This window comes from Carya illinoinensis, chromosome 3 (genome assembly GCF_018687715.1).
Source record: "Carya illinoinensis cultivar Pawnee chromosome 3, C.illinoinensisPawnee_v1, whole genome shotgun sequence".
Taxonomy (NCBI): Eukaryota; Viridiplantae; Streptophyta; class Magnoliopsida; order Fagales; family Juglandaceae; genus Carya; species Carya illinoinensis.
The window spans coordinates 50,866,644-50,933,703 of record NC_056754.1 but is presented as its reverse complement, the minus strand read 5'-3'; the positions used below and the strand labels follow the sequence as shown (position 1 = coordinate 50,933,703).

At 36.2% G+C, this 67,060-nt stretch overlaps 3 protein-coding genes across 7 annotated transcripts; 2 read left to right on the top strand and 1 right to left on the bottom strand.

Annotated features, from left to right (window-relative positions):
- Positions 1 to 7,516: 7,516 nt before the first annotated feature.
- LOC122305155 (WD repeat-containing protein 11) lies at positions 7,517 to 46,129 on the bottom strand. 5 transcript variants are annotated; one of them, XM_043117489.1, is made up of 20 exons: positions 44,935 to 46,128; positions 41,782 to 42,262; positions 41,077 to 41,164; positions 40,792 to 40,973; positions 40,331 to 40,467; positions 33,056 to 33,122; positions 31,312 to 31,480; positions 31,012 to 31,126; positions 30,174 to 30,249; positions 29,883 to 30,065; positions 29,179 to 29,339; positions 27,795 to 27,900; positions 27,029 to 27,233; positions 26,654 to 26,940; positions 26,344 to 26,465; positions 24,028 to 24,172; positions 23,828 to 23,920; positions 23,096 to 23,169; positions 8,387 to 8,440; positions 7,517 to 8,309 (listed from the first exon to the last, which is right to left on the bottom strand). In XM_043117489.1, the coding sequence occupies exons 1-20, from the start codon at positions 45,930 to 45,932 to the stop codon at positions 8,009 to 8,011; spliced, it is 4,044 nt and encodes a 1,347-aa protein (XP_042973423.1). In that variant the 5' UTR covers positions 45,933 to 46,128; the 3' UTR covers positions 7,517 to 8,008. The 5 variants fall into 5 exon arrangements, 3 of the variants coding, with proteins under 3 accessions (XP_042973423.1, XP_042973424.1, XP_042973425.1); XM_043117490.1 differs by having other exon boundaries at positions 26,344 to 26,459; XM_043117491.1 differs by lacking the exons at positions 7,517 to 8,309; positions 8,387 to 8,440; positions 23,096 to 23,169 and adding an exon at positions 23,229 to 23,370.
- Positions 46,130 to 50,645: 4,516 nt separating this feature from the next.
- LOC122304931 lies at positions 50,646 to 55,323 on the top strand (the record flags this gene model as incomplete). The annotated part of the gene is made up of 3 exons (XM_043117192.1): positions 50,646 to 51,245; positions 52,339 to 53,583; positions 54,124 to 55,323. Coding segments are annotated over 3 exons (3,045 nt in total), but the record flags the coding sequence as incomplete, so codon positions are not given.
- Positions 55,324 to 62,682: 7,359 nt separating this feature from the next.
- On the top strand, positions 62,683 to 65,243 carry LOC122305774 (protein LURP-one-related 5-like). Its single transcript, XM_043118324.1, has 2 exons — positions 62,683 to 62,996; positions 64,713 to 65,243. Exons 1-2 carry the CDS (start codon positions 62,763 to 62,765, stop codon positions 65,106 to 65,108), a joined length of 630 nt encoding a protein of 209 aa, XP_042974258.1. The 5' UTR covers positions 62,683 to 62,762; the 3' UTR covers positions 65,109 to 65,243.
- Positions 65,244 to 67,060: the final 1,817 nt, after the last annotated feature.

Sequence of the window (67,060 nt, the reverse complement as noted above, 5' to 3'; positions counted from 1 at the left end):
TTATATATATATATATATATACACACACACACATATGGACTAATTTTAACACCTTTTACTACTTTCAAGTCGAGCTAAATTACAATTAGGAAGGAAAAGTACATAAAGTTAATATATATAATCACAGATGATGAAACTATAAACCAGCACAATGATAACACCATCAACCTCTAATTATAAAATAAAATTAAAAACAACACCTCCAATCTCCAACAACCACATCCATAATAATAATTTACACAAAATTCATAAACCAACACAACGATAACACCATCAACATCTAATTCTAAAATTAAATTAAAAAGAACACTACCAATCTCCAACAACCACTTCCAGAATAATATTTTACATGAAATTCATAAACTATTACAACAATACTGTCGCTAAACAAAAACCTTAAATAAATCAAGAAACCAAGACTCACAAAATCTAAAAAACTCACAAGACTAAACAAATTTGAGAAACTCCCAAATAAAGAAACAACAGAACTACAATATAATAATCCAGATAGAAAAAAGTCGAAAATGGAACCTTACCTGGGAAGGGGATTTCAACTTTGAAATTTTGAACTTAGAAAGGTTTAGGGTTAGGATTAGAGTTAGGGTTTTGGGTTAGGGTTAGGGTTACTGTTAGGGTTAGCGTTTCGGGGCTTTGTGGGAAGAGGATTTCAGATATGGGTGGAGAAGACGAAGGGGGTGACGGCAAAGAGAAGACCAGTGGCTTCGTGTGTGTGGCTCTATGGCTTCATGGAGAAGATGAAGAGAAGAGACCAGTATCCTGCTCCGTGGGTGTGGCTCTATAGCTTCATGGAGAAAACAAAGAGAAGAGACTAGTCGTGGTTTGTGGGTGTTTTCGTGGGTTGATGGAGACGGAGATAGGTATGGTTCGTGGGTTGATGGAGATTGAGGGATGGAAACGAAGATAGGTCTGGTTCGTGGGTGTTTTCGTGGGTTAATGGAGACAAAGCGATGGAGATGAAGAGAGGTCTGTATGCGGCTTAGAGAAGATGAAAGATAGGGATGAAGAAGAAGAAGAAGAAGACAGAGCGAACCTAGATCCAAAAGACAAAGAGAGGTCGAAATGAGGATGGCAAAGACAAAAGAGAGAGTTTGTGGATTGGAGAAGACGAAATTCCAAAAGGAGACAAGAACCCCCTTTTGTCTTCGAGACCCAAAGCCACAAAACGCAAACTACGTCATTTGTTTTTTTTTTTTGACACGTAGGACACGAGGCCGCAGCGGGGACACATGTTGGTTGTCCAAAGTATTTTTCTATTTATATATAGTAAAACTAATATTATGTATTTATAAATATATATAAATATATTTATATTTATATAAAATATATGTATGCGGGATGCGGGTTCCCGTCCTCGCATGGGCGGGCGGGGTTGCTTGCTCCACCATGCAGGGACGGGGCGGACGGGGGTGGGTTGCAGGCCCCGCTGCCCACCCTTAGCTGTCATTTGCCAACAATGCATTAATTCATCACCATCCTCTTTAATAATGCAAGAACCTGGACATAATTTCATAGAACTGCATTTCACAAATTGTAAGTTATTTGTCTTTGTAGTGTCTCGGAACTAGGTGGGGCCTTAATTTTGGACTTCTTTTATGGCAGTATGCTTAAAAAAAAAAGATTTAAAGAGCAAATTGCAAAAAAGAATGTTAATGAGAAAAGAAGATAGCTGTGTTTCCACTTGTCATTGCCAATGTTGCAAACCCAAGCGGTTTGGCATGGAGGCAAAACCCAAAGATCCATTGAGATAAACCTTTTAAGCTAAGCTATGTGCTTTAGCAGTTGCTGCGTGCAAGGAGTGGAGATGGTTTTCACCGGCAAGATTCTTCGAAGGAACATCTCACTCAAGCATTTTTTGCATCACCGTAAAAAATCTCACTGAATCACCCTTTATGAAATCAAGTCAAGTCAGCGAACCTGTGAGCTCTCCAAATGCTTGTGTTGGTTCTGCCGATGTGCTCAAAATTGGTTTTTCCTTTTTCTTTTATGAGTTTTACCGTAAAGGGGCCCTTATAACCTTAAAAGTATGATTTCTCATGGTTCCATGCAGTTCCATTTATTGGAATGTGGCCATCAAGACTAATACAAAGTTAAAAGAAACAAACCAGTTGCTTGGAAAATATAACTTTCTCATCTCATCTAAAATTTTTTCATAATTTTCTTTATACATATCATTCAAATATAAATACTTTTTAATTTTAAATTTTCAAATTTTTCATTTAATCATTACCAAATCATTACAATTTTCCTAGACTTTCAAACAATACACGAAAAACAATTTAACATTTTTAAATTTCAAAATAAAAATATTAAAAAATACATTTTAACAATATTTTAACTTTATAATATTTTTTATTCAAAATTTTCTCTCTTATTTTCCCAAACTTAATAAAATCTTAACTCAAATCATTTCACTACTATTAAAACAACTCCCATCTCATCTAATTTCCCAAATATCCCTATTTAACCTTAATGCATATTGGATTTTTGGTAGGCAGGTATTGATTGGGATGACCTTATTTTAGTATCTTTGGGTTAGAGCATCCACATTTGGATGACCAAAAATTTTCCTAAATTTTAGTCAAAAGTCTCCCCCTATTTTAACTATTCATATTTCCGAAACATCATGCATCTTACTCCTTATCATTTCTCTATTATATAAAAATAATAATTTTCTATTATTTCTTTCTCTCACTTTACAATGTTAACTATTCTCTCATATATTTTTTGAGTTATTACGCTCTAGCAAACATTTTAAAGAAAAACTTAGATTATTATTTGCTGGTACAATAATATTTTCAAAATTATTAGGTTTTTAAGAATAATTTTTTTTTGGGGGGTCAAAATTTGCCTTCTCCAATGCTAATATTTTGTAATAGTTAAATCCTCAATGATAATACTTTTTGTCATTCTTCTAATGGTAATATTTTTTTATCATTTTCCTAACTGTCATATTTTGGTGTATAACGGTCATTGACATGTAGAGCAACCGACATTTCATTGGAGATTAAGAGAACATTTTCATTTCGGCCTCATTATTCACTTATCTTTAAATGGCTTGTTCTCTCTTTTGTAAATTGCTTCTTTACTCAGATTTAGAAAATTAGTTGGAGATAGTTCTCAAAGAATATGAAGGATCAACATCTACTAGTACATTAGGCGTGATCATATACAAGGGCACGAACATCTATTTCACGACTATTTTGCTTAATCGCTATTATATCTCCAGAATCTATTTCAAAGGAGATTTTATATGAGTCATTCTCTTTTTCTTCATATTCATCATGAGGTAGAAGCTTACGTACCCTACTTCATTCAAAGAAGAGATAATGTTAGAAGACTCGGTCTATCTTTCTTGCAAAAGATAACCGTTGCACTTAGAATGCTTGTGTATGGAGTAATTATTGATTTCATGGATGAATACATACATATTGGAGAAAGCACTACAATGGAGAGCTTGAAAACAATTTGTGAAAGCAGTCATAAATGTTTTTTTCTAATGAATATTTGAGGTCACCTAATGTCAATGATATTGCTGATTACTCGATGTTGGTAAAACAACGTGGATTCCTAGGGATGCTAGGGAGCAATGATTGCATGCATTGGAAGTGAAAAAATTGACTGTCTACTTGAACAAAGTATGTACTCTGGTCATAGTCGTGAACCAGCTATTATATTAAAATTGGTGGCATCATATGATCTTTGGATAAGACATGCATTTTTTGTATTACCTAGTTCTCATAATGATATCAATGTGGTGGAGAGATATTTTATTTTCATTGAGCTCCCACAAGGGCATCCTCCAGTCAATTACTTAGTCAATGGTAATGATTACACCATGGGGTACTATCTTGCCGATGTTATCTATCTAAAGTGGTCAACATTTGTAAAGAAGATCTCCTCTACATAAGGGAACATAAATAAATATTTTACAACAGCATAAGAATTATAAAGAAATGATGTAGAATGTGCATTTGGGATCCTTCAACAACGCTCGCAATCCTTCATGGACCAGAATCAAGGATCTAAAAAATATTATGAAAGCATGCATAATTCTATATAACATGATTATTGAAGACGAGTAAGATGATAATAGGGTTCCCAACTTCGAATGCGAATAAGTTGATAATAATCCTCTTGAACTATTGCACAATCCTTCAACTGAATTTATGAAGTTCATTCAATGTCATTATCAATTTAGAGACACATAAGCTCATTATTAGCTCCAATCGAATTTAATTGAGTATCAATGACAATTATATAGCTAGATTTAGAAAATTAAACAACTAGTTTAACATCTGTTGTCAATTTGGTGTTTCCATTCCTATATACGATTTCAATTCCCTAATTAAATTTTTAAGTACAAGATTTGGGCTAATATTTTCAAATGAATATCTGTTTACCATATTGCCAACAAAACAAACGTTGTCCAATATCACAGACAATATCCTCAAATCTAATTTCCAATAAAAAAAGGTTAAGGAGATACAAATTAACCAATACTTGCTATTTGTGAAAACTATGAGGATAGATTAAATCAATTACACAAAATTGTGACAAACAAACTGTCATGTTTATCTGCGTTACCTTTTGCCAAATTTCCATTTGACGTTGTTGGAAATATGTGCATTGTCTTTCAGATAAGGAAGTGCCATCAATCAATATGATCCGCTCCTCTCTTTCTAACTGCTCCCTCTCCGCTTTCTCCTCGACTTTAAACTTAGCAAATGAAAGTCTGTCCACTTCCAACCTTAGCCTCTCGTCCTCTTATCGTATCTCTCTCTCTCTCTCTCTCTCTCTCTCTCTCTCTCTCTCTCTCTCTCTCTCTCTCTCTCTCTCTCTCTCTCTCACATATAATGCATTTTCCGCTCCTTAATACAGAAAAACTCTCTCTTTAGCGCGTAACTCCTTAAGAAGAGTATACTTCATTCTAAAGATCTCAACAATGTCTGCAGCTGGCCTAGTCGGGGCCTCCAGTTTTCCTCTCTACTTTCCTTCCTATTAGCCTCTCTAATTTAACAACATCATTGTTAAGAACATGCTTCTCCTTGGCATCATCTATTGAATCTAGAGCAACATAATTACGAGTTGGGGTTAACGACATCGTAGATCTTCACTTTGGACCATTCTTGGAGCAACACTCAACCCATTTTAGTTGGTCATTTAACAGATGCCAACAATGCTCAAATGGAAATTGGTCTTTCTCAAGTAAATGATACATAAGTTTCACTTTGTCAAACTTGCAAAATACAAAGAAACATAAAATATTTAGGACCACCTTTTATCCAAAAGTTTAATAAAGCAGTATGTACAATAGTTTAAAAGTAGTGGATGGATATACCTTATCTTACTCGGTCATGCCACTTTGATCTAACCCTTCGACTTGAGCTAGCTTTATACATAATTTATTGATCGCTTTTTGAATCACTAACTGCCGATGTATTAAGAACCCAATGGTTTGATCCATTGTACTTTGCTTATATCGATTGAAGTATAAAAAACATTTCTCCCAAAGTTAATTGTGTCTTTTATTGGTCCCTTAAATTGTATCTAAACTAGTATTTTACCCTGCCGAGACAAGTAATTTGTCCTCCTCGTGTGAAGTTGGGACTCCTTTGTAATTTTTTCATGGTAAGAACCTTTATTTAGAGTGGGGGTGGAGAGTCTTTCACCAACACTGGACCATATTGAATTTGACTAAAGAAAGTGTGATTAGCATTAAGGTTCTATACTCTTGCGAGTCCATTTCTATAAAATCATAGACAATGAAAGAATTTAGGTATGTTAGAAAGTCAAAAATCAATGGTGAAAGCATTTTGCAAATCAGCTCATGAAAATAATAGTGACATAAAGGCGAGGGCTATAAGTTACTAACTTATGGCTCCAACAATTTTTTGCTACTATTCTAAATCTTCACACAAATATTAGCCATCTAGGTTACCTTGCCATGGAATTTGTGCCCATTTTCCCTTGTCCCCATTCAACTTTGCCATCATCACAATCGAAGGGAAAACAAAACCCAGATAGCTAAACAACACAAAAAACATATTTCGACGCATGATTTTGGGCCTGCCAACACTCAGAGGTGGGGCTAAAGTCCAAAACAGGTTGTAAGGCACAAAACAAGGCAAAAAAAGTATTCCGACAAAGTTTTGGGGTTACCAACACTTGTGGGTAGAGCTCTCACATCAACCAACAAGGGCCAAACCCCTTTGCACACCAAATCAATCAAGCTAAGAAAGCACAAACCAAAGTCCAAAAAAGGTTATAAGTCAATAACATGGGGACTTAGAATGGTAAAATTTCAAACAAAACAGCTTATAAGTCAATAACATGGAGACTTAGAATGGTAAAATTTCAAACATAACAAGGGGTATGATGTAAATCCCAATTACCTTTACGAAATTTCACAATAAAGATTGCCATCCAAATTACCCTACCATACTGATCGATAAACATTTACTATAACTGCCAATATTACACATTCACACACCCAACAATCCTAGCATCATCACAACCTCATCAAATTACTAATACAACATCGACATCATGTGCATATCAATGGAAATTGAATGGTAATCACGGCCCCAATTGAATGTCAAACACAGAATATGTACATTACACAAATCACCAATCACAACCCCAATCAAATGGCAAAAAAATAATGGAAAACAAATCCCTAATCGAATGGCAAACAAAGCATTGTAAATAATGGTAATCAGAGTCTCAATTACAGCAACAAATAATGGTAATCACAACCAACAAACAACTAACAACCGAAAGCACTGATGTAGACAATAGAAATCCCAAGATATGTACAATGGAAATCAAAGACAAGAAAAATCTGCCAAAGCCCCCAAACAAGAGCATAGAAACTCTGTGAAGCCAAGATGGAATAATCGAATCAAAGACCCAATGGTGACCATATCAAAGACCTAATATCATTGTTATATAATTGAATGGTAAACAAGCCTAATAGAAGTAATGTATAATACGATCAGAAAGGCTGCCGAATGGGAATACAAAGAAGAGAGATTTAGAGTATTCCCATGAGAGAGTGGATATGTGCATGTTGGAGGTGGATACACCTATTAGAGGAAGACAATAGGAGGGACTGCTAAATGGAGACGTGAAGGAGACATAGTAGCAAGTAGGGCGCAAGAGAGAAGTTACGTGAAAGTGAAGGAACCAAAATGAGGAAGGGGGATGCACAATAACTCTCCAAATATGAGGATCCACTATACCATCTCCAAATCAAAATCTTATTTTGGGGAGCCGGATGGAGGGTGTATTTGGAGTTTTCCCTAAATGTAAATCCTAAATTTTAGAGAAAATTGAGGATAAGTACTGGGAGATGCAACGAGGATTGAATGTCATGCAGTCGACCCTCTAGACGGGGGGTTATCCAAAAGCTAATAGAAAAGTCATATAGTCAGAACGCCCTGAAGCTTAGGAGGTAGGGCCCTAGGGGACAAATACAAAAGAAAGAGCAAAAGAATTCAGCAACAAAAGAATCTGGCTGCAAATAAGAATGTGATCTAGCGTATAGTCTTGTCATAAATCAAGTAATAACATTGAAATTCCCTGTAAAGAAAAATGAATGACACCACTATGACAATCCTACCAGCCACACACAGAATGTGAACATTCTTTGCTGACAAAATTTTATATGTCAGTTACAACGGTACAATCAACCTCACCGTGATGCTTTCTACAACAAACAACTTCGACAGGAGCCAGTCAGCTAAATTTCAGTATTCAACCATAGACGGTTTCTATAATGACTGGTAAATCCCCTCTCATGTTGGCTCCATATCATCACTGCCAACTTTTTTTAATAAGTCATATCATCACTGCCAACTACCTTCGTTCAAACCCAAAGGCATCTTTTTGATTCCGAAAATATCTGGTAACACATTTTCCAGTTTTCTCCGTAGACACAATTGTATGGACGAGAAACTTGGGGGGCAGATAGCCAAGCCTGGTCCTATCAATCAGAGAATGGTTGAGAGTCCATGCACAGATGCACCAATTTCCTCTGGTATTGTCCATAAAATTCACCTACTGCAATAACATCTTCATTATCTGGGTCCAAACCGGGCAAGTGACGCAGCTTATCCTTCATCAAAGAACTTGATTCATCATCTGAATTCCCTAGATTAGCAATTATTTCTTCATGGATTTCACGACAAGCAAGGATGAACATGGCAGCTGTGTCTGGTTGTTGTGCCTCACGAAGTGCTACCAATACCTCTTGAAGTGCACCAGCTGCAACATACAAAATCAAAGCCCTGCACTTGGCCACGTTAAACTCAGAACAATCAGATGAGAGTATATATGGAGAGTCATAGAAGAAAAATGGTGATACCTCCAAATGTTGTGTTCAGCGTGAAGAACATGCCCAGCCCACCTTTGTAATACCCTGGATATAAAGACAACACAAAAAATCAAGAGGGCTAAAGAGTTTTCAAACCATACTCTCAACAACAATTTAAAATAAAAATGAATTTTAAACTTTATCCAATTTTTTTTTACAACTATATCAAGTATCCATATACAATATAATTCTCAAAGCATAAGCCTAGGCTCTCGTGAAGCAACATCATTCACTATCTCATTTTATTATTGTTAAATAAAATGTTTCCTATGAAACCACATCATCCCTCCAATTGTATTATTATTAAATAAAATCAAATAATGTATGCAATTAAGTTAAACATATTAAAAGAACATGAATATATCTAATTAAATCAATCATTTTTATTCAAACCTAAATTTCTTAATCAGAAAATTATATATTTAATCAAGTTACTATTTTTATTTAAAATTAACAGTTTTTGAGTTCTCAAAACGCTCGTCTTTTAAAGAGAAAAATGAACCTAAGTGAGTATAAAATATGGATTCCTTTTTTTTTTTTTTTTTTCCACTTGCTGTAGAGGGTATAAAATAAATCCAAAACATTAATAAATTTTAAGATATTTTCAAAAAAATCATATATACTATTTTTAACTAAATATCGTAAAGATATTAATCTAGCACATCGTGCGAGTCTGTGACTATCATATTTAAAAACTGGACTCCTTCAAAAATTGTAGTACAGCACGTCAGACAAAAGGGAAAACCCCCAAAAGCCTGTTTACTTAATTTAATAAACATGCTGTTATTCAGTACACTCTTCAAAATTAATTGTACAACATTGTTTTAGGAATTCTTTTTTATGTAGAGGAATCTTGGAGACCATGCAACCGTAATGTCTTCTACCCAGATAAAACCTGAACCTATGTAACGCATCCCCATCACACCGATTAAGTAAATCATCAACTTTTCACAGATGGAACGTGGCCCACACAAAAGATTGACATGATGACATGATTTTCCACATGAAAAGATGATTATGCCTATAATCATTATTGCAGATCTATAGTTATGCCTTTTGATTATAGTTATATATCATAACTAAGCATTAAAAAAATATAACAGCAGATCACTTATAACTTTATCAGCAAAAAAGATATGAGCTGATTAGTTAAAATGTTATCTTTTGAAGGAAAAATGAAACCGAGTGGGGAAGAAAGTCTTTCACTCATCACAAGGTCGTCAATAAATTTTACGAGTCACATGTCATGAGTGCCCTCATAATATAGTGAAAAGCAAGGGCAATCAACTTGTCGTTTACCCTACAAGCAATGATCAATTGAGATGCTTAAACCTTTGAAACGCACAATATGGAGGCGATATCTTAGGCATTTTCTCTCCGTACACTTTGAGAAAATACAATGGTTCAGTGCGACGGAGCTAAGCTGTTGTTTTTGTTTGTAATCAGTGGAGTTTAGCTCAGTTGTTTTACTGTTTATTAGTAGTTTTGTGAGATGGGGTCGATTAGGAACATTATTATTGATCAGAAGTGCTTTGAGTTCAAGAAGGTCAATGAGAGATGGTGGAGAGTTACAAAGAGCAGTTGTCGTGCTGTGAATCACGTCTCCATTGACCAAGCCACTTTGGGGTGGTTAGTAGCCATGGTAAGAGAAGGTGCAGCTCACAGGGGGTCTTCTGAGCTTCACAAATCACGTCGAAGTGGGCCTCAAGTTTTGTTGGTACAGAGAAAGCATAACTCCCATTGGAGATTTTTTTCTCTTTCAGAGTTTGGAAAATAGAGGCGAAGTGGTCTGTTAGTGATACCGGAAGGAAGGAAAGGAGTAGGTTGGAGGAATTTTGGGGACTTGCTACAGGAGCTAGTTGCAACGGGTTATGCTTCGGGAGGGAAAAACAAAGGCAACCTCCCACGGATGCCTCCTCCTCCGTCGCAGGAGCAGCAGTCCCTATCGTATAGAGAGGTCCTGTCTCGAGCTCTAAAAATGGCAGAGAGGGCAGGCAATCTATCCTCTTTGATGAAGAGCCTGAACTGCGTAGAAGAGGGCAGGAGTGTGTCGGGGCTGAATTTAGAAACACTACTGCATGCGTTGGTTGTAATGGAAAAGCAGGTGGGAGAGTTGCAGGCTAATATGGCTTTAGTAAAACGCTGCGTTGAGGGGGTGAAGAGAGACTTGGGCCCGGGCCAGTTAAAAGGCCTGTCTTTAGACAAGGAACTGCAGCCTAATCACGTGGGGAATGAAGAGCAGGGGCTGAATTTCAAAGGTAAGGGCCTGGTGCTTGTTGGGCTGCAAGGGGCCCAGAGGCCTCTCATGCAAGCCCACCCGCAAGAGCTTCAAGCTCTCGGCAAGCCCACCTTGCCAGCCCAGCCCGTGCTTCTCCAGCTGGGTTCTACAGAGATCGTCGATGCTCCTTCGTCATTGGGTGGATCTCAACTTCCACCGCCGGCGTTGGAACAAAGGCCACCACCAAAGGTGGCAAAGACGTCGGTGAGGTCAGGGGTGTTGGAATATACACCGGCAGAGCACAGTCTGAGTGTGCGTAGCATGTCTACATCAGTTTTGTTGAGTGGGTCTCATTCTTCTTCGTCGGCAATGGAGCAGGGGATGCCAACGAAGGAGTTGGGCTCGCCGGTGAGGTCTGTTTCAAAGGATAGTGTGCCAACAGTACCCAGAGACCTAGTTTCAACGGTGGGTAGTGAGGAGAGATCCATCCCGTCGACGGTTTTGGCATAGAAAGGGTTTCCTGAGTTGGGAGGATGCACAACTGTCTCGTCTATACCGGCCGAAACACTGGATTGTGGGTCCGTGGCCTTGGGGTCTCCGACAAGCTTTGTTCCACATGAGAAGGGTGGTGCTGATGGGAACAGTTTGGGTAAGGAGTTAGTTGGGGTTTCTGAAGCCTCCTGTCCTTCATAAATGATGGGGTCTTTGGGGGAGGCTGCTAGTGGTGTTGCTGATTTGCAAGTGACCTTGTTTGTTGATGATTGTGATGGTGGAGAGGGGGCTGTCCTAACACCCTTGTGTACACTACCCCTAGTCCTAAAGTGGGGAGTTGTTCCTCATCATGGGTTTTGAAGAAAGTGAAAGAGATTCAAGCTGTAATTGGGATCTCCTGTGTAGGAAAGGAAGAACAATTTAAGGCTCTTCTAGTGGCTTTAGAAGAAAGCTATTCAAAATCAGCCTTAAAGAGGGACAGGGAATTGAAAAGGCTAACTTGTTCCATTAATTATGAAGAAAGTGGCGGGAGGGAGAAATTGAAAGGGAGGGGCAATTTAAGTTTACATGCATCCTAAGATTATATCATGGAATGTGCGAGGGCTTAATGAGCGCAATAAACTCCTTCGAATCAAAGCTTTATTGCGGATGTGGAAGGGTGATGTGGTGTGTTTGCAAGAAACAAAATTGCGGAGTATTGATAGAAGCATTGCGTGTAGTTTATGGGGGTGTTTGTATGTGGGTTGGTCTTATCTGGCTTTAGTGGGAGCTTCAGGTGGTGTATTACTTATGTGGGATAAACAAGTGGTGGAGGTGTTAGAAGATTGTATTGGTGACTTTTCGGTAGCAACTATGTTTAAAAATGTGGAGGACGGATGGGTATGGGCATTTGTAGGTACTTACGGTCCTAATGTGGACAGGGATAGAAGAAGGTTGTGGGAGGAATTGGCGGGTATTTATTCTTTATGGGATGTGCCGTGGTGTATGGGGGATGATTTCAACATTACCCGTTTTCAGAGTGAGCACTCAGGGCAATATAGAAATTATGTGGCCATGGAGGAGTTTTCAGAGTTTATTTTTTATTTGAACCTCAAAGATCTCTCCTTGGTAGGGGGTGTTGGAATACACATTGTAATTAAATGTATAGTGTGAGGTATAATGGTCACTACTTGTATATGTATAGTTGATTATTCATTAATAAAAACACAACACAGAATTCTCTCTCTCTCTTGTTTATCGACTACATGGTATCAGAGAGGTTAGTGGTCGGTTGTGGTTGTACGACGGGTTAGTAGTGTTTTTCCGGCGGGTGCTGGTGGTTGTCGTTGGTTGTTGGTGGTGCTGTGAAATTTTGGTCTGAAGTTTCAGCCGGCAGCCCCTTCGAAGTGTTTTTCCGGTGATATAAGGGGTTATCTCCGGTAATGGACACCGGAATCGAGGTCGCCGGCGTCCTCTATCCACTCCGGTGAGTTTTCATCTCCATCGGCTGCCGGAAGGACTGTGTATCGCCGACCGGAGGAACAGTCCAGGTATGTTTGGCTGCAAGTTTCTGGCTATTCCTAGTATGTTTTGCTATCTTATCCGTGGTTGTGCATGCACTTGTTTGGAATAAGAACCTATTCCTATCTGGAATAGCACTTGTTTGGCATCTGGGTTAGGAATAACTTATTCCGGGTTACCACTTGTTTGGCTTCAGGGTTAGGAATAACTTATTCGAGTTTTCTGATTTTTCTTGAATCCGATACGCCCGAATCCGGTACCGGCCGATACAGGCCGAAACAGGGCCGAAACAGGCCGGTTCAGACCCGATACAGGCCGGTTCCGACGAAACAGAATCGGTTCAGACCGATACAGGGCCGATACAGACCGAAACAGGGCCGATACAGGCTGGTTCAGGCCGAAACAGGGCGGTTCAGGCCGAAACAGACCGAAACAGGGCCGAAACAGGCCGGTTCAGACCCGATACAGGCCGGTTCAGGTCCTAATTCTATTTTTCCAGACTGTTTTTGACCCGTACAGATCCGAGATTTGGGTTGTTAAGCTGGTTTCGATTTTTCCAGCGTGTATTTGTTCGTTTTTGATCCATATTCTCGTATTTTTCTCCATGGAAGCTAAGTTTGAGTCATTATCTATTGCACCAAACGTTAACATGCCTATGACTACGGTGAAATTGAATGGAAAGAACAAGATACTATGGTCAAAATCTGTTGAAATGTTCTTGAAAGGTAAGGGTCTTCGTCGTACCCACTTGGTTGATTCAATGCCTGAGTCAACTAGTTCTACCTTTGCTCAATGGGAGCAAGAAGATGCTCAAATCTGCTCCTTGATGTTGACTAGTATTGAGCCTAATATTTGTGCTAGTTTAGTACACTTTGATACTGCTCAGGAGATATGGAGGCATCTCAAACAAATGTACTCGGGTGTTGGAAACACAATTCGTATTTATGAGTTGTGTCAACAATTTTTTGGATTGGAACAGGGTGCTTTGGGTTTAGAAGAGTATTACTCTAAAGTGATGGGTATATGTGAAGAACTCAAAATTTATCAACCTATCACTGCTGATGTTTCAATTATGCTAAAACAACGTGAAGAGTTCAACGTTGTTCGGTTTCTAGTTGGCCTAAAACCTGAGTATGAGTCAGTTCGCTCTCAAATTCTGGCAAGCCCACAGCTCCCATCATTTCCTGATGTGTTCTCCTGACTCCAGCGAGCCACATTATCTAGACCTGGATCTCAGTTATCTTCTGACCAAAGTAATGAGAGATCCGCTTTAGTTGCCTCTTATGTTGCTCCTAGTGGGCATGGAGGCCGGGGTGGTAGAGGTGCACGTGGGGGACGTGATGCCAGAGGTAACCGTACTCGAGGTCGTGGATCTCGTAAGTGCACCCATTGTGGTCGCACTAACCACTCGGTGGACTATTGTTGGGATCTACACGGGAGACCATCTGGGTCCGCTAATCAGGCCATTTGCCAAGACTCTACATCACAGGCAACGAGTTCCAATTTGCCTCCAGAGATGATCAGCATATCGAAGGATGAGTATGATCAGTTTTTAGTTACACGAGCGGCTTCATCTTCCAGAGCTACTCTTACCCAACCAAGTACAGCATCCACATGTCTTGTCTCGTCTACCCAAAATCCATAGATCATCGATTCAGGAGCTAATGAACATTTAACTGGTTTGTCTCATTCCTTATCTGAGTTAGGTACTATGTCATTTTCCAAGAGTATTACTCTTGCTAATGGTTCTCTTGCTAAAGTTACAGGCATTGGATCCACCAAGCTCACTGAGTCTATATCCCTGTCATCCGTTCTATATGCTCCTAGTTTTCCCTTTAGCTTACTGTCCATTAGTAAAATCACTCAAAACCTTCAATGTTCTGTGACATTTTTTCCTTCTGTATGTATCTTTCAGGATCTCAAGACGGGGAAGAAGATTGGTACGGGGCATGAAGCTGGTGGTCTGTATTACCTCGACATCGAGCAGTCACCCACTCGAGCCCTCACTTCCTCCTCCGCTTTTGAATGGCATTGCCGTCTTGGACACCCATCCCTCTCTCTTTTGAAACGTCAAGTTAGGGATCTTGGAAATGTGTCTTGTAACAGCCCGCTAGAAATTCAATTAAGGAATTTCTATTGACTTTAGGAACCTCGTGAAAACTCTGTAAGTTTACATGAATCGACTAATCGCATAAATTTTAGCCTGTCAACATAGTTAGTGTTATCACTCACTATGGTGCCAGAAATGCGATTTTAATTATTTGAGATAGTTAAAAGTGTCAGAATACATTATAGTCTACACCACTAGGCTTAATTGAATATTTAGGATTTTTCAGTACTAAGTTTATTACGTTTATTTTTGGAGTGAATAGTAACCTTGGTAAATGTACTAAGCGCAGTGTTTTCAAAATCACAATGTGAAATATCCAAATTAGGTTAGCGATATTTTATTTGGACACTTGGCAAGATCTTAACCACACATAATGAATAGTATTAGATACTTGGTACAAAGAGAAACCATTAGATGGAATTGTGAAGGAAATCAAGGTGTGAGATCATGACACCTAAGCAAAATACACATTTGGAAAATATCTTAAGAATAGAGATTTAAAATACACATGGAAAGATTTTAGCCACCTTACTCTTCCAAGTCTACTCCACATTTGGAAAATATATTGAGCTGATTTTTATAGATATTATTGGATAGAATATTTTGAGATAATCTTTTATAGATATTTTGGGTAGGAGAAAACCACACTCAACTCTCAACTCCAGCCTTATCATCTCTCTTATCTCGTCCATAAGCATCTCCAGTCATCACCCACGAACTTATCTTCATTTACACGTTTCTTTAAAAGAATATCAAACACTTTCTCTCGGACAGCTTTTAGGAGTTCTTTTGCATGCCCATTTTGAAGCTGTTGTAAGTGTTTTATCATAAAGTCTCCTTCATATAAGTTGTTCCTTTTTGAGTCTAGTTTACATGGATATCTTATTTGCCCCATTTGAAGATCATTTGGTCAGTCAAATATTGTGTAAACTATAGAAAGGTCATTCTGGGAGATAAACTGGAGAATATGTTATAGTTTGGAGTTTTTGACCAAACTAATGGATAGATATTGGTCCGAAATTTTTATGGAGTATTGTTAACATGTATATATGACTATTGGTTGAGGATTTTTGCATGATTAAAGGTTTTGATGAAAGATTTTCTTAGATTTAGAAACTTAGAAACTGGAAGAGGAAAAACAGTTTCTGTTTTGAGAAAGTTTAACTCTTTGGTGGTCTAAACCTATTCTAATGAATTTGATAATTTTATTGGAGGATCCTAAGCATCTTATATACATGTTATATTATTATTTTGAAGATATTTGATGTTAGTTTCAAAGATATGAAATTTTATGTAAAGAGATATTCAGATAAGCCAAAGCGTGGATGTTCTTGGCTAAATTTATGTTTTGGTTAATTTTTAACCATGTGATCTTGAATTAGAAGCTTATATAGGTTTTAAGACATCTTTTTAAACCATGTGATGGTTTGGTTTGAAGATCACATATTTATAAGTCATAGATCAAAAGGTTGATCAAAACAAGTTGGAAACAAAAATCAATAGAAATAGCATATGGGAATTTCGGCCCTATGGAGTTTTAATAGTTGTGATTAATTTTAAATTTTTCTAAATTGATATTTGAGTTGAGGATAAAATTTACATGAGGCATGTAAATTTTGGTAACTTTTGGAGTTAGTATGCAAAATCCTTAAGTTATGGGTAAAACGGTCATTTTCCTAGATGTAGAAAGTAAAATGGAAATTTTACTCTTTAAGTTAGTATTTTTCTATATTTCAAATTATTAGTGATTTAGTGCTAACTTTTAGAATCACTAATTACAGTTCCTCGTGATCGCACTTGAGGTTTTATAAGAAACGCGGAGATCGAGGTAAGTTAGCTTTTAACTTACTAGCAGTTTACTGTGTATGTGTGCTAAGTAAAGGAACTACAGTGTATGTATGTGTATTATCATATATGTCATGCCATGCCAAGTTAGCATGTAATTGTCTATTATACAGAATTTATTCTGTCATCAATTTTTATCTGTTACATAATATATTCTGTCATGTATTACTGTACATTACAAGTATGTCATGTTAAATATGTGGTCTATTATATGTTATGCCATGTTACGAAATGTTTTTATCTCAATTGATCATGTATTTCAAGTTATGTTAAGTCAAGTTTGTGTAGAATGCATGGGGCCACAACAACTGTGGAGTATGTATTTACACGTAGAATACATGGGACCACAACAACTGTGGAGTATGTATTTTTTATGTTAAGTCAAGTTTACGTAGAATACATGGGGCCACAACAACTGTGGAGTATGTATTTTTCATGTTAAGTCAAGTTTATGTAGAATACATGGGGCCACAACAACTGTGGAGTATGTATTTAACTGCATTGTGATGTGTAGAATGCATGGGGCCACAACTGTGAAGTATGTATTTACACGTAGAATGCATGAGGCCATAACAACTGTTGAGTATGTATTTTTCATGTTAAGTCAAGTTTATGTAGAATACATGGGGCCACAACAACTGTTGAGTATGTATTTAACTGCATTGTGATGTGTAGAATGCATGGGGCCACAACTGTGGAGTATGTATTTACACATAGAATACGTGGGGCCACAACAACTGTGGAGTATGTATTTTTCATATTAAGTCAAGTTTGTGTAAAATACATGGGGCCACAACAACTGTGGAGTATGTATTTTTCATGTTAAGTCAAGTTTCAGAACAAGTTCATGATAAGTCAAGTTTCAGATCAAGTTCATGTCAAGTCAAGTTCAGTTCATGTTTCAATTTAAGTTATGTCAATTATGCTATGTTGTATGCCAAGTTATGCTTTAATTACTTATGAATTTGATTATGCATTTATGCTTTTACTGTCATCCATGCATTATTAGCCTGTGTGGAAGTTTTTTTGTTAACTTGCTGAGATTTGTAATCAAATCTCACTGTGGTAGTCCCAACTACCATTCCCCCCGAATGGTAGATCTTGTTACAGGACCTAAAGGAGAATCAGGAGCTGACCAACTAGACACAGTTGACTGAGCGACGATGCGACGTCAATGTTAATATAGTAGTTAATGTAAATTACTATTTGTACGATGGAGTTACATCTCCAGTACTTTTTGGATCATAATCATTTTGGACTAGTGTTATGATCTTAGTTGTTCAATGAGTCTTTATATATCAAGTATGTTTTAAGCATTTGAGATATTTTCAATTTGGTGCATAGTATTGCTATAGAAATAATTTATCCGCTGCGAATATTGCATAATGTTAGATGCATGTTAGGAACATTGCATCTTATATGTCATGAACGGGGGCAGGTAACCTTGTGTTACATGTCTCGACGCTTCTAATGTCCGTCCAATCCCAAACGGAATTTGGGGGCGTCACATGTCTCCCTTTCCTTGTGAAGCATGTCAACTTAGTAAACACCACCGTGTGTCTTTTGTACCTCGAGTTGATAATCGAGCATATTCTTCTTTTGCATTGGTTCATTCTGATATATGGGGACCATTCAACATTGTATCAAACAAGTTTCAATATTTTGTTACATTTGTTGATGACTATTCTCGTATGACATGGTTATTTCTGATGAAAGCAAGATCTGAACTCCTTTCCATATTCAAAATCTTTCGAAAAGAAATTAAAACTCAATTTGGACAAAAAGTTCAAGTTTTGCGTTCTGACAATGCTAAAGAATATCAATCTAATGCCTTTGCTGCTTACTTAAGCAATAAGAGAATTGTTCATCAAACTTCATGTTCTTACACACCCCAACAAAATGGGGTGGCTGAACGTAAAAATCGTCATTTGTTAGATGTAACTCGAGCTCTTTTACTACACATGCATGTTCCTAAACGTTTTTGGAGTGATGGTATTCTTACTGCGTGTCACCTTATCAATCGTATGCCTTCATTTGTCCTCGATGGCTCCTCTCCCTTCTCCATTTTGTTTCCCTCATTGCCAACCTTTGCTCTTCCACCCAAAATCTTTGGGTGTGTTTGCTATGTTCATAATCTTGGCCCAGGCTTTGATAAACTTGATCCACGTGCTACCAAGTGTTTCTTTGTTGGTTATTCCAGAACACAAAAAGGATATCGCTGCTATAGTCCTGCTCTTCGACGCTACTTCACAAGTGCTGATATCACATTTTTTGAGTCCATACCCTATTTCTCAGACACGTCTTCGGTTGTTGAGTGTGATCCTCTACCATTACCTACTCTAACCCTTTCTCCTCCACAGTCACCCACTATTACCCAACCTCCTTCAGTGCCTTCTCTTGTCCCTCTACAGGTGTACTCGCGTCGCTCACGGACCCCAGCTCCCCTACCTCCACCAACTTTGTCTCCGTCTTCAGACCCTGAGTTATTCACTGCTTCAGAATCTCCACCTATTGATCTCCGAAAAGGTACTCGTTCTTGTGTTACTCAACATCCGATTAGCCAATATGTCTCCTGTCATGCATTGTCTCCATCTTTTTCATCTTTTACTTCTCAATTGTCAAAAGTTTTTGTTCCTAAGACAGTTCAAGATGCTTTATCTGATCCGGGATGGAGGACAGCCATGGAGAATGAAATGGATGCTCTTCACCATAATGGGACATGGGATCTTGTTCCTCTGTCGCCGGGAAAACAATCTGTTGGCTGTAGATGGGTATACACAGTCAAATTCCATCCTACTGGCGTTGTGGAACGTCTGAAAGCTCGCTTGGTAGCTAAGGGTTACACTCAAATTTATGGCATTGATTACGACGAGACTTTTTCTCCCGTTGCCAAAATTTCATCTGTTCGGGTATTGATCTCTCTTGCTGCTAATTTGGATTGGCCCTTATTTCAGTTGGATGTTAAAAATGCATTCCTACATGGTGACTTAAATGAGGAAGTGTATATGGAGCAACCACCTGGTTTTGTTGCTCAAAGGGAGTGTCGAGGTACAGTTTGCAAGTTAAAAAATGCATTATATGGTTTGAAACAATCTCCTCGAGCATGGTTTGGGAGGTTCTCTGATAGTGTATTGGCATTTGGTCTTCATAGATGCCAAATAGACCACTCGGTATTTCATCTGCATAGTGATGCAGGTCATATCTTATTGATTGTATATGTAGATAATATTGTAATTACTGGGAGTGATTTAGCTGGAATCACCAGGTTGAAACAATTTTTACATGATCAGTTTCAGACAAAAGACTTGGGTAAACTTAGATACTTTCTTGGAATCGAAGTTAGTAGATCTAAAAAGGGTATCAACCTATCTCAGAGAAAATATGTGCTTGATCTTTTGGAAGAAACTGGCATGTTGGGTGCACGGCCTATTGACACTCCTATGGATCCAAATCGTAAACTCTTGAAAGAGAAAGGTGAGTTGTTTGGATATCCAGGTCGGTATCAAAGACTTGTTGAAAAATTAAATTATCTGACTATCACTAGACCTGATATTTCTTATGCAGTAAGTGTACTGAGCCAATTTCTACAAACGCCTAGGGTCTCACATTGGGATGCTGTAATCCATATTCTTCGGTATCTTAAGCGAGCTCCTGGTCTTGGGTTGTTGTATAGACCAAATGGACATCTTAGAATTGAAGCTTTTTCAGATGCTGATTGGGCAGGATCTCCTTCAGATAGAAGATCGACTACTGGATATTGTACCTTGTAGGAGGTAATTTGGTTACATGGAAGAGTAAGAAGCAAACAGTAGTAGCTCGATCTAGTGCAGAGGCCGAATACAGAGCAATGGCTCACACTGCTAGTGAGCTGACATGGTTGCAACACTTTCTTCATGAGATTGGGTTTCCAGCTCCTGTCCCCCTTCAGTTATTTTGTGATAATCAAGCTGCAGTACATATTGCGTCTAATCCTGTATTTCATGAGAGGACTAAACACATTGAGATTGATTGTCACTTCATTCGAGATAAGATATTCAGTGGTGACATCTCTACACCCTTTGTGAAGTCTGCTGATCAACTTGCAGATGTGTTTACCAAACCACTTTGTCATAGTCGGCTAAAGTTTATTTGTTCCAAGCTAGGTTTATATGATATATATGCCCCAGCTTGAGGGGGAGTGTTGGAATACACATATTGTAATTAAATGTATAGTGTGAGGGTATAATGGTCACTACTTGTATATGTATAGTTGATTATTCATTAATAAAAACACAACACAGAATTCTCTCTCTCTCTTGTTTATCGACTACAGGAGGCGAATACATTGGTCAAAAGGTCGGGTTTGGTCGAAATTGGACAGATTCCTTGTCTCTACAGAGTGGGAAGCCCACTTTCCAGAAATATGTCAAAAATGGTTACCTCGAGTCAACTCTGATCATTTTTCTATTCTTCTAGATTGTGGGGGCATCCACAATGGTCGACGGTACTTCAAATTTGAAAATATGTGGCTTCCAGCGGATGGGTTTGTTGAGTTGGTGAGGGATTGGTGGTCTTCATACCAATTCTTGGGTACTCCAAGTTTCATCCTTGTAGGTAAGCTAAAGGCTCTTAAACAAGATTTAAAGAAGTGAAACTTGGAAGTCTTCGGCCACATTGACAATCAGAAGTCAGCCCTACAGGAGGAATTGCAAGTATTAGAGGGATAGGAGTTACAGGGAGATATCTTAGAGGAGGGGTTGTTGAGGAAGGGCATGGTTATGTCAAATCTGGAGAGAGTTTTGTTGGCGGAGGAGACCTCTTCGCGCCAAAAATCTAGGGCACTTTGGTTGAAAGAGGGGGATAGGTGCACGAAGTATTTCCATAAAGTGGCAAAGTCTCATTGGCGTAGTAATGCTATTGAGGTGTTACATTCAGGTCCTGAGGTGTTGACTTCGCCTTCTATTATATAGAACCATATTGCGCAATATTATGAGTCCCTTCTCACCGAACCAGTTGATTGGAGGCCGAAACTTAATGGCCTGTCTTTTGAGACTATTGATTCTTAAGAGTGTGTGTGCTAGAGAGACCTTTTGATGAAGATGAAATTTACAAGGTTATTTCTAGTATGGCAAAGGATAAAGCACTAGGACCAGATGGATTCTCTATGGGTTTCTTTCAAACATGCTGGGACATAGTAAAAGGTGATGTTATGCAGGTATTTAGTGAATTTCACTCTTTTCAAAAGTTTGAAAGATCTCTTAATGCGACTTTTATTGCTCTTATTCCCAAGAAACCTGGGGCGTCGATTATTGAGGATTTTCATCCTATAAGCCTGGTGAGTGGTATTTACAAAATAATCTCGAAAGTGCTTGCAAATCGGTTAACTCCTGTGATGGAATAGATTATCTCCAAGTTGCAAAACGCATTTATTCGAGGGAGACAAATCCTTGACTCAGTGCTCATTGCAAATGAGTGCTTAAACCATAGATTGAGGGAGGGAGAGCCAGGTATTTTATGTAAGCTAGACATGGAAAAGGCTTATAATCATGTGAACTGGAAATTCTTATTATATATGCTTGGAAGGTGTAGATTTGGTGAGAGGTGGATCTCCTGGATGAGTCATTGTATTTCTACTGCAAGGTTCTCAGTGCTAGTTAACGGCACACTTGTTGGTTTCTTTAGTAGCTCTCGGGGTCTACGACAAGGAGATCCATTATCTTCTCTTTTGTTTGTTTTAGTCATGAAGGCTCCTAGTCGGATGGTAAAGGCGTGGATGGGGGTCTCTTATCTGGTTATCAGGTGGGTAATGGCACTGGCGACTCCATTATCATTTCGAAGGGTGGATGTTTCTTGGGTGATGCCCGCGAGGGTGGTGGATTTTTTGAGATGTTGGAGGAAGCTACAAGTGGCTGCGGCGTGGAAGATGATTCCATTATGTATCATGTGGTGTATTTGGTCATAAAGGAATGCGCGTTGTTTTGATGATAAGGAACATACAAGGGAGGAACAGAAAAATTTCTTTCTCCACACTTTACAGCTTTGGCTTTTTGCTATTGTACTAAATGGGGACAACGTTCATGATTTTTTGTCTTTAATTCAGCAAAGTTAAAATGTATTTAGGCCTTTTTCTGTCTACTTCCGGAGTACACGGCTTAGGCCTATCTCATTCATATCAATAATATTTATCTCTTACTTATAAAAAAAAAAAATTGAGATGCTTGTGTTACACCATAAAACACTAAAAATAATGCCAAAAAATCAGGCTTCTTTATAGATACAAAAGCCAGAAATCAATTAAAAATAAAAAAATTACTCCTCCATCTATGATGAAATATCCTATGCATAAACTACATAGGCAACTTGATTTTGTGATTTCAAGGCCCCAAATTAATACACATATTTAGCTACCGCAAGGCACGCAACAGAACATTTTAGGAAAAATACTCATAAAATAAAGAAAAGCAATATGAAAGATGGATCAACCTTGAAAATTCAATAAGCAGAATAAGTTGCCAAAAAAAAAAAAAATAGGAAACCGAGGAAAAAGAAGAAAAACCTTGAATAATCAGACCCCTTTAAATGTGTAGCAGCTAAAGTTGCAGCATCTGTCCAGCAGCCAGCATCTTGTAGCTGCATTAAGAGATGGGATGAAAATCAGCCTAGCGACAATAAAGCATAGCATATTGACATGAAATTTCACCCTTGTTCCATTTTTGCAACAATATTTCCTTAACCAGCAGGGATGCTTCACAGTCTGCACCAGACACCACAATGAATGCAGCAAGGAAACCTTCCAACTTGTTATCAATTCTCGTTACAGGTGGTCTAGACCTATATCCAACGGCACCAGACATTATCTCAATATTTTCCTGACATCAACACTCTTTCTGTCTTTTGACGAAATCAGAGCCCAACAGGATCAGCTCCCAGTCATGAAGCATGATGTTCATAGAATTGCACATTTAGTTCAATCAGTTGACAATTTACATGTCTCATTTCTCTTACATGCCAAAATTTCAGGCACTTAGTTGGACAAATCTTAGGGTACATGGGGATGCAGGGCGTTATCATCTGAGGTATTAACCTACTATATTCTTATGTCCTTTTTTCCCAGATACTGTCAACACTCCAAAAGTTTTATGAGAATACCTTAAAGACTAACCACAAGCCTTATAATTTAAAAGAAGGAAAAATGACATGCTTCTGAAATGAAAGATGGACTGTTGTAGCTGGTAATTTTTACGAGGGAAAAATGATCAGAGAGCATTTATATAAGACAGATCCTAACCTGAGAACAAGCTTCCTGATACCTTCCAACAGCACAGAGAAGATGAGTACCAGATAGTGACCGATCGGTCCTGACCATGTTGGCTGCAACAACCTAATTGAGAATATGGTGATGAAGTAAACAAAATGTGGAAAAGTATACCATTTTTTGTTTCAAATCACCATGTCTTTTGAAGGTGTACAGATGCATAAAATACTTACCTTAACTGCAAGTTCAAGAAGAGATCTTGACACAGCAGATGAAAGGGCAACTGCACGTAGAGCATTTGGATAGAAGTAAGAGCTCTCAGGAGGAGTGGAAAGCAATAAACTAACTGCAGCTTCCAAGTTTCCAACTGAGACAAGCCTGAATATAAGACATGAAAAGGCACAGGTATCAGAAGATGTGATCCCCCACAACTTTAAAATTTTCTTTATAAGTGAAGCCACAACCACTTGTAAAAAGAAGTGAAGCCACAACCAGTAAAGTCCAGGAGCCTGACCAAAACAAGCTAGAGCTCACACGATGCTAGATATTCTACCATTTGTAGGTAGAGTGTAAACTTAATGTGTCAATAACAGGAAATGCATGCAATGGGATCCAACAAATCTAGTACCCATTCTTGCGCATGCTGATTTATCTTGATCTCTAACTTATATTGCAGATAACCAAAGTCAGTAAAAGTACATGGCCTCTTTTATTTCAGATTTCACTAGTTTGTTATTGAGAAATTGGAAAAGCCAGTGGATACAGTCTCAATAATTTTCTGCAACAGGAAGCTGAGCTTGTTAAAATTAAGGAAGCTCGGAATGTGTGTTGGGTGGGAGAGCATTTGGAAGGATGGGATCCATCCTTGACACATACACCCACATAAACATATAGTTATATCATTGTGAGTGATGGATAATTAGCCAGAAGATACATGGTCTTACCAACCAGTCAACTAAATAGTGCTAATTGGAAGCTTAGATAATTCAAGTCCATATGCAAGATTTTATAATGGGAAGGAGAAAAAAATACATAAAAGGTCGTTTTAAAAGATAAAATACAGACTCCCACAATGGATCATAAGCAGTTCGGTTCTGACCAACCTCATGTTGTTCACAAGGTATTTGCTATGGAAAAACCGACAAGTCCATACTTTCTCCTCATAGCCAATGGGAAATCGGTTGTGAGATTCTTTTTTTTTTTTTTTTTCTTTTTTCTTTTTTTTTTTTTTATTGGCACCGAGTGTCCGGGAACAGCGTCCTAACTAATCCCGGGGATGCACAGGCAGCAAGGAGTTTTACACAAGTGCACTTTAGGTAATTCAAGGGAAAAATCCCCAAGTCCGATGGTCCCTAGAAATTGTTTGCACCCAAAGGGATTTGAACCTTAGACTTGGGGGAGCATACCCCTAAGCCCAAGGTCTTTACCACTTGAGCCAGCCCCTAGGGGTTTAAACAGGTTGCAAGATTCTTGATCTTTATTTTCTGCAAAAATCTAGTAATGGCATGTATATAGGCATGGCCATCAAGTTATCAGTCTAAAGACTTTAACCCAAAGCATATAGTTGCTTCACAACGAAGTCCTTGGGCCTGCCTTCAATTGTGGCCCAATAAACTTTCTATTTCTTCTTCAATTGACAAAAGGAGGGTGAACACTCATGTGCTTGTTATTGGTCCAGGCTAGGTTTCTAAGCACCTAGCCATAGCCCAGTGCAAAATTTAAATAAGCCTAATTTTATAATTCTGGCCACTTAATTGGACCTCAAATATGAGCCCAATCCTGCCCGTTGAGGATGGGCTCTCATGGGCTGGGTGGACCACAATTCTGTATTAGCATAGGCCAGGTCTAACATGGAGTATAACATGCAAACCATGTATTAGCATTAAGTCAAACTAATGCTTATTGAGCTAAAAATGTGAACTGGCACAAGTAAAAATAATAGTAAGATTGACGCAGGACTGGGAAGTGGATGCTGTCACTTCACTCCTCAACTAAATGTATTCAAACAAAGATTTACGGGTGAATATGAAGATAAAACAGTGGATCCATACCAGAGGAACACAATTTGAGGTCAGAACATGTTATTGTGTTCTACACCCAGTGGATGGGGCCTTGAGGGCGGTCATATTCTCAACTTCTCAGAACATAAAGGGCAAACCACTCCAAGTATTGGAATTAATAGCGGCTTGGGGAGGCACTAGAGGTGGAGTCACGGGTATAGAAGTCAAAAGGATGGGGCCTTTGTGCTTGATGTGGAGTATCTGGAGGGAATGCAACGCCCGAGATTTCAAAGATTGTAAAAATACCGACAGAATTAAGAACATTCATGCATAGATCTTTGTATGAGTGGACTACAATCCACAATAACTCTCGTTTTGAATTCTTTATAGATTTTTATAGCTCTTGTTTCCCTAACCTTCCTTAAACCAGACATTCCCCTTCGTATACCCCCAGGGTACTTGGACTGCACCCCCAGGGCTTCTACAAGAAGTGGTATTGTTACATACAAAATAATAATAATATTAATAATAAACTTAAGGAGTACTCACTCATGTACACGATTCTGAATAGCCTCTTCTCCCTCTAATTTCTCATGCCATGGAATACGCTCATTAGCAGTTTCCCACAGCTCTTCTTGCTCAAAAGCCATCAACCTAAGTTGACCCTGACTCTGACCAGATGGAAAAATTAGTGTAAGAGAATATGAGATTGCTTAAAATATTAAGGAATAACTCATACAGATGTTTGGGATTTAAAAGATGACATGCCATACCAAACAATTGAGCTAGAAACCTAACAAAAAATCTCAGTACTCTTTAAGTTAAAAATAATTAGCTGTTAACAAATGGATTGACTTACAAGCGCATCCTTCTTCCTTGTTCCAGGCATCGATCGCTCCTTTGATGTTATCCTCTTCAGTATAGCGGTGTCATCGAGCTCTGAATTTGATGCTGCTACATGGGGGTTTTGTGGATACTTATTTACTAATTTATTTATCAAATACTTGAGAGCATGGGGCAACTGCAGCCAGAAAAATGCTTCGGAAGATTCGCCAAAGATTGCAGCTGCAAACGCAAACCTCACAGAGCAACCTTTATTCACCAGCTTAGCATATAATTTTGCCCTCTCATCATCAATTATGCAGCCTTGAGCAATGAAGCATTAGTAACAAGTCAGAAAAAGCCAAAACCAGTATATACAATGGAAACACAACAAACAAGACAAAAGATCCACCTTCTTTTCGGTAAGGTTCTAATATTTTTAAGAGCATCTCTGGCACCACAGAGTCACCTACAGGAGGTAACTCAATCATGTAATTGCGAAGATCTCCCGAGTATAAAGCAGCCCCTGGAATTAGGTGTGGCCTTTTCTCTATAGTTGTACTGCATGTATTAAACCATGAGGGCCTTACACCCAATTGCAATACCATTCGCAGAGCCTGTAGTGAAAATTTGAATTTAAAATCAGTAGATCGCAAGAAATTGGTTCTTCATTCTCTCTCTCTCTCTCTCTCTCTCTCTCTCTCTCTCTCTCTCTCTCTCTAAATTTTTTTTTGTAAGTAAGAGTGATAGTAAAGGTATAGCCCAAGTACACCGGGAGTATACATCGAACATGCCTAATTACAACTAAGCACTAGTTCCATATCTTATTCCACATCTTATTTGAGACAAAGTAGCATTTGCAGTTTATCTGAGGACCACACCATTTTCTCAAATATGTTTATGGAGGACGAGGGGAAGTTGAAAAGGAAAAGCAAAGCTCTATTCAGTAATGAGATATGCATGTTAAGTTTTATTTTAAAAACTGCTAATTGATTATCCTTTTCTTTTCCATTTGGTTTAAATTCTGTACATTTGCCTAAATATAAGATATAACCATGAACTTAGATATAAAAGTACATCATCTACTGTTGACAGCTCAACTAGGACAGCAATGTATTTGATATTGTCTTGACACAAAAGCACTGAATAAATAAGTGGAAACATAGTATACTTGTTACCAGGGCATGTGGTGTAGGAAGTAGAATGGGAGAACATAGGGGCATTGGCCGGAATCTCTCTTTGATATTTCTGGACTGGGGTCCATAGCCAAGTTTTTTGTCGTTTCTGCAAAAAAAAAAAAAAGAACAAGATGAGCAAAGCACAAAACAAGACAATATGCATGATAGCTTGTCAATAGACACAAAATATACTAAAAGTGAGCCTCAATGCTCAATATTGACCAATTGATATAAAGCAGATGTTCAATCAGTCCTTTAAATCATCTTATGCTGGCAAGATCAACCATCAAGGAGCATGTACAATTACAGAATGGCAGTTTACCACTTCTCACAGATAAGAGACCCAAACAGTTCATGAATACTTCATAATATTACTCTGTAGTCGAGATCCATTTCAGTCTATTACCATTTCTTTTACAATTTACCCCTTTTAAAGATCCAAGCATTAGGATCGTGCCAAGTCACTTAGGTGTCAACTAGTTGAAGTTTTTCAGTTTCAAGTTTAAAACAGTGACTTATCCACCAAACAAGAAAGCAAAAACAAACATGTTTTTTTTTTTTTTTAATTACATATAAATATATCATTTTTATTTTTCTTTTCAGAAAGAGTGTAGAACTTAAGACTTAGAGAATGCTTAACAAATTCATTTTTAATTGAAACTGAAAGTCTAGAACTGACAAAAATTCTTTTAAAGAAACGAATTGCTATTGAAAAAGAATCTAAAAGCTAAAAGAATAACAACAACAACAATACTGCTACTTCTTGTTTGTTGTGGGGGGGGGGGGGGGGGTGCTGTTCAATTTCTTTGGAAGTTCTTCAATTATCATGCACATTTTCTATCAAAACATCAGATACGTAGCTGGAACAATGCTTCGCTCAAAGTGGCGATAAGTCATTCATAAGCAAGTTTTCTCATTAAAAAAAAAAAAGCGTTATTTTAAATGATTTGCATTGCTATCCTCATGTATAATAGCCAAAAAGTACTTTTTTCACTTTATCAATTGAGGACCTGTACTGCATCATTGGATGCAGACATTACAGAAGGCCACATAGTGACACTGATACACATGCACAGAGACACTATAAGAATGATTGTCCTTCATAATAGGTCTGAGTGCCTTAATCCCCTATCCTAAAAATAACTATGTGAATGTGTCACCCTCATCAGCATCTCAACCCTTGATTATTAGCCCCTCAAAACCTTTCAAAACTTCATATCTAACCAGAGCCATAACAGAGCATCATCTAGCCTCTACTGGATCTCATCAAGAACATCTTACAATTTCTTACAACATATCGAAGATGTAATCTTGACATTCTTAGTCATGTAAACATAAAAAGGACACAAAAGAATCCAAAAGCACCAAAAAATCTGGCACATACGTATGAACTTCAACAAGGCGAAAGCTACCATCAGCTCCAGCAATGCACAATACCAGAGGATCCTTTTTATCAGTTCGCAAAGGCAACCAGTCAAGCTCCAGTACTAGGGTTCCAGGAAATTGAGGTTGTAAAAGAGAATTGGCTAATGGGTCCTGTGAATCCTGCAAGTAATAAACATGTAGAAATTTAGGATTGAACAGAAAAATGATCCTTTGAAAGTGGTGGAACGAAAAGCATATAATTGGATAAAATTTACATCAATCAACAGAATATACAGCATACACATGCAGGATCCTGAAAAATGTCAAGACTCTGAAGCAAGAGCATAAAAAAAGCTCTTCCAGTGACTAAATTTTCATGAGTAATAAGAATTCATTGAAAAGCATAAAAGGTACAATCCGAGTAAACCAAGGTGTACAAGAAAATCATCTAACTAGTCCACCAGTGACTAAATTTTACCAAACACATGCAAAATGGACATGAGTGGTCTGCTCATAGTAGAAGTTGTGGTTAGTTTGTTAACTATATTACACAGCAAATAGGCCAACGAATTTCAATAAGCTGAATGAGTGTTTTCTATTTGTGTAGCAAATAAGAACCAGTAAGTAAAAATCATGGGCTACAGCAACTGAGAGTATAGTGCAACCATATCAAAGAACAAACTGGAAAAGCAAAAAATTAACAACATCATTTTTCCTACTCACAAGATCAAATACAGAAAATGTATTGTCATAAAATAGTACAGCAATACGCCCTCGGCTATGGTCTCCAGCAACAACAGGTGAGAATTTGATTCGCCTGATTCCTTCTCTATGGGTATTAAATGAGGAAGAATGTCCAGTTGTTATATCCCACCACCTTATGTTCCCCGACCTGTCCCCCATGACCTGGAAAATTAATTAAGCAGTTGCCACTCTTAGTAGAAATCATGGGAGGATCAAATTCTAGTTAGATTATCAATCAGATGAAACAATTTCAAAAGATATTATACATACTACATGAGGCAAGCGGTATGCCATGGCTGTAATCAATCCATCAAATGACACAAATGAGGAAGAAGGCCATTTTGGTCTGGAGACAGTAAAAATGTAGCCTTTATGAGATAAAAACAAATCAAATCATATGTTTATGAAATTTATACAACACAGACAGTCAAATTATCAAAGCAATATTTGATCTGTGATCATTTGAAATGATCACCAATAAAAAATATCATGAAATATATTAGGAACAAGAAAACCAATATAGGGGGACAAACCAAGTCGTAAGGGCACTAGTGGAGAAAAAAAACTGTTTGAAAAGAATCGATCCAATACCCCAACTAAACAGACACACCACCACGGCAATCTTTTTTTGTCATCATATTCAATCTCCATTTCATCTTTTGGACAACTGAAAAATCACATGCAACAAGGATACTGCCAAAAACATGTGCTACAAAAGTATGTTCAAGCACGCAGTTCAAATCCAGACTTGCAATTTAACAAGGACTCGGGTGTGTGTCAACAAGACATATGCATATAAGAAGCACAAGTGCGAGTGATTCAGATAGCAAAAATGATTAATTTTTTTTTATATAGCCAAGGCTTTCAACGAGCGATATATGCAATAATTTTCATGGTGATTCATGCTTCCCCAAGGCATGATAGATCATTCCAGAAAACAAAGAACTTGATTTTTGAAATATGACCTGTAGCCTACAGTACATTATGACACAACCTCTTATTTGGCAATCCAAGAATACGATCTATTTGTACATCCATTTAGCTAACATGCGGACCAAATGCATTGATATATACTATATTGTTTGTTCAAATTGAAGAATAATCATACCTGAAGTCTCGGATCCTTCGCCCATGAACCTCAAAAACCCCAAGTGCACCGTTTACCAGCGCAAATGCAAAACTTTCAGAAGTGTCATCTTGAGATCCATCTGAGCTCACTGCCTCTGCATATGAAAGTTACCTTCAGTTACATATAATTATTATCCAAGAAAACGAAAAGCAAAAATACAGACCAGACACTAGTCTAAATCTTTGGTGCAGAAAGAAAAACAGTGATTAGTTTTATTTATCAGTAAAAGAAGTAGAGGAGATTTAAAAATATGTAAGCATATGAACAAAAGAAGCTCACTAGAATCTGAAGATGATGCCTGCGTTGGCGTAGATGCCCCATCTGATGCCAAATCTGTACGATCTCTAGATAATGATGATGATTGCCTAGAAGATCCAGTTTGAGCAGGCCTAGGAACTGTCGGAAGAGTCCATTCCACTACCGTAAAGGGGAGAGCTAATGATCTAAGCTACATAGAGACATAAAGTACAATAAACATCTTCATCAGAAACAAAGTCTAAACCAACATCTATATGTGTGCATAAATGTATTATCCACAAAGAAAACATTAAATTCATTGTATATAAAAAGCAAATAAAAAGCACAACAAACAGTATATGAATAAACAAATACCTATCTAACACACACAATATATATTGGAAGAACGTACAACCCCTAGGGGTTGGTTTAAGTGGTAAAGGCCTTGGTCTTGGTGATATGCTCCCTCCAAGGTCTAAGGTTTGAAACCTCTTGGGTGCAAATAATCTCTAAGGTTCATCGGACTGGAGGATTTTCCCCTTATATTACCCGAAGTGCACTTGTAGGAAACTCCTTGCCGAGGGCCTGTGCACCCCTAGGATTAGTTAGGATGTTGTTCTTGGACACCCGGTACCAATCAAAAAAATATATTGGAAGAACATACAAGATATGTGAAGGCACAAAATATTATGAATTAAAAATTCCTCAACACAATCAGCTAGAAAATATATATATATATATATAATTTTCCAATCTGGGGGGAAATCTCAATGATAGAGGATAAGTATATAAATAGATACTCTGCTACCAGATTTAGAAAAAAAAAAAAAATCCAAGTCCTAATTAACAATCCAAAGGTTAAAAAAAATAAAAAATCACTGGAAAATAGATGAATGCTTAGAATAACATATACTAAAATCGAGTGCCTCTTGGAATGAATTTGTGGTACCTACATTCTGAAAATTTTACTACAATATTAAAATGAGGTTACTCGTTAAAAACCTAATAAAAGCAAATCAAAGAGCATATCCTAAAAAAATTAGGTAAACTACTGAGCTCATCTTGAACAACTCCCACTCCGATAAAACTAGAGAGCAACAAGATAAACACACAGCTACCCAATCCCTTTGCTATCTAGGCAGTGGGGGGACACTAATGAGGAATGCCAGGTACATACAACATGGACATATAGAGAGACTTAAGCAAAAATGGCGAAAAGGTCTACTTGTCAAAAGAGGGGGATGCTTATAGCACTCTTTGCAAAAGAATCTGGCACTCAGTTTCCACGTAAACCACAAAAGAAACTAAATCAATCAATCCATAATACTGTGACTGAGATATCAACCTCAGGAGTATTAACAAGAAAATATTATTAACCTTTCTGCCTAAAGGATTCTGATTTTCATGCTATTGTGCTCAAATTTTTCTTTCGTGAACCTTGAGTTATGAAACACTTGGGAAGAAAGGAGCCTTAGATGCGATGGTTGGCAAATACCAAAACACATAATATTTTATGATAAGTAAATTAAAATAAAATAAAGGACATCACGTCTCCAAGGTGACCAAAACACATAATAATACTGACCACATACACTATGTCATGCATGTCATTCATACCTCAAACCTTCCAAAACATATAACCAAATAGATATATTCAAACAACAATAGTTGCAGAATCATATAATCTTGTCATCCAAAACCCATAGTCCCATAGTCCATAGATGACTTCACTCATTAGACAACATTTCAAGTAGGAGGAGGTAAAGAAAGGTAGCTGCCAAATTACCATGATGGGCGTTTTTGTCATTGCCCAAACCTCTACAGGCGCATCACGAAACAAAATTAGAAGATATCTGCAAATTTGCTAACATGATTAGACACAATATTACCTCAAACTGCAGATGAAGTTACAAACACCAAAAATAAAGGCACGATCATTTAAGAAATCAGAAGAGATACAGCACCAAATGAAAGTACAATTTCAATGAAATATCAGCTCTTCAAGACAATATCAGTCTGTACGAGTCAAAGAATATCAATAAAATATTTATACATGGAAATTTCGTCAATGAAGATATAACAACTACTGATCAATTTTTTTTTTTTTTTTGATAAGTAATAAGAAATTTTATTGATGTAAAGATAGGCATAGCCCAGGTACATTGGAAGTATACATGTGAATAAACCTAACTAAACACTAGGAACAGTTACAAGGAAATCATGGAAGCTGAGACCATTCAAATCTAAAGCAATGACCCAAATAAATAAAGTCTTCGAAAAAAAACTCCTAAACTCTACCAAGGAGCATTTAGAATCCTCAAAATGTCTAACGTTTCTTTCACTCCAAAGGCACCAAAGAATACATAAAGGAGCCATCCTCCACGCCTCCACGTAGCTGCAATTTGTGGTGTCCCAATGATCTCTCTCCAGCTAGCTAGTAATTCCACCACCCTTCCCAACATTACCCATGCCATACCCATTTTGCTGAATAAGTAATTCCAGATTTCCCGAGCAAACTGACAATGTTGAAGTAGATGGTCCGCCGATTCACAACTATTTCTGCACATAAGGCAGTGAGGCACCATTCTAGGATTATAAGGTCTTGTTTTCTTAAGTTGTCCATAGTTAGAATCTTCCCTAAAGATGTTTTCCAGACAAAGAAAACAACCTTAGTAGGTGCTATACTCCTCCAAATGTTCTTCCAAGGAAATTTGTGCCTTTGTTGCATGGTAACTGCCTCATAGATGGAGTTTACAGAAAAATTTCCTTTCCTAGAAAGTCTCCATTCCATCTTATCTTCATTTGTGGCAGCAATGGCTGTATTATACAACAGGCTAAGAAACTCCATAAGACCAGTCACTTCCCAATCTTGTGCATCCCGAGTAAGACTAATGTTCCACTCCTGTATTACCAGCAGATAAGCCACCCTAGCTTCTTTTTCCCATGCAATTATGCAAATAGTAGGATAAGCATCTTTCAAGGCCGTGTCTCCCACCCACACATCATGCCAAAAACTGACCCTACTGCCATCCCCCAAACACGGCCAGGTATTACTAGCAAAAGAGCACCAGTCTTATATACTTCCATAACCCCACCCCATATGCCCCCCTACCCTCTCTAGAACACCAACCCCCCATGCACATCCATACTTTGTGTCAATCACCCCTTTCCATAAGGCTCCCCTCTCATTATTATAGTGCCATAACCATTTCCCTAATAATGCCTTGTTAAAAGCCCTCACATTACAGACCCCAAGCCTCCATCTCTCAAAGGGATACACACTTTATCCCACCCCACTAGATAAAATTTAAACTCATCACCTATTCCACCCCATAGGAAATCACGTTGAATTTTCTTTATTCTGGTTGCAATGCTAGCAGGGAGAGGCAGGGAGAGGAAAGAGAGATAAGTAATATGTAGGAAGGTTGGATAAAGTGCTCTTGATAAGTGTAAGCCGCCCCCTCTAATTAAATACAGTCTTTTCCACCTAGCCAACCTGCACTCTAATTTCTCCACCACATCCTCACAAATAGTCTTAGCTTTGAAAGGAGCCCCCAACGGAAAACCAAGATACTTCAATGGCAACGAAGCAACCACACAACCCAAAATGTTAGCCAGCCCCCTAATGTTGCTCATCTCACCAACCACTACCATCTCCATCTTAGCAAGATTTATCTTCAAACTAGATACCGCTTCAAAACAAAGTAGGATGGCCTTCAAAGATTGTATATGTCCTGCCTTTGCCTCACATAACAACAATGTGTCATCAGCAAACAAAAGATGGGAAATAATTGTGGATCCCCACTGAAAAGCCAGAAAAAAAAAAAAAAAAAAAAAAAAAAAAAAAAAAACCACCCTCAATTGCAGCCGACACCATTCTAGCTAGAGCCTCTATTACTAGTACAAATAGTATAGGTGATAAAGGATCACCTTGTCATAGTTCCCGCAAACTACTAAAGAAGCCAACCGGATCCCCGTTTACCAAGACCGAAAAACGAGCCATTCACACACAGTGCCTCATCCACATCCTCCATCTTTCCCCAAAACCACATCTGCTTAACATATAGTACAGAAAATCCCAATTAACGTGATCATAGGCCTTCTGGTACTCTTGACTATATCCTGTTGTCCAAACACTCATTCGCTATAAGTTCCAAGTCCAATATTTGTCTCCCTCGCACAAATGCATTTTGAGACTTAGAGATAAGCTTGTCCATAATAGTGCTCATTCTATTAGCAAGGACTTTGGATAGCATCTTGTATATATTGCTCACAAGACTAATAGGCCTAAAATATTTCACTTCTATAGCACCCGCCTTTTTTGGGATGAGTGCAATAAAAGTAGCATTTAAGCTCTTCTCAAACTTACCAAAGGTGAAAAGTTCCTAAAAAACCTGCATGACATCCTCTCTCACCACCTCCCAACAAGTCTGAAAAAATGTCAAACTAAAACCATCCAGGCCCAGAGCTTTATCCTTATTCATTTTTCTGATAACTAGAAGCACCTCTTCCTCTTCAAACGGTCTCTCCAACCAAGCCATACTGCTATGATCCATGGACTCAAAAGCTAGTCCATCTAAGGTAGGCCTCCAAGCAACAGGTTATGACAACAAATGTTCATGGACTCAATAGTATTGAACCTCCTGTGTGAATTTGCAACACAATGAGAGAACTTTGTGCACTTATCCCCCTCCCTAAGCCACAATGACCTTGACTTTTGCCGCCACAAAATTTCATCCATTAGAATCACTCTTTCCAATTCAAAAACTACTTGCTTTTTCGGATATTCTCATCTCTTATACCCTCCAAGCTTTGTAACTCTTGGAATAAACTCTTCTTTTGTAACATAACATCACCAAATACATGTCCATTCCATGTCTTCAAATCATTCTTTAAAGCTTTCAATTTTCTAGCCAATACATTACTTGAATTACCCTGTAAGTGATAGCAACTCCACCATTGCCTCACCAAATCCACAAAACCCTCAACTTTTAACCACATATTCTCAAATTTGAAATGCCTTCTACCTCCTAGGATTCCCCCACAATCTAGCATGATGGGGAAATGGTCTGAGCATACCCTAGGAAGTCTTTTCTGACATTGATCTGAAAAATGCGACTCCCATGAGGGAGATACAAGGAATCTGTCCAGTCTTGACCAAGCCTGGTTAGAAGACCAAGTAGGTAAGTCCAAAAGTTCCAGCTCGGAAATGAGATCTGAAAATTCCCGCATGGCATAGTTTTGTCGCCCCTCTCCCGATCTTTCGCTGGAAAATCTTGTCACATTATAATCTCCACCAATACACCATGGAACCTCCTACCAAGAACACAAGCCTACAAGCTCATCCCAAAGCAACCGCTGCTCACAATCCAAATCAGGACCATAAACCCTCACAAATACCCATACAAACCCATCCTCTATATTTTTAAAAGAACACCCCACCAAAAATTCTCCCACAACTCGTCAAAGTCTCCACCACCCTTTTATCCCACATAACCAAAACTCCACCCAAAGCCCCTTTCAAAGGTAAGTATGACCATCCTACATATTGACAGCTCCATAAACTCCGTATAGTTCTTCTTGTGATAAGCTTCAACTTAATTTTCTGCAAACAGATAATGTCCATCTTCCAATGTCTTAACAAAGCTCATATCCAAAGGCGCTTGTTAATCTCATTCAGTCCCCTAACATTCCAACTCAGAATTTTGGGCTTCACTTATCAACTATACCGGCCCTCCCTTTGCTCCTACCACGGCTTGCACTCCCCTCATTTCCATCATAATTGATAGACCAAGATAACCCTTCAACTCCCTTTTTTTTTTTTTTGGATCCTGCTCCCAGTTGGTAGTGGCTAGCCTCAATTGCTGTTAGCAATGCCTTAAATTGGTCAGCATAGCCCTCATACGAAATCCCCATGCAACTCTGCAATTCCTCCACTTTTTCATTACCCAATCAGGTGGTAGAGGAGGCACAATACTGATTAGGCAAGGTTCCTCCCATGAGAACTCCCCCCCCCCCCCCCCCTTCCTTCTTCGATTGAGATTCTAGAAGGCTAAAAAAGAATCAAAGCCTTCCCCTTCTAGCTCCCCCTTCTCCATCACGTCCCCACTCCCTGTAACTACACTACCTTCCACTGCAAGAGGCTCCTCTCCCACCATCAGCATTTTTTGTGGCATATCAGAGCTCATCGGCATGTTCTGACCTTCACTCAATGGCAGCCCATCACTTTCTTCCACTGCAAGAGGCTCCTCTCCCACCATTAGCATATTCTGACCTTCGCTCAGTAGCAGCCCATCACTTTCTACCACTGCAAGAAGCTCCTCTCCCACCATCCGCATTTTCTGTGGCAAATCAGAGCTCCCCAGCATTTTCTCTGTCTTACTAGTACTCCTCTGGCTCTTCTACTTGTTTTGACACTCACCCTCCATCCTTGCTCCATCTACGGTATACCCCACGAACTCCCCTTCTTCTACAGCCAATGCCTGAGAAGCCTCTGTCGGACCACCAACTACCTCTCTAGGCACCACCGACAATTTCTGTGCCAGCTCTAGGGCACTCAGCCCAAATATCGGCTTCGAAAAGGAGGATTTCAGATTAGCCGATATATCGGACGTCTGTATTTCGGGGATCCGACACCCCTTTTCTCTCCATGCCTTTCTCAGGCTTTGGCATATACCCGGCCCATCTATTTTGGCCTTCCCCTTCAACCCATCTGACTGAGGCCCTCTAGACGAGCCCATAGGGGCATGGCTGCTTGAAGGATCCCTTCTTTGGACTTCATTCCGATCCCAACCCAAACCCAAGCCCAAGCCCATCCCTCTATTCTCCTCAGCCCGCCTAATAAGCCAATTTGACTTTGTCCTACTTAACTTCTAATTGATTCTTTAGCTCCAATAGCATGCGTTCCTCCATTTCCACTTTCAGACCGATCACATCCCTGCCATCTCTCTCAAGGCTTTGGGTACCTATTGGATTGGTTTCGCTACTTTTTCTTAGCAGACCTACACCACCTCTCGGGCAGGCCAATTTGTCAGAACTAGCCCCCAACCTAATACTTTCTCAAGGTTGTTGAAGAGCCTCCCTACACGACCAAGCAACTGGTTGCTCCACTTTCTCAGGTGGTGGCGGAATAGCAGAACCTCTTCTAGCCTCCCTCAATGCTTCCACCAACTTACTCCACTCCCTACCATCCCTGTCCTCTGGAATAATAATAAAACTCCAATGACCACCTCCACAAACTCCATATAACAGCCCCTAGAGTTAAAACAGCGCTGCGCAGTGTATCCCCTGCCTCCTTCCCTATAAGCAGCATAAAACACCTTTCTCCCAGTCTTCAAACAATCCTCCAGGGCTCTTATGAACCATCGTGCCGTGCCTAAACCCAAGCAAATCTTTGTAACCACTTCTCCCTCTCTCAATAATAAGCACATGTCTACCATCTCTAAAAACCTCAAACTCCTTAGACTCAATAACTACAAATACTGAATGCCCCATACCACTCTAGACTCAAAAACTCACCGCAACAAACACAAGCATCACCATGAAAAAAAGTTTTCACTTTTCCTTATTGAGATTTAGAGTGTACGGAGAGAAAAGTTATGAGTGTACAAAGAGAAAAGTTTCTATTAAGTTCCTATGGAAACAAATATGACATAAAAAATACTACTGATCAATTATATGAAACCTAAGCAACTATCTTAAGATCATAGATAAATATTTGTCGAATACATCTTCCATTTCCATTTACTCAATATTTTCCAAGATGTTCATTGAACACGACTCTCCCTAAAACTGCACACACTAGTTTTTGAAAATATTTTATGATGTAACACTTTTGATGACAAGAAATCCCAAAGACCGTACAAGCCCAACACATCTTTAACCCAGTTAAACCCTGAACTCGTGCAACGTGTCCCCATCACATGGATCAGGTAAATCATCAACTATTCACTGATGGGATTTGGCTCCTACATATTTATCGAATTGGAAGGAAAAACTCAATGTTCCAATATATCAAAAATGATTACATTCCCCTCTATATATATAGATGATAATACTCATCTATTTTAGGGATATTTACAACTTACTTAGGAAAGAATCAAAACTACCTAAAACAGAAAGCTATAAAAATGGAAACTCATATCTACGGATTTGGTAACAGACTACCAAATCCCCTAAAATCTTGGGATAAGAAAGCATGATCTGTTAGCTGTAGATCTCCTGAATCTTAGCACCTAACATTGCTGACAGATCATCAAATTAAATCTCCTAAAATCATGGGATAAGAAAACATGATCTGTTAGCTGTAGATCTCCTCAATCTTAGCCCCTAACATTGCTGACAGATCATCGAATTAAATCTCCCTATAATTCTACAATATTTTATAGTGTAACACTATTAGTCCTTCCTAAATAAACATAACCTACCAACTGCAGCTCTGACAGAAAAAGAAATGCTTGCCAAACAATTATTTAACATTTTCAACATTCCAAATTTTTTTCTTTCCCTTTTTCAATACCCATTTGGTACAATCTGTTCCAGATTTGTAAGTAGCAAATATCCAACAATTATATATATATATAGATCCATGCTCAAGCATCCCCAATTACATTCCTACATACATATTCAGACTATAATTTGAATGTTTCCCTCCCTACCTACTTAGACAATTGATCGCGACCGGCCAATGGATGAGCTTAGACTGTTTTTCTTTACTACTTTATTTCATCGGTTGATCGTAATAGACTTAAATGGCATAAATATTCATGACTTCCTTCTATTCCTAGCCTAACAAGTATAAGTGTTGCTCTTGTATACACCTCATGCACGGTTTTCATCAACCAAGAGAAATCACAACTCTGTCCTATTTTAGTTCTTTTAGGTTATCAAACCAAACCAACACAATCTAGAAAAGGTTTTTACCTATAAGCTACAGATGACAAGCTTAGAATATATTACTTTTGCATGGATAAGGACCGACGAAATCACACAATTTCAGATATAAGATGTTAAATCGATGGGCATAAAATAAAGATGAGAGAACCCATGGTTCAGAGCCAACCTTCCAGATGAAGAAGCCCTTAAAGCTCTTATGGGCGCGCGTTCTGGCTTTTGTAAAACCCGAAAAGTTTTATTCAGGCCACTTCTAGTACAGGTAACAACAAGCCTATTGATGTAGCCTCCGGATTTTTCATTCACCTGGATCAACAAAAGTTAGCGTGCACCTAAGCATAAAGTGTAGTAATGGACATGGAAATGTTTTAAGAAAAATGAACAAATTTCATATAACTAGAGGATAGTGAGAAAATCATCACCCTAGATGCCTGGCAGCAAGAAAAGATGCAAATCGAGAAATTTTAATAATGTAAAACAAAATAAAGCAAAGCAAAAAGAAACAGGAAAAAAGTGGTAGGGGAAAGAATGGGGGTGTGCTGAAACAAATGACATATAAATAGAACATTTTTTTTTTTATAAGTTTTTTAAACAAAAAAAAAAAAAAAAGCCTAATCAAAGATAATCCACCTGACTGTAAGAAAATGAGACCAGTCTAGAATTTCCAAGCCACCGTAATCCTCTAACCATTCCATTATGAACAGAAAAACTTGCAGCAACAGAATTGGCAGAAACATCAACGATATCAATTGTCCCAATTTGAGTTCCCAAAGCAACCAGTGGAACAGCTACAGCAGGATAGTTTCCCCCACCTTTAATAAATCATACTAATCAGCATACAAAGCATTGCCATTTTTTCTTCAAATCACACCAAATTGTAGTGTATTCAATAAAATTATACGTAAGGATACTAACGGGCCAGAGTAGCTGTTAAAGAAGGGGAAGGTACGGCCAGCATGGTCACAGTCGAAGAAAGAAGCTGAAGCTGTCCAACTAAGCTAATCTGCATGAGTGACATGACTTGTAAGTATGGATGAAAAAATAAAGAAAATGCCCAGACAAAAGAAAATAATGATATTCATCAGTGATAGCATTTTTCAAAGGATAAACAACACCAAAAAGAAAAAAAATAAGGTGCTATGTCCACCCTAGGATGCAATCTTGACTCAAACAAAAAGAAATGCCAAAAATCTTAGGCAACTTATACCACAATAAAGTAACAAATGCACAACAACGCACCATCAAATAGTCAACCCAAAAGCTCCATGTTAGTACTTTCAAATATTGGGCTAGAGATAAGAGATAACCAAGCCCAATTAAACAACATTCATTAAATTTTAGTGTGGTACAAAAGTTCTAGAATACTTCATTCCTGCACTGGTGGTCTTTGGCAATAAAGCTTTTCAGCTCTCTTTGAATACTCTCTTTCTACCTCTGTGCGTGTGTGTGTGTGTGTGTGTGTGTGTGTGTGTGTGAGAGAGAGAGAGAGAGAGAGCTTATACTTAATAATTGGGTTTTCCCGTAGTTCATGTCATAATGCTACTCCTTTTATCTAGCTTGTGACAGCATTGACAGATATGAAAATAAAAAAGGACTGTAGAAGAAAATAATTATACAAACCTTAAATGACATATCTTCCAAGGTAGAATTTGATGGGCCACTTCTGCTACCATCCAGACACTTCAGTTGCTTACCTGCTTCCATCGCAGGTCCACCAGTAGAAGAAACTACCATGCTAGCATTGGTCTCTGGAACCGGTGCTTCACTGACATCAGCAACCAAGCCCAAGTTTGTATCGTCCTTCTGCATGCTTTCAGCCCCTTCAGCAGTCAAGAGCCAGTTCCAAATTTTTCCATCATCAGAAATGGAGATTAAATGTGTCTTAGAAACAAGTAGCGGTTCATCACAAAAATCAAAAGGTGAATCAAAATCCACATCTGGAGAAGAAGAATGAGGTACATCAGAATAGAGCTTGCCAACATTTTGGAAGGTAGAATCTGATTGGCAGATGAGTACAGCAAGAATTGAAGGAGAAGGGACAGATGTGCCTATCGAGGGAATCAACTCTTCCATTGAGCACATTATGTGTATCTGCTCTCGTCTGTGACAATATTCAAGTAAGTATATTCCCTTTGACCAGAAACCATTTGCCATCTAATCAGTTTTATGATTATCCCAAAGAAAACAAAAATTAAGTTAAAAAATCAATTGATGCAAAGTATTTTTTTAGTAATGAAGGATTCTATTGAATTGACCCGAAGTATTAAGACTTTTAATATAACATTCAGAAGCTTCTAGTTGTAGAGATGAACAGACACCTGTTAACATAAAGATAATGCAGTGCAGGTTTTTTTCGGATAAGTAAACTGCAGTGTGAAGTATTTCCAGCAGTGGCAGTATCTTTACTCAGTATTGTCTAGTCTCTGGATATGTTCAGAACTCTGGTAGCTAAATGATAAGACCCCTCTCATAGCATCCAAGATGCCCATAACCAACTTAATCAGAAATCTCCAACTTACTCTCACGTAAATTCACAACGTCTTTACTAGCTTCTTTAAGTACCTCAAAAATCATCTCAGCAAAAACATTGACATTTCCAACTTAATATCAATAAAAAGTTAGGTGCCTTTTTTCTACAAGTAATAGGTGCCTTATGATACCTAACGTTCCGAAGATTAAATTAATGCAAAATCATTTGGTTTTCTAGAAGGCTTAAGTTTCTTTCTTTTGGGAAACTGGACCCTTTTAAATGAACTGAATTTTCCTTCTCAAAGAAACACATGAATTTCTACAATGCAACTCTTCTGACCCAGCTTATCAAAAAAGAACTATTCAAACCCAACATCTATCATAGTCAACAACTCTTTCAATTAAATGACCTAAGGAAGGCCCAAGCTGCTACAATTAGAGAATCCCAAAATCATTATAAAGTGCAAGAACTCTCCCTAGCAAAATGAGACCACCTTCCTCTATTCAATCCGTGGAATTACAATATCCCCCTCAATTTTTTTTTTTTGGTAGTCCCGACTAATTTAGGGGGTGCTTAGGCCCTCGGCAATGAGTTTCCCGCAAGTGCACGTCGAGAAATTTAAGGGGAAATTCCCCCAATCCGATAGCCTTAGAAATTGTTTGCAACCAAGAGTGAATCCTAGACTTGGAGGGAGCATACCACCAAGACCAAGGCTCCACTCTTAAATCTGGTCATTCCATCATGGGTAGCACAGCTCAGGTCCACTTCTAGTTGCATTTGGCTCAAATATTATTTGTAACGACCCAAGGAAGGGCCTAAACCACATCTAGACCCATGCTTCAAAAGAACTAGTCAATGTTGCAATTAGAAGCCTATATATCATTATAAAGAGCAAGAACTTCTCCTTCCAAGTAATGCGTAATCCTATTCACCACCTTCCTATACTCAATATGGGGTTAGGCTGTACCAGAACAGACGGGTCCAACCGTCGCCAATGGGAATGGCCGCCGGAGTCCGTAACCAGTGGAGAACCAGTCGGCCAACGGTAGGAAATACAAGAAACTGATGTCGGCCAGTTCAGTCCCGGTCTAAACAAAGTTCAAACTGCAGAACCAGTCGATATAATATATATATATATTTTATATATACCTTAGGGAAAACGACGCAGTTTTATTTAAATGATTTAAACGGCATCATTTTATACCCACGGTTTTGAAAAAATACATATGAAACAATGCCGATTGGTTTAATACACCAAACAGCGCCACCTAAGCCCCCCTTCCCCTCAGTGTGCCACTCTCTCTCTCTCTCTCTCTCTCTCTCTCTCTCTCTCTCTCTCTCTCTCTCTCTCTCTCTCTCTCTCTCTCTCTCTCTCTCTCCGATGCCATCGATCCATTTAAAATTTGTTGATGGGGTTCTTGCTCCGTTGCCATCCCTCTCTCCCTCTATCCATTTGTGCCATTTCAAACTTCCAGGCTTTCAACTCTCTCTCTCAGATTCTCTCATCTCCGATTCAATTAAGGTTTGTTGATGGGGTTCTTGGAATGATTTTGTTGCGAGATTTGTTGATGGGGTTCTTTTAATTTTTCTAGTTTTTGTAATGATTTTGTTGTGAAATTTTTTAATGGGTGTTCTGAAGTGTAAACCGACATGAACACCGTTGAACCGATGGTAACCAACCAAAACTACACCGGCCGGTTTCAGTCGCTATCACCCCTTGAAAAACACATCACCGCACCAATAGGGTCAGTTTTCAACCCTAATATGGCGTATTAAAGTTACTAATGTCAAAAAATCATATAGTAAACCTACTTGCCTGAGTTGCTAACTTAGAGTTGAAGTAGCATTTGTACAAAATGGCCTCTAAATCCTAGATATGGACCATGCTAGACCCTGAACAAGACTAGGGATTGCAGTGGCCAGGTCAATTACAAAAATAAAGGGATGTGGCATATGTGTTTTTGTATTGGAACATGGTATAACCTCGTTCCATTGCTACTAAAGATCACTTGGTAGTAAGCATTCTGGTCATAAGGCAGTGACTTAAACTGAGCCACCTATCTTATTGATTGTCCTAATTAATGCTTCTTAGATCGATGAATATTATTTCTACTACTCTTCCGTGGGAAACTCACGAATTGTTCATGTACAGCTAAATCCCTTTGTTCTTTCAACATCGTATAGTGGCAGAACTTGGTATCATAAATTTTGAAACATGGTAGATAAGATGACTGAAGCCTAGTGTAGACTATAACCATATTTTCAAAAAAAAAAAAAAAAAAAAGGTAAAAAATAATGCTCACTCTTTACGGCGCCAAGTACTGAGCTTCCCATCAAGATGAGCACAATAGAGTAGGTCCTTATTCGGATCGGGCAAGACGTCAAGAAACTTGCCGCAGCCACGAGGCAGCGCAGTGGTGAAGAGCGCGGTCTCGTACTTCATGTCAAACACCACCAATTCCCTCGGGAATGATACGAAAACAATGTGCCTCCAATGCGGCGAGAACGCGAACCTGACCATGTAAAGAGGAAACGCCGCCGAAGCCGGCGACAAGGAATTGGAACCGTTAGTGGAGGCGGCGGCATCTCTCTCCAATTTCTGCAATTCGGCGCAATCGGTGGGGATCTGAAACTCCCTGAGAATTATATCAGCCTCCGTCTCGCCGAGGACTTTGACGGATAAGAGGAAACCCTTGAGGCCGAGTACGCAGAAGTGGCGGGAATCAAAAGGATCACGGCGGAGACAGGAGAGGAACTCGGGCGCGGCTTCATACTGGAAGACGCAGCGCCCGGAGGAGATGTTGTAGAGGGAGAGAGTGGAGGGACCGTTGATGGAGGCGAGGAGGCAGGAATCAGATCGGGCCTGGACCCAACAGAGATCCTGGACGCCGGATTTGGAAGCGGGATCAGTTTCGAACCAGAGGACTGGAGATCTGGAGCGGAAATCGAGAAGACAGATGCGACCTTGACGGTCGGCGGCGGCGAGGAGGAGGTGGGAGGAGGAAGGTTCAGTGGAGAGGAGGTCGCGGCGGAGGGGGAGAGGGGTCCAGCGGACGGAGGTAACGAATGGGGAGAGAGAATTGGAAGAAGTGGAAGGCGGAACAGGGAGGGGGAGGGTAGAAACAAGTTGGAGAGAGCGAGAGTCGAGGACAGAAATGGAGCTGCCGGAGGGAAAGGCGAGGAGGCCGGAGGGGCTGAGGTCAGAGGATCCGAAGTTATTGCGGCTCGGAGGGCCCGGCAGCATGGAGTCCCAAGAGTCTTGGGGTGAATGTACTGGTGGAGCTGGTCTAGGGCTCGACATTGCCGATTATGTCTGTGATCGTTGCGAACCCGAGTACAGATAGAAGCGAGAAAGATCCTCAGGTGTGATCTGTCCGACGGATGGGGCTGTGGTGTAAGGGGGTAGGAGGTGTGAAAAGTATAACGGTTGGTTTCTTGGGTAAGACTTTCAGAAGTGACACCGACTCTCTCAGAATCCAGGCGGAAAAGATAAAAGGACGTTGCTACGTCCACAGAAGACAGAAATCCTCCACCGATCAGTGCATTTCCTTTTTTTTTTTTCTTTTCTTTTTTTTCTTTTTTTTTTCAATTTTTCTTTTAACATTTTTTAAAACTACTTAAATATTTAAAAAAATCACATATTTATTTAAAAACACTTACTTAATCATTAAAAAAGAAACATTAAAACAATTTTCGATAAAAAATTTCGTTAACCCATTTCTGTAGGAGTAGTTTTCCAAGATAAAAAGGGTAGGATTGGACAGTAGTATTACAATTTTAACTTTCACAAGAAAATTTAAAATATTATTTTTTAATATTATTATTATTTTAATATTTTAAAATTTAAATTAAAATTAAAAAATAAAAAATTATTTATTATATTTTATTTTAAATTTAAAGAAAATATAATAATGAAATCAGATTAAAATTTTATATTTCTCTCACTTGTCAAATCTGTCTGAAATTTATTTAACATATTTATTAAATAAAAAAAAATAGTAGACTGCTAGTCTCAATTTGACGTTTTAATTCTTATGAAAGCAAATATTAAAAAAAATTGAATAATAGTAAAGCCACCTCTTTCAGCTTTACTTGAAAGTTATCACTGGTATTTTTTATTTTTTTATTTAATTTTTTATTATATAATTAAAAAAATATTTTTTAATGATATTGTAAATTTTAAAATAATATATTCAAAATTATTAAAAGATACATATAAAAAAATAAAACACATTAAAATAACTAATGGTAGAGGAAGCTGGGAGCCGTGGTTATAGTACCACTCAAAAATTATTCTTTCACAAAGGGTGACTCCCATTGAATTTTATAAAAAATAAATTTATAAATTAATGAGACTTAATGTACTTTACATATCCATTAGTTATATCAATTGAAAAATTTATAAATTTAAAACTTTTATTATTTTTTATCAGATTTCTAAGAGTTTAATGAACAATCTTATTTATTTATAATCTTTACTTTTGAATTTAATTTTCCTCTCTAACACAAAATATTAGTGTAATTTCTCACATGTTTTGGCATGATTTCATTTTTCGCATTGCCTTGGAGCGATGATGGTTAGACATGATAGTGCAATATAGTGGCATTGGCACCTTTTTTTTTTTTTTTGTTTAAGCAATTAAACTTCATTAAAATAAAATTTGATACATGTTAGAGATGTTGGAGCTCCCCAACAAAATACTTCAAAACAAGAACCAAGTGCAAAAGTGGTTAAAAAATAAAAGAAAAAAAAAAAACGAGTTCTAAGATTTTAGTCTCTACCCAAGCTCTACAAACAAAGAACCATTTTAAAATATATTTTGAAGGTAAGTCATTGCTGGAAACAATATAAGTTGATGCATTGTAGTTAAAAGTCTTGAGTTATTTGTTGATGAGGTTTTTAATTTCTTTCATAAAATCACTGGTTAGGAAAAACAATAATCTGAATAAACTGGTATCGAAATGGTAAATATACAGCAGTAGAAAAGTCAACCCACACATCTGGAGTGACGCGTGAGAACCACGTGCCTGTGGAATGAAAGTGGGGTTAGGCCAATCTGAATGATCGGAGGGTGGGGAGTCCTCAAAGCAAAGCTGTTGGAGCACAATGGTGCGTAAAGACCAAGAGCGAAAACAAGCCACGCATAAGGATCACCTGTCGACATTTTGGGTGCAGTTTCGCATCATCCCAGTAGATTGGCGAGAGGGAAACATCATAGTGAGGTGTGTGTCGATTGTTCATGGTCGGAGTGCTACAGATGTAAGAAAATCATAATCAATAAGAAAACACTACTATAAAAATATATACACAAAAAAATAATAAAAAAGAAGAAGAAAAGAAAAAAAAATAGAGAGACAGGTGAAGCCAACACTCGCACCTTTCTCTTCGACAATGACAATTGGAAGGATTGGTTTTCGTTCTAAAGAGAAGATAAACCTTCCGTCTAAAAAGAGATGCAAGGAGAACGTTAGTGGCATTGGCACTTAATAATGGTAATGCAAGTTTTTTGGTTTCAGCGTTAGCTCGCTTAACAATTCACTTCTATTTTTCTCGACCATTTAATGATGAAGTTAAGGGGCTGAATTGATTATTACATTCTAGCTCCCTACACCTCTCCGGCCAACTTTTCTCCTCCTCTACACTCTTTCCGTGGCAATTGTGTTTGGATGGTTGACTTCTTTGTATTAGCAACTCATGAGCTATCTTAAGTACTATCATTAGCTATATTAGGAGTGAAAAAAGAAACTAGCAAATTGGACCGACCAAGTCAGTTTGGTCAAGTTCTAACCTGGTTCGATGCCGTACCAATTTCATTTTTTTTAAACTCGATTAAAATCAGATCGTTTCAATTTTCATTCTTTTAATACTAGACAGGACCAGATCAGTTCATATAAATATATATTTTTTATTCTTTTATATTATATAAACTATTTTTTATATTATATATAATTTTTACATCTAATATATATAATTATGTATAAAATAATATTGTATTATATGCTAAATAACTAATTTAAATAACATTAAATTTTAAAATCCTATATAAATAACTATATATTATCACTATAGTTTATAGTATTAGTAGTTATACTAATATAATATCACTATATATTATAATATACTATAATATATTACTATAGTCTGTAATACAATTATAATATATATTATAATATACATTATCACTATATTATTATATACTATAATATATATAGCATATTATATATACTATATATATAATATATTGAAAAAATAAGACCAAACAGGACTAGAATAGATAAAACTGGAAATATCGATTTAGGGATGTAACTGGTGCGGTATCAGTTATTCAAATCTCGAAACCAGTGTATACCAATTTAGTTTTAAAATATATTTAAAATTAGTCTGAACTGGACCGGCTACATCCCTAACTATATAAAACGTGTTTTGACTTCCTTATAATCCATTACATGTGGATATGACACAAGATAATTCACCTCCTAACCTATTTTTTTCTATAAAACCTAGCTTATTAAAAAATCGTGTCCCTTTTGAAAAACAATATGCTCTTATGAATCCTCCCATTTCTCCCTCACTTGTCTTTTTTTTCTGTTGAACTCAAGATTTCAAGTTTCATGTGATTATAAATTTACACATGGATTTTGATGATAACAAATGAATTCAAAGAATAAAGAAGTCTCAAGCTCAAGTTGTCTACATAATGGAGTCAAGCACATCAAGGAAACAAGCATGAGCAAGAAGGGAACAAGTTCACATTAAAATTATAGAGTAATGTTGTAAATCTCTTCAAAATTCGAAATTAGGATTAATGCTCAAAATTAATATTTTATCATAAAGCATTAAAATACATTTTCCACATGTGCATGAATATTTTTGAAAATTAAATTTGAAAATTTTGAAAGATGATTGATTGTCATCTTTTGCATGTGCATGCCTTGATTAAAGGGTTGAACTTTGAAAATATTAAAGATGATTGATTGTCATCTTTCACATGTGCATGTTTTATTTGAATATTTTCAAAAGTGATTGATGCTTTTTTAGACTTATACAAAAAGTAAAAGATTAGGTTTGAATTTTTTGAAAATGAAAGTGTGCTCATTTTGTCATATGCCAAAAGTAAAATATTAGGTTTGATTTTTTTGAAAAAGTGAATGATGTTGTCTTTGACAATTGAGAAAGAAGAACCTTTTATTTGAATTCTTTGAAAAAGTGAATGATGTTGTCTTTGACAATTGAAAAAGAAGAACCTTTTATTTGAATTTTTTGAAAAAGTGAATGATGTTGTCTTTGACATGTGAATCTTTTTAAATTTGAATATGAAGTCTCATATGCCTATAAATAGATCATTTGAGAGCTTCACATTCACAACACCAAGAGCATGCAACATTCATTCAAAGCTTTCATTCTCTCTTCTCTAAACATTGAGCCTTAATCCTTGTTCATTTTGAGAGATATAGCTTGCGCTGTATTGTTCTTATTTCACTCGTTGAGGAGTGTTTTCTGATAACCTACCCACTATCAGCTTTTGTATCAGAAAAAGGGTGTGTATAACCCTTGTGTGTGTAGAAAGTATTCTACACAGGGAATAGTTGAATCACCACGTGTAAGGTGATTGCAAGTGTAGAGGGTGTTCTACACGGATCCTTTGTAGCGGTATTGTTCAAAGGTGTAATAGGTTTCTATCTCCACCTGAAGGAGGTTGAATAGTGAATTTAGGAATCCTCAAGGGGTAGCTTGAGGCGAGGACGTAGGCAGTGGGGCCGAACCTCGTTAATATACTGAGTTTGCTTCTCTCTTACCCTTACTCTTTATATTTATTGTTATTTCATATTTTGTTTATATTTTATATATTTGATTTATAATTGTTATTTTTTTTAATACAACTCAATTCACCCCCCCTCTTGTGTTAGTCATCTGGGCAACAATTGGTATCAGAGCTAAGAGCTCTATTATAAGATTAACTATCTTTTGAGTTAAGATCTTATGGCTAACATTGCAGCTTCATTTGGTGAAGGTCAATCTAGTAGTCGGCCTCCACTCTTTTGTGGAGATAATTACTCATTCTGGAAAGTTAGAATGAGAATATTTCTTCAAGCTCAAGGTAGAGAAATATGGAAATGTATTGTAAATGGACCTTATATTCCAACAAAAGTGGTTGGTGGAGTAAAGGTCAAAAAGGAAGAAGAAGAGTTTGATCGTGAAGACGATAGACTTTATACTTTAAATTTAACTGCTATGAATTTATTATATAATGCTCTTAATGGAAATGAGTTTAATAGAATAATGAATTGCGCTACGGCAAAGGAAATTTGGGATAACTTGGAAGTAACTTATGAAGGAACTTCGCAAGTCAAGGAATCAAAAATTTATATTCTTACTCATGAATATGAAATGTTTAAGATGAATGATGATGAATCTATTTCTAGTATGCACACTCGTTTTACTAACATCATAAACAGCTTGACAGCTCTTGGCAAAGTTTATTCCAAGGTGGAGATAGTAAGAAAAATTCTCAACTCTTTACCAAAACGTTGGGAATCAAAAGTTACAGCGATTCTTGAAGCTAGAGACCTCAAGAAGCTCGAAGTCAATGAACTCATCGGGTCACTTATCACCCATGAGTACACATTGAAAAGAGGAGAAGAAGAAGGAAAGCCAAAGAAGAGCTTAGCACTTAAAGCTGTTCCTCATGAAAGTGAAAGTGATGAAGATGAGGAAAATGACGATAAAGATGAAGAAGTTGCGATGATAACAAGAAGAATTCAGAGGTTCTTGAAGAAAAATAGAACTCCTCCGAGGAAATCTTTCAAAAAGTTTTCCAAGAAAGATTCAGGTAAAAACGACACTTTAATTTGTTATAAATGCAATAAACCTGGTCATATCAAGCCAGATTGTCCTCTGCTAAAGAAAGATCGAAACAAGGGCAAGAAAGCAATGAAAGCTACATGGGATGATGATTCAAGTAGCTCAGATAGTGAAGCAAGCAATGAAGAATCAGCAAATCTTTGTCTTATGGCTAAAGATGACATTGAGGTAACAAATCTTGATAATATTGAAAATCCTTCATATGAAGAATTGCAAAATGTTTTAGAAGATATTTATGAGGAATTTGAAAAATTGGGTATCAAGTATACTGCTTTGAAAAAGAAAAATTCTTCTTTAACAAACGAAATTGAAATTTTAAGAAAAGAAAGTATCATTTTGAAAGATGAAAATCTTGAATTGAATAAGAAGAAAACCGATTTAGAAAATATTGTTGAAAACTTTACGAATGGAAAAAGAAATTTTGAAAAACTTCTTGGTAGTCAAAGATGTGTTTTTGACAAGGCAGGTTTGGGATATATGCCAAAACAAAAATACAAACCTTATAAAAATTTCTTTGATAATCATTCTACCTCAAAGACTAATATTCAAAATTCTTTTCATAAAAATAATTTTGTCAAAAAAGGATATTATTATAATCATTCAAGTTTTTCATATATGTCACATGCTATTTGTAATTTTTGTAATAGAAATGGTCATAATTATCATACTTGTCCTATTAGAAGAAATCATACAATGACTATTAGGGCCATATGGGTGCCTAAAAATCTTGTTTCTTCTAATACTAATAAATAAAGGACCCAAAGAACTTGGGTACCAAGAAAAATCATTTTAATTGTTTTTATAGGTATGCATGAAGTCATCCACAAGCAAAAATAAGTGGTTTTTAGATAGTGGATGTTCAAGACACATGACGGGAGACAAGACTAAGTTCTTTGATCTTAGATCTAAAGAAGAAGGACACGTGACATTTGGAGACAACTCGAAAGGGAAGATCGTGGGAATAGGTAAAATTGGTAATGAATCTTCTCTCATAATTGAAGATGTTCTACTTGTTGAAGGTTTAAAACATAATCTTTTAAGCATAAGTCAATTATGTGATAAAGGATTTACAGTTACTTTTAAAATGGATAAATGCATTATTTTAAATGATCATGATTGTAATATTTGTTTTATTGCTTTTAGAAACAATAATGTTTATACAATTGATTTTGAAGAAATTACCTCACAAGATGCTATTTGCTTGTCAGCTCAAAATGAAACTAGTTGGTTATGGCATAGAAGATTAGGTCATGCCAACATGGAACTTATTTCCAAACTTTCAAAAAATGATCTTGTGAGAGGTTTACCAAAAACATATTTTCTTAAAGACAAAATTTGTGATGCATGTCAATTTGGTAAACAAACAAAAACTTCTTTTAAAACTAAGAAACATATTTCCACTACTAGACCATTGCAACTGATACACATGGATCTTTTTGGACCAAATAGAGTTGCAAGTCTAGGAGGAAAATATTATGCATTTGTTATTGTTGATGATTTCTCTAGATATACTTGGGTCATCTTTCTTGCTCATAAAGATGAGGCACATAATGCCTTTACCAAGTTATGCAAGAGAATTCAAAATGAAAAGGGCTATACTATTTCAAGTATCCGAAGTGATAGGGGAAAAGAATTTGTTAATAAAAATATTGAAACATTTTGTGATGAAAACGGTTTTATTCATAATTTTTCTGCTCCTCGAACTCCTCAACAAAATGGGGTAGTAGAGAGGAAAAATAGATCTCTTCAAGAGATGGCAAGAACAATGCTCAATGAGAACAACTTGCCTAGTTATTTTTGGGCCGAAGCGGTAAGTACTGCATGTTATGTTATAAATAGAGTTATGTTAAGGTCTAAATTAGATAAAACCCCCTATGAGCTTTGGAATGAGAAAAAGCCCAACATTGGTTACTTTCATGTATTTGGATGCAAATGTTTTATTTTGAATGACAGAAATAATTTAGGCAAGTTTGATGCAAAATCTGATGAAGGTATTTTTCTCGGGTATTCTACTAATAGTAAAGCTTATAGAGTATTCAACAAAAAGACTTTAACTGTACAAGAATCTATGCATGTAGTATTTGATGAATCTAATTCTCCACTCTCCAAGAAATCTATTGATGAAGAAATAGAAGGTATAAATAACACAGAAAGTCTCAATCTCAACAAAGAGAAAGCAATAGAGGAAGTTCAACATGGAGCCATCAGGAAAGATCATCAAAATTTAATACAAGATGCAACCAAACAGTGGAAATTTGTGAAAGATCATCCAGTGGAACAAATTTTGGGAGAACCTTCACAAGGTGTAAGTACTCGATCATCTCTTAGAAATATTTGTAATCATACTGCTTTTCTATCTCAAATTGAACCCAAAAATATTGATGACGCACTTCTTGATGAATCTTGGATTCTAGCTATGCAAGAAGAGTTGAATCAATTTGAAAGAAATGATGTTTGGACACTTGTTCCTAGACCCAAAAATTATACTATTATTGCAACAAAATGGGTTTTTAGAAACAAGAAAGATGAGTCTGGAGTCATTACTAGAAATAAGGCTCGACTTGTAGCCCAAGGTTTTAATCAAGAAGAAGGAATCGATTATGATGAGACATATGCACCTGTCGCAAGATTAGAAGCTATTCGAATGCTACTTGCATATGCTTGTTATAAAGATTTCAAACTTTTTCAAATGGATGTTAAAAGTGCTTTCTTAAATGGTTTTATAAATGAAGAGGTATATGTTGAGCAACCTCCAGGTTTTGAAAATCATATTTCCCCAAATCATGTTTTCAAACTCACAAAAGCACTATATGGACTTAAACAAGCTCCTAGAGCTTGGTACGAGAGACTCAGTGGTTTCTTGATTGAAAAAGGTTTTTCAAGAGGAAAAATCGACACAACTCTTTTCATTAAATATGAAAATGATGATATTCTTTTGATTCAGATTTATGTTGATGATATAATATTCGGTGCTACTAATGAAAATATGTGTCAAGTTTTTGCTAAGACTATGCAGGAAGAATTTGAGATGAGCATGATGGGTGAACTTACATTCTTTCTCGGATTGCAAATTAAGCAAGCAAAAAGTTGGACATTCATCAATCAATCAAAATATATTAAGGAATTACTGAAGAAGTTTGGGATGGAAAATGCTAAGGAAATTGGAACACCAATGAGCCCATCAACTAAACTTGATAAAGATGAATCCGGTAAGCCAGTTGACTCGAAGATATATCGAGGTATGATTGGTAGCTTATTATATTTAACAGCCAGTAGACCAGATATTATGTTTAGTGTGTGCTTATGTGCACGTTTTCAATCATCTCCAAAAGAATCACATTTAATTGCAGTTAAGCGCATTCTTAGATATCTTAGTGGTACAATTAACCTAGGGTTATGGTACCCTAAGCACACATCTTTCGATCTAATCAGCTACACAGATGCAGATTATGCTGGCTGTAAAATAGATCGAAAAAGCACTAGTGGAGCATGCCATTTCTTAGGTCATGCATTAGTTTCCTGGTTTAGTAAAAAACAAAATTCTGTTGCACTATCTACTGCTGAGGCAGAATATGTTGCTGCGGGTAGTTGTTGTGCTCAAGTTCTCTACATGAAGCAACAACTTGAAGATTTTAAACTCATGTATAATCACATTCCAATCAAATGTGATAATACAAGTGCTATAAATCTTTCAAAGAACCCAATACAACATTCTAGAACTAAGCATATTGAAATAAGGTATCATTTTCTTCGAGATCATGTGCAAAAAGGTGATATAATGTTAGAGTTCACAAACACACACGATCAGTTAGCAGATATTTTCACAAAACCTTTACCAGAAGATAGATTATGTATGATCAGAAGAGAAATAGGTATGATGCATGCTATGAATATCTCTTAAAAGATAGACCAGAGTCAATAAAAATAGAGATAGATTTTTTTTAATACTTTTACATAAATTTGAGATTCTTAGCCTCATGTTTGAGACGCTCATTCTCTTCATACAATATCATGTCATTCTTATTCATGGGAACCGGCAAGCGGAATGAAGAATCTAATAAAGATTTCAACTGTTTATTCTTCTGCCGAATGATTCCTTCCCTTGTGTGAGACTCTTGAACAATTTGTTGAAGTACAACAATTTGTTCTTTGAGCTTTTCAACTTCGTGATTTTTGGCTTGTAGCCGCTGAGAAAAAGCCACAATAGAGGAAGAGTAGCGAGTCCCAAGACTCACCAAGTCATAAATAGCATCAGAATCTGACTTATTAGTCAGATTATTATTTTCTTGCTGCAACATGGCACCAATGGTAGCTGCAGAAAGAACAGGAGGTTGAGATGCAGAATGCCTCATGGATGGATCTAGAGAAATGTTAGAAGAATGAGCCATTGAGAAAAGAATAGAAGGCTTAAAACGAGAATGCTGAAGGAATGCAAATGAGTTATAGAGATGAGATGAAAACTTGATGCGGATTAGATGAACTTCAGGACTGATTTTATAGAGATAGCATAAAGAATAAGACAAACTATTTTCTCTTCAAATCTTATTTAGTCAAAAGAAATACAAGATATGCTGGACACACATTGTCAAAAGTTTTCTTACTAAGCCAGCGAGATTAACAGTAGATTGTCCCTATTTTTCTAGTAAACGATGAACCTCTGCTGTTATCTGCCGATGTTGACCTTGTATCTGAACCCTTTCTCGTTCCAGCTCTTCTATTCGTGGTTGCAGATCATGAGCATACCAATCTGCAAATTTTTTCAACTCTTGGTTTTCTTGCTTTAACCTTTTATTCTCACTATCCTTATTAGCAAGCTTCTGTCGTAACTCAGATATTTGCATGTTAAGATGATCAATCTCACTCACCCTCGCCATTAACCTTCGAGACATGATCGTAACAGAGGCGGCATATTGATTACTGAGCATTCTTGATTCTGCAATAATCTCAGAATCAGCCTTACTAGAAAAACGGTTCACTGCTCCTATCATGGTATTGACGGCCTCAGGAGAGAAGATTGATGATTGATGCGTCAAGGGTTCCTGATTCAAGTCTGGAACATTAGTGGAAGAGAATTGCTCAGCCATTCTATCGTTGTGGAAAAACAGAACTCAGGTCAAGAAGTGATTATTTTTTTGGCATCCGATAGATGAAAATGATCATTTTTTTATAGAAACTCGGAGCCTTCAATCCCGTTTGTCAACAACATCAGGCGATTGTTTAAATCTTCAGCCGTATTAAATTCATAGAGTTAGGCCTCGAGGCTTTGCAGCACTTGTCGGGTCACGGACGGCTCCATTTTTCAACTATCTACAGTGACTATTAAACGCATCGTTTTCTTCAGTCCATTTTCTTGTTGCGGATCCTTTTTAATGATGCCAAAAGGGGGAGAAGTGTTAGACTAGAACATTAACATTGTTTAAATTGCTAAACTTGTTATATATGCTTGGAATTATATTTATACTTTTGCTTGAAAAACTAACGCATATTTTCAGGGGGAGCTTAAGTATTAATATAGGTTTCAAGTTCTATCAAATATTTGTCATCATCAAAAAGGGGGAGATTGTTGAACTCAAGATTTCAAGTTTCATGTGATTATAAATCTACACATGGATTTTGATGATAACAAATGAATTCAAAGAATAAAGAAGTCTCAAGCTCAAGTTGTCTACATAATGGAGTCAAGCACATCAAGGAAACAAGCATGAGCAAGAAGGGAACAAGTTCACATTAAAATTATAGAGTAATGTTGTAAATCTCTTCAAAATTCGAAATTAGGATTAATGCTCAAAATTAATATTTTATCATAAAGCATTAAAATACATTTTCCACATGTGCATGAATATTTTTGAAAATTAAATTTGAAAATTTTGAAAGATGATTGATTGTCATCTTTTGCATGTGCATGCCTTGATTAAAGGGTTGAACTTTGAAAATATTAAAGATGATTGATTGTCATCTTTCACATGTGCATGTTTTATTTGAATATTTTCAAAAGTGATTGATGCTTTTTTAGACTTATACAAAAAGTAAAAGATTAGGTTTGAATTTTTTGAAAATGAAAGTGTGCTCATTTTGTCATATGCCAAAAGTAAAATATTAGGTTTGATTTTTTTGAAAAAGTGAATGATGTTGTCTTTGACAATTGAGAAAGAAGAACCTTTTATTTGAATTCTTTGAAAAAGTGAATGATGTTGTCTTTGACAATTGAAAAAGAAGAACCTTTTATTTGAATTTTTTGAAAAAGTGAATGATGTTGTCTTTGACATGTGAATCTTTTTAAATTTGAATATGAAGTCTCATATGCCTATAAATAGATCATTTGAGAGCTTCACATTCACAACACCAAGAGCATACAACATTCATTCAAAGCTTTCATTCTCTCTTCTCTAAACATTGAGCCTTAATCCTTGTTCATTTTGAGAGATATAGCTTGCGCTGTATTGTTCTTATTTCACTCGTTGAGGAGTGTTTTCTGATAACCTACCCACTATCAGCTTTTGTATCAGAAAAAGGGTGTGTATAACCCTTGTGTGTGTAGAAAGTATTCTACACAGGGAATAGTTGAATCACCACGTGTAAGGTGATTGCAAGTGTAGAGGGTGTTCTACACGGATCCTTTGTAGCGGTATTGTTCAAAGGTGTAATAGGTTTCTATCTCCACCTTAAGGAGGTTGAATAGTGAATTTAGGAATCCTCAAGGGGTAGCTTGAGGCGAGGACGTAGGCAGTGGGGCCGAACCTCGTTAATATACTGAGTTTGCTTCTCTCTTACCCTTACTCTTTATATTTATTGTTATTTCATATTTTGTTTATATTTTATATATTTGATTTATAATTGTTATTTTTTTTAATACAACTCAATTCACCCCCCCTCTTGTGTTAGTCATCTGGGCAACATTTTCTATTTCCTTTAATTTAGAGTAATGTTAAATACAATTTTAGAATATACAAATTCTGCATATTTTCTTTGAAAAAAATGAGATTTACTATTAAAAAAATTATTTTTTCATATTAATTCTAGATTTACTCATTTTTTAAAGTGAATATACGGAATTTACATATCTTAAAACTGTAAATATTATTATTTTTTCAATTTATTATTATATTCTTCGTACATTTCAATGACTAGATATGTGACTTTTAAATTATATATAATTATATATGTCCGTCCACTCTTATTTTTACTTTTCATTCACTCGTCATTCAAAACGCACCGATGAATACAAAATAAATACAATTTTTTTTTTCCTTCAAAATGTATGACATATTTTCTTCGACTTTACCACTTATTTCTCTTTTATCCGTTCTCATTACACTTATGACGACTTTTTATTATCGACTTCACCACCGACTACCGAGTTGATTATACAATATTTTACACAAAATAAATATTTTCTTCTCACATGGGCTTTAAACTAGAGGCCCACTTTACATTTCGTTAGAGTGACATAGGCCCAAAAGTTAGCAAAGAAGGACAGTGGCTAAAGTAAAATTCTCGACCGGGGACGGAAGTGCCAACCCATCTTAGCCTTGGTTTAACATCTTTTAAAATAAATGACAGGATGCAAAATGTGGAGACATGAAAGCTACAAAAAAGCCACCACCCTATGATATCGAGTATAATTTTTTACACGATACGTGCTAGATTGTTTATTCAAGCTGGATTTTTTTTCAGGCAGTCTGGAACCTGTTATCGGATAACCGAATTTCAATTATATTATAATTTCTAGCCCAGATCAAACTTGGGACAAAATCCTCATTTCAAAACTCAAACATACTCGATCCCGCCAGGTATAATATTTGAATCCTAGGTTTATATAGATTAAAAAAAAAAAAAAAAACCTCAGCTTTAAGTATAAAAACATATTGCATTTTGTTTTTACATGCATTTTGATTTAGTTGAAAAGGTAATTAGTTGTTTATAATTTTATTTATTTTTGACATAAAATTTAGTTTTCTATTTTAATATATCTTTATTAGTATAGAAAATTTTCAATGCATTGGTATTATAGTTTTCAACATGACTTCTTGGAAAAACTTTAGTAAAATATAGGCTTTTATATATAAAAAGAATTATACTTTTCAACAACATTTTTTATTAAAAAAAATTAATAACATATAGACTTTTGTAAAAAAAAATAATAATAATAAGAATAATAATAATAATAAATAAATAAATAAATAAATAAATAAATAAAAACTAGTATAGCCTGGAATCCAAATTTCCAGGTTTCAAAATATTCGATTTCAAATCGAGTTCCGGGTCTAGTTTGAGACCCAAGTTCTGAGTTGAGTATACGCAGTACCTGAATCAAAATCCGGGTGAACAATCCTACATATATGTCTGAACCATTTGATATAAGTCACTTCTCTTATCCTAAAGGAGATGAGATATTTGGAGAATGAGATGATATGAAAATTTTGTGAATAGTTGTAAGATAGTTTGTAAATAATAGTTAGATAATTTGAATTAAATATTTATTGGGTTTTGGAAAAAGATAAAGAGAACAAAATAAATAAAAATATTATAAAGTTAAAACGTTGTTAGAATATAATTTTTTAATATAATTTTTGTTTTGAGATTTGAAAAAGTTTAATTATTTTTTATTTAAAAATTTGAAAAAATTGTAATAATTAGTTTAAAAGTGTTTGTGTTTGAATGATATTTGAAAAAAAAAAAAAGATGGAATAAGATGAGATGAAATGAAATTAAAAATTAAAATTTTTCCAAACAACTCCTTAAAATAAATTGGATAGATATATAAAATATTTATGAGACCATAAATAAATGTTGTGGGAGTTACTTCAGTCTCTACAGAAGTAGAAACTTGGTGTTTACATTTGTAAGGCAACAAACATAATGCTACAAATTTAAGTAGGAAAAAATAACGAGATCATACCAACCCACACTGCATCCGACATATGGCTTTTAATTAATTTTTAAGCAAGCAAGATCATTCGTCAAAGATCCAAAAAGAATGGCCAGCTATAGCAGTTCTCAAAGAGATATCCCAAATTTTAGCTATAAAAAGAATAAAAATTATAATCAACAGCCATACACTCCGAGAAAAAAAATAAAAAAAATGAAAAATAGAAATCTACATCAACAGATATGCGATATAACACTGCTAAGCAGAAGAAAAACTCTATAAAGAAAAAGGATAACCATGTTGATAAGAAAAGACATACATTATTGGCAAGTACTCTATTCCTTCATCTCACATCACTAAGCATTCATGTAACCTTACGATGACATGTAACATCACTTACTATTCAACTTAATTTTATTATTTTTTTGTTCACATTTAAAATAATTATGGTTAAAGTAACCATCGTTATTTAAAATATATTATATAAGTAAATTTGATTAAGGATGAAAATATTTAAAATAAAGAATAATTTTATTTTTCTAAAACATGCACCTATATATTTTTAATTTTACCTATAAAAGAAATATCATGTCTCATTTTGGAAAAATGTGTGTATATATCGTTATATTATACTGTGATAAAAGAAGTCGATTATAAATAGAATTATGAAGAAAAGAAATTAAAACAAATCAAGGCATATTTTTGTGAGATTTTTTTATAATTAAAGTATTTATCGTGTGTGTGTATATATATATATATATATATGACAACTTTATGACTATATATGTGTTTAGCTTTTTGTATCAGTGACAACTGCAAGCACCTAATTAGGAGAGACATCAACTGGATACATCAACAATAATTCTAGCAACAATGCATCCTTTTATTTGTTGGCATGCTAATTTTCTCAGCGACCCACCACCACCGCTGTAATTTTTCTTAGGGCTTTGTTACATATAGTCGGTAAATGCAGTCGGCGTATAGTCAGTTGTACGGAATAAATAAAAAAAATTATAAAATTTTCTTTTTATATTCAGGGAGATCTACATGAATAAAAAAAAAATTTTTTTTATTCATGTAGGTCCCGTATTAATTCAATTTTTTACAGTCGACTGCATCTGCCGACTGCAAAAAGTATTTCTCTTTTTCTCACCCTTAAGAAATATAAGATAATTAATATTAAAAAGCACAGTCTATATTGTCAAAAATAAAAAAAGGGGATAGCATTTATTATCATAGTCTCAAAAATCACTAGATAGAGTTCTCGAACCTTATTCGAGGGTTGTCTGTAGCTTTTTTTGTCTAGGCAGGTTTAGAGAGTGAGATAAGATGAAAATTTTGTGAATAAAATAGTTTGAATTGAGTATTTTTTAGAATTTGGAAAGTGAGAGAAAAAAATGAATAAAAAATATTATAAAACTCAAATATTCTAATAATATAGTTTTATAATATTATTTTTATTTGGAGATTTAAAAAAGTTAGAATTGTTTTTTATTTTTTATTTAAAAGTTTAAAAAAATTGTAATGATTAATTTTACAATTTTGTATTGAATTATGTTTAAAAACAAGATGAAACATCTCATGCCCCATACATACCCTAAGTCATCCATTTTCGGTTTTCAACGGATAGATCAATGCTAATATGATCACATACAAATATAAAAACCATATTTGATTACCATCTTCTACTCATTTTTATTTAGGGAAAAAAATGTTCCTTTGATCACTCTATAGATATTACAAGAAAAATGAGCATTTGTGACAAAATATTTGTGACGAAAATAGATTCATTTTAATAAAAAATAATTATTTTTGCAAGAAATATTTGGGTACAAATAAGTAATTTTCTCATAGAGACAATAAAGTTAATTGAATAGGAAATTCAAAATTAGATGTATATATGATCGCGATGAATATATAAACGATAGATCACCATTGTATTTTGCCATGCACAAATGATTACAACACCGATCACGTACACTTAAATCTTGTGTCAAGTATTGACCCTTTAGATAGACGATATATTTCCTTTATATATAAATTGTTATTGAAATATATTCTTTGTCTAGAAACTCAATGAAAATATAAATTAATGGTACCCAAACTGGCCTACTTATCTCATTATATATATATATATATATATATGTCAAATCCAATGTATAGTAGCATTATGTATGGAAACTATACATGAACTGAATGATTTGCATTCATGACCTCCAACTCGCGAGGCATCTCAGAAAAAGACATATAGATAGCGAAGGAAAAAAGGGCATAACTCCCATGCGTTCATTTAAATGGCATAAATTACCCACTTGGGATGATTATGCAATCTGCATATTTCCATCGATTTTGTATACTATTGGTTTGCTGTTCTAAAATCTTAAAGTTTTTGGGTGGCAATGAATATAGACAAGGTTGTCATGATCGTGGATGAGAAATTCTGCTTCCTTGAAGAGACCCTTCTTACAGTCCGGAAGACCTCCGTCTTCTTCCCTGGTGACGGTTTCATCGTGTATGATCCACAAGGGATGCTTCTGTTCCGGTTTGACTCGTACGGCCCCGATTCCAAACCCAAAGACGAGCTCGTTCTCATGGATTCCTCCGGAAAATGCCTCCTTACTCTTCTTCGAAAGGTTTATGATATAACTATGTCACATCCTGCTTTAGCCACTTTAAAATTGAGTTTTTTTTTTCTTTTAATTTCAATATAATTTTATGATATTAATTGAGTTTTTTTTTTCCTTTCAAATTGAGTTAACCATTTAAGAAATTGATATAGATCTCTAGAGTATTCAGTATATGACTAGTGCATTTTTTTTATGAAAGAATAAACGTCATTTTTTAAGTTAGACTTAAAACTATATGTGCTTGTAGATTCTTGATGGATAATTGTCATATCTTTCAATCTTTATACTAAAAAGGACCCTACTAGATCCACAGAGAAAAGCTATCGAAGATAGCTACCTTTTTTTTTTTTTTTTTTTTTTTTTAATATTGGTGTTTTTTTTTGGTACATTTTTTAATATCTTTATATATTTTTTTATAACAATTCATAATATTATTTAAAAATATTTTCTAAATCACTAAATTAAAAAAGGCGGAATCAATAGCCACCATCGATGACTTTTCTACGTGGGATAAGCATTATCCTACTAAAAATATATGTGCATGTTAGATATATGCTTGAAGGATAATTGTCATATCTTTCAATCTTTTTACTAATTTACATAGTAGCTTTCTTACTTTTTAAACATAATAATTTTTTTAAAAAAATAATACACAAACCCATCAAATTGTATTGTATAATATTTTTTTAAAAAGAAACTACAACTTACCCTCTCTTATTTTAATTTCCTCAATTTGCACATCTCCAATAAAAAGTCAATCAGCCCTTCTTATATATGAGAAAGCAATAAAACGTGCCTTGTTATCCTAAATTAATATTGTTTATTGATTATATCTAGTCCTAAATTTTACAATATACTCAACAATACTAAAGAATAAAATATTTAAATGTCAATCTAAATAAAGATCATGAACTTATGTTTTGTGATGGGATATAATTTTAAAATGAATCACAAAAATCATTAAGATAATTAGTTAATTGTTATAAGATTTATGATAAGTGCTACAACTACAAAGAGATCCATAAAAATAAACTCACAAATTAATATAATTCAAATAATACGTTAATTAGATCTATTTTGCATTAAAAATAGTTTTACAATCTAATATACCACATCAGTTTATGAGTTTCCTCTTATACTATCTTTCCACATTAGTTTATGAGTTTCCTCTTATATTATCTTTTCGTGACTAAAGTATTTCTCAAGATTTATTTATAGAGTACTGCTACATCCATAAAAGAATCACACAAAAATAATTTTACAAACTGATGTAATTTCATCTGATCTGTTAGATCTATTTTACAATAAAAGTAATTTTATAATTTAACGAACTATATTATATCACATCAATTTGTGAAATTACTTTTATATAATTCAGTTGTGATTAAAGTATTTTCTTTATTTATAATAGAATAAGTACTAGTACTATTCTTTCGGATTGGGGTTCTTTACTTGTATCTATATCGAATGTAGGTCATATTCGAAGACTGGTGTGATAAATGTGTAGAGTCCACATCTCGGTTGGTCCCATAAAGACATTATTAAATACTATAGACTCCACGTGATCTTGTTTCCTTATTTAGATCATTTGAGTATCCAGTTTAGATAATAATCATGCATTTATCTTTATTTATCAGACTTATAAATTTAAATGTACTACACATTGTCACATTCTAATACCAAGTGAATAATGAAAGAAAGGGTGTTGGTGTTGTGGAATAGAAGCCGAGTCTTTATCAAAGGTGGGAAGGGTACAGAGGAGACAAAGCAGATAATCAAAACTCGATTTTTAGTGTATCTAGATCATCCATAATTGGACGGTCTAGATTGATGATAGAGGTTCATGGTGATGTTTCAGAGGAGTACCAAATCGAAGGCTCTTACCCACGTCGATGTTGTACAGTTTACAAGACTTGTGTGGAGAACGCATCAAGAAAAATATTACCTGTGGCTCGGATCAAACGAAAAGTGGACCCCTCAACATGTGTGATGCTTGGGAAGGATGTTTTCTTGCTGTGTCTTGAGCCAGGGTTTGATAGTGCTTTCGCCATGGGATTGGTGCTGATTCTTGACCAAATGTATGGTGATGATGCAAAGCAGGCTGGAACTATTCCTTAAGAGGATTCATCTTAATTATGATGAAACTTAATTAGATTGTGTACTTTATACTTGAATCATTTTACATTATAACAAATACGAGTATTTGTGACAAATTATTTACGATGAAAATGATTATATGCGATGACAATATTTATTTTTACACGAAATAACTGGTCACAAATAAACAATTTTAACTTTTCTTATAACAAATTAGCAATTTTCTTCACCTCAAAATCTTGTTTTTTCTTCTCTCTTATTTCATGATTGCAGGTGCTATGGAGAAAGAGCATTGAAGAGGATATATATGTATATACGTCATCATTTATTAATGTATAAAATACAAGTTTCACCTCTCAACTAATGAGGATTTTATATTTTACATCCAAAACTACTTACATTAGTATATTCCACATCTAAACTACAAAAAGTCTGCAGTGTCTACCCGTTTTTAGGATCTTACAATTGAGATCTTTTTATTGGTCTAATATTGCCCAAATATTTAATGAAGAGAAATATTCTAATCACAAAGAGATTTTATAAAAGTAGATTCACAAACTGACGTAGATTGATATGGTATATTAGATTATAAAACTACTTTATTATAAAATAGATTTAACGTATAATATGAAATTATTTCAGTTTATAAATTTATTTTTATAAGATGTTTTGTGTGTATAAAAACAAAACGTGTATTGCTATTTGTATAATTCTTGTGACGCAAACGTCCCTTTAAAACAAAAGCAAAATAAATAAGAGAATAAAACTATTAAAAAGACACAGACCATCACCAACACGTATATATACGGAGTATAAAAGTAGTGGCAAATTGCTCAATATACTTTTATCTCTCTATCACATCACATGGAAGAACATGAGAATTCCATATATGCCTTTTTATAACTCCATAATCCATGAGATACAAAAGAGAGCAAGTAAAATACCAAAGGAGGCCAACTCAACCCACACAACATTTCCATCTGATATATAGTTGTTGCAGATGGAATGAAAGTCGACCTAACAATGTGTCGGTAAAGTAAGTTTTTGTAAAGTCTCCATCAATATGTATGTGAGACCATGTGAGGAGTCCTGTATCATTCCTATAGGATTAGTTTGAGACAGGAAAAAAGGTATTAAAATTACCCTGAAAATATGGTCGGAAAGCTTCAGCACAAGGCCAATTCACTTGACATGGTGGTCGGCTTTTTGCATGGGAACTGTACAAGATTGTCGGAGGAGGACAAGATTGAGTTATGGGTAAGTGACAGTCCTTGAATGGAGCCAGTAAAATACAAATAATTTTGATCACTCATGTTGGTACGACAGTCTATTCTTTTTGAATGAAGTTAATTGGTACGAAATCTTTTCCTTTTAGAATGAAGGCTAATTGATGTCGATGGGAGGGGGAACGTTGGATTAAAAGAAAAAACATTTTAAATAATAATGCTGATAATTGTGTCCTTTTCATTATTTTTTTATAGGCCGCCGCTTTCTTTATTTTGCTCAACCCCCGACCAAAACAAACACTGAAATAAATGAAAATTAATTTGAAGAGTAGGGATTTGGATCCAAATTCTCTAATGAGGTGTCTCTGAAACATTATTGATATTTTTAAATAGCTGCACTTCAATCGATTTTCATGATCTTGCAGCACTATTAATTCATCTTATCCCAAAAGATACCCACTTTGACGGATAAGGTTGAGGGATCCTTTTAATATCCCCAAGTCCAATCGGGAATTAGATAACACCAATTACATAATCAACTTCTAACTACTTCAGTTACTTGGAATGTCAATAGAACTCGAATTCAAATTGCTTGTTTTAGCTATTTCAGGAGCACATTTCCTGAATCCCTCTCTAGTCACAACCATTGTCTCCCTAATTACATTCATGCGAATCATGCCTCCAAAAAGATTGCATAAGTGACCAGTCATAGTTCTAGAGCATCCTTTCATGACTTTCTAGATTGTA

Bases quoted from the DNA above. Each gene is read 5' to 3' on its own strand.
- LOC122305155 (XM_043117489.1), bottom strand. From the start codon at position 45,932: ATGTCGAGCCCTAGACCAGCTCCACCAGTACATTCACCCCAAGACTCT. The intron at 42,263-44,934 runs GTGAGCATTATT...ATATTGTCACAG, and splicing joins AGTACTTGGCGCCGTAAAGA to ACGAGAGCAGATACACATAA. The intron at 26,466-26,653 runs GTAAGTCAATCC...CCATCTGGTCAG, and splicing joins CAAGGAAGAAGGATGCGCTT to AGTCAGGGTCAACTTAGGTT.
- LOC122305774 (XM_043118324.1), top strand. From the start codon at position 62,763: ATGAATATAGACAAGGTTGTCATGATCGTGGATGAGAAATTCTGCTTC. The intron at 62,997-64,712 runs GTTTATGATATA...GTTGTGGAATAG, and splicing joins TCCTTACTCTTCTTCGAAAG to AAGCCGAGTCTTTATCAAAG.